General features: G+C 39.8%; 2 protein-coding genes across 2 annotated transcripts; both read left to right on the plus strand.

Moving 5' to 3' along the window:
* Positions 1-23,737: 23,737 nt before the first annotated feature.
* LOC149798780 (toll-like receptor 1) lies at positions 23,738-47,367 on the plus strand. The gene is made up of 4 exons (XM_089957654.1): positions 23,738-24,020; positions 24,506-25,397; positions 38,218-38,225; positions 45,165-47,367. The coding sequence occupies exons 2-4, from the start codon at positions 24,515-24,517 to the stop codon at positions 46,410-46,412; spliced, it is 2,139 nt and encodes a 712-aa protein (XP_089813780.1). The 5' UTR covers positions 23,738-24,020; positions 24,506-24,514; the 3' UTR covers positions 46,413-47,367.
* A 16,282-nt stretch (positions 47,368-63,649) lies between these two features.
* On the plus strand, positions 63,650-68,191 carry LOC149798781 (toll-like receptor 1). The gene is made up of 2 exons (XM_089957655.1): positions 63,650-63,955; positions 64,434-68,191. Exon 2 carries the CDS (start codon positions 64,443-64,445, stop codon positions 66,579-66,581), a length of 2,139 nt encoding a protein of 712 aa, XP_089813781.1. The 5' UTR covers positions 63,650-63,955; positions 64,434-64,442; the 3' UTR covers positions 66,582-68,191.
* The last annotated feature ends 3,898 nt before the right edge of the window (positions 68,192-72,089 follow it).

A 72,089-nucleotide genomic window follows, 5' to 3' on the forward strand; every position in this document is an offset into this window, starting at 1 on the left:
GATGTTTTCCTTCACGTCTGTGTTTGAGGTATAGAAAGAATAGATTTCGTTATTGGCGCCATTCAACATTGAATAACAAAAATGTCTTCTAACCACATGGACAAGATGATGCAATTGCAAGAGGTAGTGGATGATCTGGGAATGGTGGAGGAGATGCTTGTCAGGCTGGAGTATGGGCCTTATAGTCCCCACCGAGTGAAAATGGAGATCACTAATTTGATGAAGGCGATGGTTGTTGTTGTTGTTGTTGTAGGGTTTAACGCCATTTTTCAGCACACAATAGGCTATACGTGGCGGCCAGTATTAATGGTGGAGGAAGAACCCGGGATGAAGGCGATGGAAAGGCTAAGATACAAGATAAAACCGAAAAAGAGGAGATCGAGGACAAAGAGGAAAAATAACAGATTAGAAGATGGAATGAAAAATAATGAAAGAGGAGGAGAATAAAAGAGAACAAAAAGAGGAGCAGAAAGAAAAATAGGGAGTGGAGGAGGAAACACATGAGAAGGAAAAGAAGAATGTCGTGAAGAAGATCATGAACTGGTGAAAACGAAGACAGTAGAAGAAGAAAAAGAGGAAGAAGAAATCCCAAAGGCCTTTTAAAGGGCCACTCACCTGTCTCGAAAAGATGCATATTTTTTCTTGTCTAAAATAATCATTTAGTCGATTTTTGTGTGTGATAGTTTAATGTCCATAAATCTATGCATGTCTATGTCTCTAACCCTGTCTCTATATGTCTATGTCTCTATTTGTCCCTAAAGTAAGGCATATTCAGGTCAGCCCCTTGCCACACCGTTTCGCCCGATTGAGATCAGCATCCTGCAACATTGTTGCCAGTGTCCAGTACCGTGACGTCACCCCTCTCCAATTTTCCTTGTCCCTAGACAGTCCCAATCCATTGTCGCTATACATTTCCTATGTTCAATTTCCCTTGTCCCTACACAGTTCCACCCGTGTTAAAATGTTTTTTTTTTCTTTCTTTATAGTACCGGGACAATTGTCCCTATCAATCTTGTCCTCCAATCGTCCCAGGGTGTATTTTGTCCCCCAGTCATCCCAGGGGGTATTTTAATGGTAATTCCCATTGTCCCCCAAAATCTTGTTTCCCAATCGTCCCAGGGGGTATTTTAATGGTAATTCCCAGTGTTCCCCAATCTTTCCCATTCACTACTGCTGATCGTCGAAAAACTCCATGAGGCGAATTTAAATAATTCTATGGGAGAGGTTTTCAAACGGATCGTTTAACTAAAATAATTAGATTTAAGTTCGAGTTCCGTGTTTGAATATTCTCTTACATTATCCATTTACGTCATCATACTACTCACATTAATAGTGACATGCAGTAACATAACAATGATCCACGAATAATATTTTCCTTCCTCTCCTAAGAAAAAACTGACCACATTGGATCTGTGAGACAAATCATTTGACTGCAGCTGTGAACAACTTTGGCTTAGAAAATTGATGAATATGATACTATGCAAAGGCCAAATATTGTCTCCTAATGCAATCTTGTACACCTTCTCGTTTGCTAGGAACGTTGCTGATAAGTTATAATCAACAAATGAAAACTGCAAAACGTGGCGTCACATGTTTATGGCTGATATCATAAAATCATTAAGCACTGTTGTGAATGTCTTTTTATGTGCAGCATTTGCAGCAGTAGTTTATAAGCATAGATCGAATATATATGGTATAATGTACAATGATGGAGAAAAGTTAGTTACCTGTGTAATATATTCTTCACAATGACCCTCACAATCTACAATGACCCTCACAATCTACAATCATGGATACAATTTAAACCTACAATATACATACAATATGGATACACATGACACTTTATCCTATATTAAATTGTATATAAATTGATTTTCGTCGTTGGAATCCGATCGATTTCGCACGAAGATGAGCAATAGTTCCTGGATCGACATACAGGCCTGTCTCCTACAAATGAAAGCCTACACCTGCGACTCCGTAGCATCATACTTTGGATGGTACAGGAGATGGTGCTTACAGGCACAGCGATGGGTATCATAACCCGCATACTCTTGTGCATCTTTATTCAAAGCATTGTTCGCCTCTATTTTTTCGAAGAACCCACACATCACGTCAAAACATTATCTCACTTGTCTGTTTTCGTTACTCGAGAGAACGTAGCTTTAAATCGTTCATCATTGATTTAAAGAAATGAAAGGTAAATGGTTTTGTAAGTGTAGTAAGTGATACATTGCATCAAAGAAAAGTTAAATGATTTTGTCAATGTAACCAGTGTAAAATGTTAGTATTATATTGGTAAATAATTTTGTAAGTGCAGTAAGTGTAAAATCGTAGTACAGGAAAGGTAAATGATTTTGTAAGTGTAACCAGTTTAAAATTGCAGTAGAAGAAAGGCAAATAATTTTGTACGTGTAGACGGTGCAAAATTGAAGTACAAGAAAGATAAATGATTTTGTAACTATAGTCAGTGTAAAATTATAGTAGAAAATGCTGAGATCAATAAACAAGTCTTAAGCCGATAGGCAAATATATAGTCCATAATTAATCATGGAAACCATGTTTATGATCCATATGATATTGCAAGAATTTTCAATGAATTCTGTCAAAACATTGCCTCCATGATTACAGAACGTAAGTTAGATTCTAATTATTCCGAAATAAAAAGGGTTTGTTCCATAAAAATTCCAAATGCTACTGAATTTGAAATCGCGGAAAAATGTTCCGAATCAGTTTTGAATTACCTCAAAAATATTGAAGTTTCTAAATCTACAGAACTTGACATGATAAGTCGAAAACATCTTAAAGCAGTATTACCTTTCTGTGTAATCACAGTTTGAGAACAAGTCAATGTTCCCAATCTAGGAAAACTTCAAAAGCAACATCACTACATAACTCTGGATCAAAATAGGATGTAAATAACTAAAGACCAGTTTCAATTCTTCCATCCCTTTCCAAAATACTAGAAAAACATGTACACAACTAATTTACGAACTATCGCAATGATACTTCATGAAAATCAATCTGTCTTTCAAATATCATTCTTGAAACTGTAGTATCTCTCCGATGACAAATAGCTGAAAGCATTAGATGAGGAAACGTACTGTATTGATTGATTATTGAAAGGGTTTCGACCTAATAGATCTTGAAATTTTTGAAATGTTAAAAATCTATCAATGTAGTGAAGGTAATCTTAATTGGCTCACATCCTACTTGAGGAATTGGTCTCAACAGGTAACATTAAATGGATGCATATCTGAAACTAAACTGTTAAGTTGTGGAGTGCTACAAGTTTTTTTCTTGGTGACCTCGTTAGTTGTTCTGTTCATAAATGATCTACCTCAAAAAAATAGGCGATGCAGTCTCATCAACTGACCTGTATGATGATGACACTACTTTGTTTGATGCTCAAAGCAGCCAAGCCAAAGCTGAAAAAAAAATCCTTCAGCCTGCTCTCAAAACACTTCAAATGTGGTGCAAGGAACACAGTATGTTCCTCAATTCGAACAAAACAAAAATCTTGATAACTACACGGCAGAAAAGATTAAGATTGCAAACTGATATGCTGCATGTTTTCTATGATAACACTGATCTGAAAATGACGTGTTTAGATATAATTCTTGGAATATTTGTAGATAATAACTTGCCATGGTCTCAACAAATAAATTATATTTCAAAGAAAATAAACTCTTACCTTTTTTCTCCTAAAGAAAATCAAGGCCTTCCTTCCATTCCACTACAGAGTTACTTTTTTACAAACGTTACATTCAACCGCATCTTGGCTACTGTAATATAATTTGGTTGTTGTTGTTGCTGTTGTTGCAGGATTTAACGCCATTTTTCAGCACACGATAGGCTATACATGGCGGCCAGTATTAATGGTGGAGGAAGAACCCGGGAAATCCCCGGAAAGAACCACCGACCCTCTAGAAGCTACTGGCAAGCTTTCTCCCATACCCACATTGGTCGAATCCGAGACTCGAACCCACGCAGACAGAGGTGAGATGGCAGTAATCCGAAACGGAGAGAACTTTAGACCACTCGGCCACTCGCGGCCCAATGTATTGTTAATATACTCAAAATATGTTATTTACATAATTGTTATTGATTAAAAAAAATTAATTTGGTAATTTGAAGGAACACATCTGCTTCAAATATGAGATAAATGTCCAGACTCCAGCAAAGGGCATGAGTAGTTAAGTGGGCCACCATAGGGACAATGGGACTTAGCATTAAAAACACCCCTGGGCAACTCTAGGGACAATGGAAATTTAACATGGAGAAAAACGCTGGGCCACTTTAGGGACAATGGGAATTTAACATAGAGTTTGGGTCTGTCTAGGGACAAGGGAAATTAACATGGGAATAGAGTTTGGGTTTGTCTAGGGACAAGGGGAATTGAATATGGGATTTTTTAAAAAATTTTTTTAAAAAGTTTTTTTAAATTTAAATTTAAATTTAAATTTAGAAAAGGGGTAGGCAATGGAAAGGCTATCTCTTTTCGAGAAATATGGCTGGCCCTGAAAAGGGCCTTTGGGTTTATGTTAATGTATTCATTAACATAAATGGTACCGCATTGGTCTTCTTCTTGTTCTTAGGCTACGTCTCACTGTTGGTCCGTAAATCAGCACTCTTTTCAGGCATCCTTGTCTTTCTAAGTAGATCCTACGTATCCACAGTCTGGTGTTTGTCCTGTGGACAACGGCCCACTTGGATCGGACATACATGGGTATGTCCGTCCGGAACATCATGGAAGACACAAGCGTAGAAGATTGCACATCGGTCCACATCTTGAAGCGACGAGAACAGGTGAATCAATGCACTGAACTGCTCTTATTTATAGGTAGAGGCAGGATTGAAACGGATTGAGTTCATTCACCAATCCAAACAGGCGTTACAAAATTCAGTCAGCCCGCATCCAATCCGAAGAGAGTAGTCTGTGACGTCAGTTGGTCTATATAGATTCGCTAGCGCTTGTGTGCAGTCAATCTATGCGACAGTGATTCAACATGACGGAAACTCAGAAAACGATCCATTGGGGTGCACCAGCAGGGGAGACTGCCCAAGGGAACCCGGACTTACTTTCAGAAGAGGTACATTGGGATTTTGTGGATTTTCTTACCTCGCAAGAATTTGTTCCGGAACCTTCGTTACCTTCTTCATTACCGCAAGTGGAGAATTTTAGACAGAGACAGAAAGAAGAATTGGAGAAATTTATGCAACGACAAAAGGAAGCGGAACAAGCTTTTCTCCTACAGCAACAGCAACAGCAACAAGAAGAGGTAAGAAAAAAACAACAGCAACAACAGCAAGAAGAAGTAGCAGCAAAGAAACAAGAGGGTGAAAATCAAACGGCTACGGTACTGTTGGACATTTTAGCGGAGTTAAGAAGTTTGAAACAAATGTATCAGACTTCTTTATCACGACCGAAGAGAATACGACCTTCCCGAGCTAAACACTCCAACCCTGTGACTAAGCCTGTCGTACCACCCTTAGTGATTTCAACCCAATCATCAGAAGTAGGCCTTGGCCGTGGCAAAGGCTTAAGGCAGTTAAAGTTGATTGGTTAAACTCACTCCTACACCATAAAGAAAAAAGGCCCTTTTCAGGGCCACCCACATTTCTCGAAAAGAAATACAATTTCAATTTGCCAATAACTCAAAAATAAACCCACCCATTTTACCCTTATAGTACGTGTCTGTGTATGAGTGCGTGAGTGTAGCTTTTTATTTTAAAATCAAAAGTCAAAGACACTTACCTTATATCATTCATGTATTCTTTTATCCATTTTTTTACAATCCAATTCACAATTCACCACAGAACACTTTAAAAAGTTCGTACACTTCTTCTTTTTCATTATTTAGTCTCTCTGTTTTTTGAATTTCTTCACCGTTTTTTCCTCATTTTCTTCCCTTCTTCTTTTCTTCTCCTGTTTCTTTGCCTCTTTTAAATAGAATTGTCTTCTTTCTTCCTCTTCTTCCTCTGAAGAATCCCTCTCTTCTTCCGAAGAATCCCTCTCTTCTTTTGAAGAATCCTTCTTTTCTTCTGACTCCTCTTGTTTCTTTTTTGGGCAATCTGGAGACCAATGTCCTTTTTCTTTACAATAATAACAGGTATCTTGACTTTTGTCTTTTTTAGCCCCTGTTTTTGTTCTTTTTTGACGGTCTGGACACTCTGAAGACCAATGCCCTTTCTTCTGACAGATATAGCAAGTATCTTGACTTTTATCTCGAAAGGAAGGAGAGTAGTCCGTCGGCTGGTCTGAAGAGAATTTTCTAATGACCCCTCGCAAAGCTCTGACGAAACGTTCCATCTGGGTAGTCTCTTCCATCGTTGTGCTCAGCTTGAGAGTGAAATGAATAGTGAAAGGACAAGACACACACCCTTTTTATATACGCTGGTTTGCCAAGGCAATAAATTAGTCTATGGTGTTTAAACTTGAGTCATTTGACGTTTTGCACTCAAGATGAAACGATCCCATTCATTCGAGAAGAAAGAAGAAGAAGAAAGTAAGAGGCAGAAACGTGATCTATCGCCTCGTACCAGGGCTGAAATCTTGACACAGATTCATGCCAGTGATTTTGAAGAGGACATGAGTGAACCAGAATTTGAAACCTCTAAACCAAGTTCGTCACCCTTAGTCAACCCTGAAAAATACTATTCCATTCGAGAGACGGAAAAGCGCTCCTCTAGAAAATTTAGAACCACGGCTTACACCTACACGGTGAAGTTTAAAGATTTCAAGGCCGACGTACCCTTGGAGAAAGCAGAAGGGTTCATCACCGAGATGTGGGATTCTTTGCTCACCGCACTCAAGCGACAATGTCAACCCAAAGAAGACGATCGCTTGACACTATCCATAGATCACGACGGTTTGAAATCCCCTGTTTGGATCGAGTTTAGCGGACCTGCAGAACTAACCCCTTCCAAAATCATGGACAAGATTCAACACGTACAACAATCTAATGACCGGTTTGACATTACCGATGGTAAAGCCACACTGAAAATGGCCCACGTCTCTCTTCCTCAAGGGACAGGACGCAAAAAGATGTTATTGGTGAACGAGCTTCGCAGCATTAAGCGTAGTCTTGTCCAAATTCACAATCCTCATGACCAGATGTGTTTAGCCCGTGCCATCGTGGTGGGACGAACCTATGCCAACAAGAACGACACGACAGAATGGAAAAGAACCTGGGAGAACATTCGAAAATCGAACCGAACCAAACAACGAAACGAAGCAGAACTCCTGTTGCAACAAGCTGGCCTGTCCAAAGACACACCCTGTGGCATTCCTGAGATGCAAAAATTGCAAGATGCCCTAGCTCCACGATACACCTTGAAAGTGCACCCTCAAGAAATGCGCGGGTCTCTGTTGTTTCGAGGCCAATATTTTAAGGACGGAAAATACATTCATGTTTATCATCACGATGACCATTTCGATACCATTACCAGTATCACCGGATTCCTGGGATACAGATATTACTGTGAGAAATGTGACTATGGTTATAATAATCGAGAGCAACACAAGCATTGTGGATGGAAATGCCCAGGATGTTTGGCCTCTCCACCCTGTCTGAGCGAAGAACCAGTGCCTTGTTCGACTTGTCTGCGCACGTTTGTCAGCCCTACCTGTTACCAACAACATTTGAAAACACAAGGTTCACAGAAGAAATGTGCTTGTCAACTCCTGAGATTGTGCCCTACGTGTAGACAAGGCATACGTACCAACAATGCCAAGGCACACGTATGTCGAGGAAAGAAAAAATGTCACATTTGTCACCACATCGTGGACTTGGAACACGAATGTTACGTGCAAAAATACCAACCCCCACCAGAGAAAGAGGACGGTCACAAGAAGAAAGGTAATTTCATCTTTCTCGATTTCGAATGCATGCAAGAGACTGGCATTCACATCCCTAATTTCTGCGTTGCTCATCGAGCGTGCGAGAAGTGCATTCAAGAACCTATCTTCAGTCATTGCCCTCACTGCAGCAAGATTCCTGGAGGACGTGAAAAAATCTTTCGGGGACCAAACACGTTAGCCGATTTTGCCCAATGGGTCTTAGACCCCATCGACAAGACGTGGAGCCAAGAGGACATCGAACGTTACGGAGATTGTCATCGTCATGCCACGGTGATGGCTCACAATTTCTCCGGATACGATGGACAGTTTCTTTTGAGGTACTATACGGAACATGGCACCGAACGTCCTAAAGTGATTTTGAACGGAGCCAAAATCATTTTCATGCAAGTGGGACAAGTACAGTTTAAAGATTCGATGAGTTACTTGGCCATGCCTTTGAGCCGAATGCCTAAAACGTTTGGAATGACAGAAATGGCTAAAGGGTACTTTCCACACTTTTTCAATACGGAAGCCAATCAACATGCTGTTCTACCCCATTTGCCCAAGGCTCACTATTACGACCCCGACAACATGCGTACCGAACAACGAGAAGCTTTCTACGCTTGGTACCAAGCTCACGCCTCGGACCCTTTCGACTTTCAGGAAGAAATGTTAAAGTATTGTCGTTCCGACGTGGACATTTTACGACGTTGCTGTGGAAAATTTCGAGAACTGTTCATGGAACACGGAGGGGTCGATCCTTTGAAAGAAGCTTGCACCATTGCCAAAGCGTGTTCCTTAGTGTACCGCCAACGATTCATGCCTGAAAACACCGTGGCTGTCATCAGTCCTCAAACGACCCACTATGTCAAGCGCCAATACTCGGTCAAAGCCCTACGTTGGTTACATTACTTGTGCGACAAGGAAGACAAATGGATTCAGCATGCCCGCAAGGAGGAGGCGAAAAGACCATCGGAACGTATTCGGTAGATGGCTGGGACTTAGAAAACCCCAAGATCGTGTACGAGTTTAACGGTTGCTTATTTCACGGATGTCCCGTCTGTTACCCTGACCGTGGCACTAAAAATCAGTTTTTGCAACGAACCATGGAAGACTTGTACCAGGACACTTGTCAGCGACGCCTAAAGTTAGAACAGCAAGGATACCAAGTGGTGGAAATGTGGGAACACGAGTACGATCACCGTATGAAAACCGATCCCGAGTTTAAACGCCTCGTGGAAAGTTACCAGTTCATGGACCCGCTGAACCCGAGGGATAGTTTGTACGGAGGAAGGACCAATGCCACCTGTTTGCTGTACCAAGCCGACGAAGAGAAAGGAGAAGAAATCAAATACTTGGACGTGTGTTCGCTGTATCCCTACGTGTGCAAATATTGTCGCTTTCCTGTCGGGCACCCGCAATTGTTCACGGAACACATCGACCTGAAAAACATTCGACAATACGAAGGCTTGATCAAGTGTAAAGTTTTGCCTCCCACGAACCTATACCATCCCGTCTTACCTCACCATTGTCAAGGCAAACTGATGTTTCCCTTGTGCCGTACTTGTGCCGAAACGTGCAACCAGGACCAACCTTGCCATCACAGCCAGGAAGAACGTGCCTTGACGGGAACCTGGGTCAGCGTGGAATTGTTCAAAGCTCTGGACATGGGATACCAACTGTTAGAAGTGTACGAAATTTGCCACTTTCCCAAGACACAACAGTACCACAAGGGTGACCCTACTCAGAAAGGCATTTTCGCCGACTACGTGGATGCCTTTTTGAAACTGAAACAAGAAGCTAGCGGCTATCCTTCCTGGTGTCACACTCCCGAAGACCAAATACAATTCAAAGAGAAATACTACGCACAAGAAGGCATCTCTTTAGACCACATCGAAAAAAACGAAGGCAGGCGATCGTTTGCCAAAGTGATGTTAAATTGCTTGTGGGGTAAAATGGCACAACGACCGTGTTTACCCAAGACGGAATATTTGACAGAACCTTCCCGCTACTTCCAGATGATTCACGACAAAACCAAATACATGAAACACGTGGACGTCGTTCGCGAGGATTTGATCTTGGTCAATTACGAAGAAGATCTGGACTTTGTACAAGACGACCCTTTTGGAAACGTCATCATTGCGGCTTACGTGACAGCTCATGCTCGCTTAAAATTGTACGAAGCTTTAGAACTGTTAGAAGAACGCGTCCTGTACTTTGACACGGACAGTTGCATTTACATCCATCACCCGATTCAACAGCACCCTGACATCGAAGGAGACCGTTTAGGAGCCTGGACAGACGAGCATCCCGACGACAAGATTCTAAGTTTCGTCAGTGGTGGTCCCAAAAATTACGGCTACGAATACCGGGACAAACAAGGAGAAGTGCACACGACGTGCAAAGTGAAAGGACTGACTCTGAATCATCGTACCAGTCGAGTGGTCAACTTTGGGGTATTGAAAGAAGCCTTGCAATCGGGAGAGGATGGAAACTTTAAAGTGACCACCTATCAACCGAACAAGATTGTACGTTTACCCACTCACCACATCGTCAGTCGACCCTTGGAAAAAGTCTATCAAATTGTATACCAGAAGCGAGTGCGACTTCCCAATCACGTCACCTTACCGTACGGTCACGTCGGTATTGGTCTGTATATGAAAAGGAACCCTAGGCAAGATCGATAGTTCATTGTTCATTGAAGTAACTTACCATGTCGTTGACGAAGAAGAAACCAGATTGGTTAGGAGTCAAATGTTGGACATCACCGAGACCAGGGTTTTGAGGCTTGGACACAAGAGGTGGCCCAGTATGTTACTTTTCAACCTGTATTAGTGACGGTGCCAGAAGAACCCGTCACCCAGGACAGGACTGTCGTGGACAGGCCTGAAAGACCCTTTCGGGAGGACACTTGTGTGACCTTACCCCTACTATAGAACTGGTTAGAACTTTACCCAAAACATGTTGTACAGACACTTGTGTTTATTCCACGTTCATGGTTATCATGTGCCTTTTATTCTTGTACTTAAGCCTTTGGCTTTTATGCATTTTTGTCTTTCGTATTCATGTTTGAAACATTCAATAAACGTGTTCTGAAAAAGTATATAAACTCTTGTCTTGTTTGTTTTTCGTGTCACAAGTGACATTTCTCACACCATGGCTACCTCTACTGTCTCTGCTCCCTCTTCCTCTACTGTCAAAGTCATCGACGAACACTTAGATCGTGCCAGTTGGGAGGCTTTGTATCTTCGCCATCCCTTTAACATGCTCATTGCTGGACCTAGCGGTTCTGGCAAAACCGAATTCGTCAAACGTTTGATCGAACATAAACATCATTTGATCGATCGGCCCCCTCAACGAATCGTGTGGTGTTACAAAGAGTGGCAATCGGCGTACAGCCTCTTGCGAGAAAGTCAAGGCGATTCGATCGTGTTTGTGGAAGGCATTCCTAAAGAAGACGATGGCATCGTCTCTGACTCCCGTCTAACCCATTTGGTCATTTTCGACGACATGTTAGGAGAAGACGAAGAAGAAATTAAACTGTGGTTCACGCGCAAAGGGCATCACCGTAATGCCAGTGTCGTTTACATCACCCAAAATTTGTTTCAACAAAGTAAAGCCCATCGCACCATCAGTCTCAATGCGCATTACGTGGTCTTGTTTAAAAGCCCTCGAGATAAATCGCAAGTGCAAGTCTTAGCCAAACAGTTAGGAACGCCTTGGCTGACTCAGGCGTACGACGATGCCACTCAAACGCCACACGCCTATTTACTCGTCGATTTGAAACCTACGACTCATGAGGATTTGCGATTTCGTACCCACTTGTTTCACCACTGGTGCCAAGACGGAGGGCCTGTCCTGTACACGTCTCCGTCCTCGACTTCATTTCACTCCCCATAAAAAAATCTATAAAAACCTCAGACCCTTTTTCGTCTGTCTCACTCTCAGTGCGAACATGACGTCCCTTCAGTCGCATCTTCCCGTCAAATTGATTCGTGCCTTGTATGGCATCAGTCGAGAAAAAGATCCACAAACACGAGCTCGTGTCTTAGAAGCTAGTCTCAAAGAAGTCTTACGATGGTTCACGGTGACGGCACGTCAATTACTCCAAGGAATCATTCAGATTCCTCATCAAACCAAACGCTTTTTCGATCGAAACAAAGTCGCTTTGGTCCAACTGGCCGATCCCCGCATCGACACTCAAACCAAAAAACAAATCATTTTGAAACCTGGAGGGAGCGGTACTCTAGGAGGGGTCATCATTCGCTCACTCTTAAGATGGGATCCTAATGCCCCCAAAGTTATCCCCAAGACAAAAGTCCAACGAAGCCCCAAGAAGAAAAAGACCAGGTCCCCAAGGAGAACTTCTCCAGTGGCAGGACCCTCCTCTGACCAGACACCACCACCACCCCGGAAACAGAAAGGAAGCCCCCAGAAAAAGAAAAGTCCACAGAAAACTAGTCGCAAGAGAGGCACTTCGGCCAGGACGCAACCTTACACTCGCAAACCACGACTTGCCACGGCGGTGACTGCGTCTCCGGCAGCTTCACGTTTGTCCACTTCTCCGTTAATGACACCCAGAACTGAAGAGTACTTGGAGACGCTGATCACACCAAGAACTTCTCCGTTGATGACCCCCAAAAGAACTTCCCAGTGGCAGGACCTTCCAATTTAGTGGCAGTGGCTGCTGCTCACAAAGTACCTTCTCCCAAAATCAAAGTCCATGAAAGATCGGGCATGTTACAAAGTTTACTGGATTTGTCCAAGCAAGAACTGGCTCGATTTAGTCCGTTACGTACCCCTGCACGATGTGTCATGCCTGTCCTCAAACTGATACGACGTCAAGACAATCAGTGGCGACGAGTTCCAGTATAAAAAAGGCCTGTGACCAAGTCGGGTATCAGTGTTTTTTTGGTGCTCCTAAAGACTCAAAGATGGCACCCTCCAGAAAACCCCAAGGAAAGAAAAGGAAAGGACTGCCACCACGTTTAGCCAAACATGGGGACATGTTATCTGTCCTGTCCAAAGCTTCTCCACCCCTACGAAGAAAACTCATTCAAACGGCCTCCAAAGAGGTCATCGATACCGTGTGCGAATGTTGTTTGAACGTTTTGAAAGGCACGATCCCTTTGTCCAAACACCAGAAACAATGCTTAAGCAAACATCGTCACGTTCTTCGCCAAATGGTTCGAAAGAAAATTCCCATTCGTCAAAAAAAGAAGATGTTAGTGCAACGTGGAGGTATTTTACCTCTCTTGTTAGGCCCCATACTGAAAGGAGTCTTGGGAACCATGTTGGGAGGACTGGTGGGAGCAAGATAAAAAGGCCTTCGGAAGTCCCAAGATCTCAGAATCGACCCCTGACAACCCCATGGAAGGACGAAAAGTAGCTTTAGTGCCTTACAAACGATGGATGGAATACCATCGGTGGCAAGAACAACACACCCCGCATTTACCTCCCAATCCCCATTTGAGCGAGATGTCCCAGTTACAACACGAATTGCAGTCCTTGATGGATCGCCAAGATTTGTCCGAAACAGAAAAATCGCAAAAGTACGGTCAACTCTTGCAACGACTGCAACTCTTTCACCAGAAAGCTTTAGACGAAACAGCTCTACCCACTCTGAAAGATTTTAAGACCTTGATGAAAAGTCCAGCACCATCACCAGTACCAGTACCAGTACCAGTACCACCAGTACCCGTGACCAAGACAGAAAAAGGAGAAGAAGAGGAAGGGTTTCAAACTCCACCAGAAAAAGTACGCAAGTTAACAACACCACCTACCTCCAGAATTGGATGGATTAAAAAGTTGATAGCCACCCCTTCTTCATCACAAGAGAAAAAGAAAGTGAAGACAGAAGTGAAACAAGAACCGATATCCCCCGCTCAGACATCCTTCTCCTCTTCGACACCTATTGCTGGACGCACACGCAAAGCATTGCAATCCAAGAAAGTACCCCAAGAGAAAAAGAGTAGCATCCTCCAAGAGTGGGTGTCTTATTAACACACCAACCAAAACAAAAAAATGGAAAAAGTCTTAGCCAGCATTTACTACGATCCCTCCCATCCTGCAGGTTACGCAGGAGTTCAAAAATTGTATCGTGCTACCAAAGCTCGACTGAAAAGTCTCCGTTTACCTCAAGTGCAACGATGGTTACAAGAACAAGCTACCTACACTTTACACAAACCCATTCGACGCAAGTTTGCCAGAAGTCGCACCCGAGTGGAAGGCATCGATCATCAATGGCAAGCCGATTTAGCCGATGTCTCTCATTTGGCCAGCTACAATCGTGGCTACAAATATTTGTTTTGTGTCATCGACGTCTTTTCCAAATTTGCCTGGGTCGTGCCCTTGACTTCCAAATCGAGCAGCGAGTTAGTGCGAGCCCTGCAACGGGTGTTGAAACAAAGCGGTCGTCACCCTCTTCGATGGCAAACGGACAAAGGCACCGAATTTCTGAACCAAGCTTTCCAAAAAGAATTAAAGAAACGTGACATTCATTTTTTTACCACCGAGAATCCCGAAACCAAAGCCAGCATCGTGGAACGTTTTCAACACACTTTGAAAGAACGCATGTGGAAATATTTTACGCATCACCACACTCTGAAGTACATCGACATCTTACCGCACCTGGTGCAAGCGTACAACCAATCTTACCATCGAAGCATCGGACGTGCCCCGCAAGACGTGACTCCCGACAACGAAGTGTTGGTGTTTGAGCGTCTGTTTGGTACGTCCCCGACGAGGGCTGTCCCCGAGAAAAGTGGAATGTTGGTCGTAGGAGATTGGGTGCGCATTGGCAAAACCAAACGCACTTTCGACAAAGGTTACTTACCTAACTGGACGACCGAATTGTTTCGCGTCACTGGACGAGTGCATGGCCGTCATCCTACCGTCGATAAATTGGAAGACATGAACGGAGAAGTGCTCAAAGGAACGTTTTATTTGCCCGAGTTACAACGTGTCACCAAAAAAGAAGACGACCTGTACGACATAGAAAGCATTCTCGAACGCAGAACCCGTAAAGTGGGCAAACGACGTGTCAAAGAAGTCAAAGTACGTTGGAAAGGATATCCACCCAGTTTCGATTCTTGGATCGACGCTTCGCAAGTCATCGACTATAAAAAGAAGAAGTGACCATCATGCCCTTTCACACAGCAGACGCAGCTACGTCGACCACTCCTCCTTCACCTAGTTCTTCTGTGCAAGATTTACAAAAACAATCCTTGTGGGTGTGGTGTGGAGAACGTGTGCCTAAAACGCAAATCGTCTTTTTCTGCCAAATCTTCGTGGTGTATTGTGTCATCGGGGCAGCCATCGCCAATTTGAGTTTGCAACAAGGAGACAAACAATTGTGGACCATTTTATTGAGCAGTTGCATCGGTTACCTGCTTCCTAATCCCTCCCTGAAATTCACCTCGAACGGGAACCCCGGGAACCTTGTGTCCAGTGCCAGTGCCAGTCACAACTTCAATCACAACCAGAACCCCATTTTAGACGGAGACACGCCTCTGACGTCCAGTAACCCCTCGGACAGCCACAGAACTCTGGAATTATGAGTCACCAAAACCAATTTTACTTAACTTTACCCAGTGACAGTTCCATGGAGGTGTTTCAAAAGAACACGTTGTGCTGTTACACGGCCAAATTACCTCAAGCCATCCAGTTAGATCACGAAGCCCATTGGGAAGTGGCTTTAGTAGAAATGTTTCACCCGACCCAAGTCCTCAATGTCCTTCCCAATCAAAATTTTTTTGATGTGGAAGTTCATGACGAGCAAATGCAACAGTGGATGGATAGCAATGTCAAATATGACAAGAAAACCCGTACACAAAAGTACACCACCTATCACTTGTTCATTCCCCCAGGCTATCATTTTAGTGGTCAACATTTGGTCAGCACCATAGCCTCCAGGTTTAATGTCGTGTTTCTGAAAGCTTTGGAGCATGTCAACAAAAGTGTCACCATGGAGTACCACAAAGCAGCTCGTCGCTTCTTGATGAAATTTGAACGGAGTAAAATCCTGTCCATTTTATTTTGTCCTGAATTGTTTGACATGTTGGGCGGAGACATGGACATGAGAAAGACCATGCTCAAGAAAAACGAATTACCCATCGTTTACGACAACGAGTCTTTTAGCAAGTTATTTCGTGCCCCGGTAGAACTGAACCAAGGACTGAATTTGATGTTCGTGTATTCCGATGTGGTGGAGTACAACGTGGTGGGACACACCTCCGTACCGTTACTGCGTGTCATTCCTTTCAAAGTGGATTCTGCCACGAACACTGACGAGGAAGGTGGAAACACTTACCACGTCCACCGCGAATTTGTCCATCCTCACTATTTGCCGGTCAGCAAGGCGTATTTGGACACGGTCAACATTGCTATAAAAAGAGATTTGGGACAAAATATTCCATTCACCAAAGGAAAAGTCACGGTGAAACTCCATTTTCGAAAACGGTTCTCTCACGACTCTTAAGTCATGTATCCAGTGTACCGAGGGGTTGCTCGACAGCGAGGACACGGCTTAGGAGACATGTTAAAATCGGCCTTTCGTTCGGTGGCCCCGGTGTTGAAACCGATGGTGACACGCGGATTGCACGCCTTGAAAGATGCGGCACTGACGCAAGGCAAAGAATTTCTCCAAAATGTCATCATCGACAAACAAAACCCTAAAGAAGCCTTCATGAGGGCAGGCAAAAATGTCTTGCTGCAAACGGGCAAAGACATTTTAGGCCAACGAGAAACACCTATAAATGCCCTGCACGCTACCGAGTCAGGCATTCAGCAAGGACAAGGCAGAAAGAGACGACGAAGAAAATACCCTTTCACCAGACTTCAAGCGAGAAAGGCCAAGAAAAGAAGAACCGTTCGAGACTTAGACGTTTTCGATTATTGAGAAAAAAGACAAAAAAATGATGCACCGAGAATCATGCGCTTGTTCCAAGACGGAACTGGATCTGTTTGCCATGCCCCCTACCATGATGACCATGAAAGAATCCCAGTGGGTGGAATTTCACCCCGTCTCCTCACTGACCGATTCCGCTCCCATCGAGTTTGAAATCAAAGGACAGCCCGAAGATTACATCGATCTGAATAGCAGTTACTTGTACCTGAAAGTCAAAATTCTAGATAAGACTGGAGGTGCTATAGACGATGAAGCAGTAGCTCCCGTCAACAATTTCATGCATTCCTTGTTCAGTGGAGTGGACTTGTACTTGAATAACAAACTGGTCAGTAGCAGCATGGATACTTACCCTTATCGTGCCTACCTGGAAAATCTCTTGACGTACGGAATAGATGCCAAGAACACTCATCTCAATGCCTGTGTGGTATGGGAAGCTGACGAACCTACCAAGTTTGAAATATTGGAAACTGATGAAAAGAAAGACAACAATAATGGATTTGTAGAACGAAGAAAGAGAATCACGGGAGCCGACACAAGTTTAGAACTGATGGATCGTTTGCATTTGGACATGTGGTTGCAAGAAAAGTATTTGCTGAACGGGGTGGATGTCCGCCTGAGACTGAATCATAGCAGTGCCGCTTTCCATTTGATGGCTGTTAGTGACGGTTACAAAACCAAAATTCTAGAAGCCAGACTCTACGTACGCCGTGTGGAAGTGTTACCTAAAGTGGGAAACGACATCAGTCAGACGTTGAGCAGAACGACCGCCAAGTATCCCATACGACGCGTGGAAGTGAAAACCTTCACCATTCCCAAGGGACAGCGATCCATGATCGAAGATCATCTGTTCCAAGGACAGTTACCCAAACGTTTGATCGTTGGTATCGTCGAGAATACAGCCTTCAACGGAGCTGCCGAAAAAAATCCTTTCTACTTTCAACACTTTGGCGTGTCCAAAATCGAAGTCAGTCGCGATGGCAAGACCTTGTGTACCCGACCTTTCGAACCTGACTTTACCAAGAAGAATTACTTAAGATCGTACTTGTCCCTGTACGAAGCCACCGGACAGTTAGGAACCAATACCAGTCACGGCATTACGTACGAGGATTATGCAGGAGGCTACGCTTTGTGGGCTTTCGATTTCACTCCAGACCAAGGCAGCGACGAGGGACATTTCCACCCTATAAAATCCGGCCAGATTCGTGTGGAAATTCAGTTTAAAGACCGAGACCCTGATGAAACGGTGAACGTCATCCTGTATGCAGAATTCGATAATACCATAGAAATCAACAGTTTGAGAGAAGTCATCCTAGATTACTAGAAACCATGGAAGACTGTTATCCCTCTTTACCTAGTGGAGAAACTTTAAAGATGGAATGTGATGAGACTGTGGAAAAAAATGTTGTGTTTTGAAAAAAATTGTTTGATGTTATGATGTTGGATTATTGTTAAAAATGTTACAGTTGTTGTTTAGTGTTAAGTGATTTTTGAATAAAAAATGTTGTGTTTTGAAAAAAATTGTTTGATGTTATATTGTTGGATTATTGTTAAAAATGTTAGAGTTGTTGTTTAGTGTTAAGTGATTTTTGAAAAAAAAATGTTGTGTTTTGAAAAAAATGCCTTTGTCTTTTGTTTAGCTATAAGAATGTTGGATTGATGCTCTTTCATTTCTTACTATCCCTCTCATGACACTCACTAAACGTTGCGACTAAAAAACCGTGTGGGGGATGTTTTCCTTCACGTCCGCGCTTTGACTTTAAGAACCGGGTTGTTTCCAGTCTAACCATCCATTGTCGACTCATCCCCCTAAGAAGATGTGCTCCAAACTAGCTAAACTCAACGAAACCTACGTGAATTTGCATAGGGTCAGACACAGTCTGATACCGAAGCCAGAAGAAATAGAGAATGTGAGAATGTTAAAAATCACTGAAGACCTGATAGAAGAGCTCTTCAGAGAAGAAATGAACAGGGAGAAAGAAGAATGGACAGAGAAGTACAGACTTCAGAGACAGCAGCAACAGCAGCAACAACAGCAGCAGCAGCAGCAACCTGAACCTGACAGAGGCTTTGTTGATTGCCGTATCGACACCAAAGAGTTCTTCTTTTCTTTCCGAAGAAGCAGACCTATCGTCAGAAAGTCTATCCTCAGAGGACATCGCATTCTTAGAAACTAAAAAAAGAATGCCATAGCAAACAAAAAAAACCCCAGCCCTTTTCAGGGCTACCCCAATACTCTATAAAAGAAATAACGATCGATTTGCCAATGTGTGTAGGTAGAGTAGTGTGAAAATAAACACTAACTCTTTTTTAAAAAATGTGAGGGTATGTGTTAGTGTTATAGTAAGTGCTTAAGTAAGTTGGTATGAATAGTAGATTAAAATCATGTTTTTTTGGTGTTTGAGGTGTATATTTGGAGTTAGATTGGATTGATTTGCGTATGTGGATAGTCTATTGAAGTGATTTATAAAAAAAATTTAAAATAGTGATGGGTAGCATGAAAAAGTGAGTGAGTGTTTCTTTTAGGTCCGCGCGTTGTTGTTTTTGGTCATGATGTAGGTAACATCAATTTTATGTTTTTTTAGGGGGATGTTTTCCTTCACGTCCGCGCTTTCACTATAAATTGAAACTCGCTGGGCAGTCTACCTACCCTTGTTGATTGATCAACACCAAAAATGAACACGAGACTGTCTAAACTGTTGGAACTTCATGTGCATCTGGAATATGCCAGGCGCCTGTTGAATGAACTGGCCGCGGAAGCCATTGTGGAGGAGGGAAGGATAAGAGAGGAGGAGGAAAGAAGAAAAAAAGAATAGGAGGAGAGAAGATATAAAGAAGAAGAAGAAGAGGAAAGAAGATACAAAGAGGAGGAGAGAAGAAACAAAGAAGAGGAGGAGGAGAAGGAAAAGAAGAGAAGAAGAATAAATTTCAGAATCCCAGAGAGCGAAAATTGGGATTCTGAAGCGACATATCGTGCCTCTGCTCTCTCCCCCAGAAAAGTAAAAAGTAACTGGGGGATAAGATGTGTATGTGGCGCCAGGCCTGGAAGGTGCCACCATTAACCAGGTGTCCATGAAGTTAAAAAAAAACAGCCCCTTTCAGGGCTACCCAATACTCTAGAAAAGAAATAACCATCAATTTGCCAATGTGTAGGTAGAGTAGTGTGAATATAAACACTAACTCTTTTTTAAGATAGTGTGAGGGTATGTGTTTGTGTGTTTGTGTTTGTGTGTTTGTGTTTGTACCCGCTCACGTACGATTGTGTGGATAGTAGATTATGGATTTGTTTATCGTTTCTTAGCGTATGTGTTTGTGTGTTTGTGTTTGTGTGTTTGTGTTTGTACCCGCTCACGTAAGATTGTGTGGATAGTAGATTATGGATTTGTTTATTGTTTCTTAGCGTATGTGTTTGTGTATTTGTGTTTGTGTGTTTGTGTTTGTGTGTTTGTGTTTGTACCCGCTCACGTACAATTATGTGGATAGTAGATTATGGATTTGTTTATTGTTTCTTAGCGTATGTGTTTGTGTGTTTGTGTTTGTGTGTTTGTGTTTGTACCCGCTCACGTACGATTGTGTGGATAGTAGATTATGGATTTGTTTATTGTTTCTTAGCGTATGTGTTTGTGTGTTTGTGTTTGTACCCGCTCACGTACGATTGTGTCGATAGTAGATTATGGATTTGTTTATTGTTTCTTAGCGTAGGTGTTTGTGTGTTTGTGTTTGTGTGTTTGTGTTTGTACCCGCTCACGTAAGATTGTGTGGATAGTAGATTATGGATTTGTTTATTGTTTCTTAGCGTATGTGTTTGTGTGTTTGTGTTTGTACCCGCTCACGTACGATTGTGTCGATAGTAGATTATGGATTTGTTTATTGTTTCTTAGCGTAGGTGTTTGTGTGTTTGTGTTTGTGTGTTTGTGTTTGTACCCGCTCACGTAAGATTGTGTGGATAGTAGATTATGGATTTGTTTATTGTTTCTTAGCGTATGTGTTTGTGTGTTTGTGTTTGTACCCGCTCACGTACGATTGTGTGGATAGTAGATTATGGATTTGTTTATTGTTTCTTAGTGTATGTGTTTGTGTGATTGTGTTTGTGTGTTTGTGTTTGTACCCGCTCACGTACGATTGTGTGGATAGTAGATTATGGATTTGTTTATTGTTTCTTAGCGTATGTGTTTGTGTGTTTGTGTTTGTGTGTTTGTGTTTGTACCCGCTCACGTACGATTGTGTGGATAGTAGATTATGGATTTGTTTATTGTTTCTTAGCGTATGTGTTTGTGTATTTGTGTTTGTGTTTGTGTGTTTGTGTTTGTGTGTTTGTGTTTGTACCCGCTCACGTACGATTGTGTGGATAGTAGATTATGGATTTGTTTATTGTTTCTTAGCGTATGTGTTTGTGTGTTTGTGTTTGTGTGTTTGTGTTTGTACCCGCTCACGTACGATTGTGTGGATAGTAGATTATGGATTTGTTTATTGTTTCTTAGCGTATGTGTTTGTGTATTTGTGTTTGTGTGTTTGTGTTTGTGTGTTTGTGTTTGTGTGTTTGTGTTTGTACCCGCTCACGTACGATTGTGTGGATAGTAGATTATGGATTTGTTTATTGTTTCTTAGCGTATGTGTTTGTGTGTTTGTGTTTGTGTGTTTGTGTTTGTGTGTTTGTGTTTGTACCCGCTCACGTACGATTGTGTGGATAGTAGATTATGGATTTGTTTATTGTTTCTTAGCGTATGTGTTTGTGTATTTGTGTTTGTGTGTTTGTGTTTGTGTGTTTGTGTTTGTACCCGCTCATTGAGTCATCCACCCTTGTGTCTTCCATGATGTTTAGGACGGACATGCTCATGTATGTCAGGTCCAAGTGGACTGTTGTTGATAGGACAGATACTAGTCAATGGATGAGGAGAGTTTACATAGAAAGACAAGGATGTCTCAAGAGGGTACTTGTGTATGGACCGGTAGTTAGAAGGAGTTTAAGAAGAAGAAGAAGAAGATGTGACAGATGCCATCTATGTTAATATTAATATTAACATAAACCCAAAGGCCCTTTTCAGGGCCAGCCATATTTCTCGAAAAGAGAGAGCCTTTCCATTGCCTACCCCTTTTCTAAATTTAAATTTAAATTTAAAAAAACTTTTTAAAAAAAAAAAAAATCCCATATTCAATTCCCCTTGTCCCTAGACAAACCCAAACTCTATTCCCATGTTAATTTCCCTTGTCCCTAGACAGACCCAAACTCTATGTTAAATTCCCATTGTCCCTAAAGTGGCCCAGCGTTTTTCTCCATGTTAAATTTCCATTGTCCCTAGAGTTGCCCAGGGGTGTTTTTAATGCTAAGTCCCATTGTCCCTATGGTGGCCCACTTAACTACTGGCATGTAAAATAATTTTTATCATCAAACAGAAAATAGTGCAGTGCTTACATTCAAAGTATCAACAATACATGAACTAACATTTTTGAGAAAAGCAGAATTAATGTACAGGGTGTTTACAAAAACCATATTCCAGGAAAGAGAATCTACTGGTGCCCCAAATCTAAGGTCATTTAATTAAAGGACAAAATTTCAAAGTACCCAAGCCAAAAAGAAGATATTCAAAAAAAAACGCTTTCAATTTTCAGGTTTGTTTTTTGGAGTAACATGCACACGATATTAAATCAGCTCCAAGCATCTCTTCCTTCCACAATAGGTGTATTAGATGGATGAAATCAAAAAAATCGCGTACTTATTAATGTGCTTCATTTTCATTTCTGGAGCAATGTAGCATTTATGTGAATAATTGTTTGTATACTGTGTATTTGCATGTGTATGTGAGTGTGTGTGTGTGTGTGTGTGTGTGTGTGTGTGTGTGTGTGTGCATCTGTGTGGGTGTGAGTGTGTGTACATATGTGTGTGTATGTGTGTACATATATGTGTGTATGCATGTGTGTATGTACATATGTGTGTGTGTGCATGTGTGTGTGAGTATTTGTGTGACTTATTATTATTAGCTTGCAGCTTATATGTACATAATAGAGGATCTCAAGGTAGATTAGTTTCTCATTTGTAACTAACTGAGTCGTCCTCTGAAAATAAAGTCTTTACTATTACCATTATTATTATTATTCATTATTATTATTATTAATTTTAGTCTTTAGTGGACCAATGCTTGGGGCATGTTAGTTGATAATAATACACAATAGACAGCATATATGTACAGGTGTCAAAGTGAGTGTGTGTGTGTGTGTGTGTGTCTGTGTGTGTGATTTGGATTTTTAACTTAGTTTTAACAATTTTTCAGTCATATAGCTCCGATGTCTGCAATGTGGCAGTTGATAGTGATGTCTAGCATTGGGGCATCATGCCGCAGACATGTAGCATGATATCCCACCCAGTCACATTATCCTGACACCAGGCCAACCAGTCCTAACACTAACCTCTTAATGTTAGTACCATTTTTATAAGTATTTTGGTATGACTAGGCCGGGTTTCGAACCCGTGACCTCCCGCATCCGAGGCGTACGCTTTAACCACTTAGGCCACCGGAGCGGTCCGTAGGTTAGAAGAAAAAAAGAACGTAGTAGAAACATAATCCTATGTGTTTTCAAACAAACCAGTCTGACACATCGTAACGTGCAGAAACGATGGTTATCGAATCGCTCCCTTCTAAAAGTCATTTGTGTTTTGATTTGTTTCGTTTAATTTATTTTACCAAACTCTAGATTTGCCTTTGATTGTAATTATCTACTTCTCTGTTGGAGAAAATCAAGAAATTGATTCAAGTTGTTGAAAACTGACACATCTACCGTGCGTTGTTTAAAGACCTTTGTAGTTTGCTAAATGGTCACAATGTCAGAACAGTAATCCGATTAAAGACGTGTCATTACATTCCTTCAGGATGATCTCGCTTTTGCAATACCGACAAGCATTTTAAAAGTGTTTTTTATCTGTCACAAAAGCTTAGAAGTATTCAAGTGTAGTTTGTATGGATATTAACAGGATGTGTGTGCTGGGTCAGAGAGAGAGAGAGAGAGAGAGAGAGAGAGAGAGAGAGACTGGAATGTTAAGATGTTGATATCTCTGAGGGTTGTGCTTATTTAATGCGCATGGCAGCATCAAATTGTATCGAGATAGTCATTTATGACTTAGTTTCGTTTTATTTGTACCAGTGATTATTTAAAGTGGAATTAGAAGCGAAACAATCGGTATGACTCATAGTCTCACGAAAATGAGAGAACGTTCTACACCATCTCCAGCTATGTCTTCATGACATCTTAAAGACACTGGATACACATTTTGAAAAAAGGGTAAGTATACTTACTTGTGGGATAAGAAGTAACGTGTAATGGGCTCTACAACCATGATTGGTTTCATTGTACTGCATAAATTAGAATTCAGCGAACGCGAGTCTCAGTTTGTTTTTCAACCCATGAAGTCCACCAGTACACAGTATGCCTATGTAGGTATAACTTTTGCAGGAATGTAAATAGTCCTTTCAATATTTATTTTTCCCTACGGTTACTTGTAAATTGTCTACTTCCAGCACTAGAAATGTACACTGGACTTGAAATGTTTTAAAATGAAAAAAAAAAGCACGATCAGCTCACAAACAAACATGTCTAACCCAACAAAAAAAAATTAAAGTCCTCGAATCCATTTCTTAATATAGCGCTCATACCTGCAGACGTATTGTCAACTCAGAAAACATAACAGTGAAGCAAAGTCTTTAGGAACACCTTCCCGATTGTTTTTTTTTTATGTTCAACTGATCCATATTTGACTTTATTTTCAGATTTCAAGTATGACTGTTCCATGTTATAATTTTGAGGCCGGACTTACGCAGTCGGTATGTATTTTGATTTTTGTCAGTGCCATTCTGACTTTTTCCGAGGCCGATGTCCCATGTCCCGATCCAATATGCAAATGCAAGAACAGGACAGCCACGTGTAACGGAAATATATCGTACATTCCTCCATTGCCATCACTGATTCGATTTCTTATTTTTGATAACAACTATTTACCTTCGATAAGTAGAAACACATTTTCAAATATAACAAATCTGAAACTAGGCAAGATTCAGCTTTTAATGTGTGAGATACAAACCATAACGTCTGATGCATTCTACGACTTTAATTTGACATTGACGGAATTAAATTTATCTGGAAATACACGGATAAGCAAAGAACACCTGTCTTCATCATTTCGACTAGTACGAATACACCGGCTCTATCTGAACCAAATTAACATGGGATACCATATTTATTTGAATTTCTTCGAGGGTATGGAGAAATCCCCACTGAGAGAAATCCAACTTCGAGCGAACAATTTTCAGAATATAACTGACACGGCACTTAAAATACTCACACATCTGAAACAGTTGGATTTGTCAAATAACTGGATTGTGTTTGTTGAATTGTTTGGTTTAGCTCAGTTAAAAACTCTGAAGTTAAGTTTTAACAGGTTGTCTGAGGTACCTGATTTTTGTGCGAATGGAACCAGCAAGTTTCCACAGATTAGAAAGTTATATTTAGATAACAACGCAATCGAGGCTTTGTTCAAGGCATCATTGTCTTGCTTGACCTACTTACGGTGGCTGCACTTAGAGAAGAACAGACTTGTATCCTTGAATGACAATGTATTTTCTCAGTTAGGACGTCTTGATAACCTGCTTTTAAACGAGATGAGTAGTGAAGGGGGATATTATAGGGTCTATGGGATTTATCATTAAAAACACCCTTGGGAACATATAGGGTCTATGTAAATTTAACATGGAGAAAAATCGTGGGAACATATAGGGTCTATGGGAATTAACATGGCCAAAAATCGTGGGACAATATAGGGTCTATGGGAATTAACATGGCCAAAAACCCTGGGACAATATAGGGTCTATGTATATTTAACATGGCCAAAAAAAACCTTGGGACTTTATAGGGTCTATGTAAAATTGAAACATAAAAAAATAAAAAATAAAATAAAAAAAGGGGTAGGCAATGGAAAGGCTATCTCTTTTCGAGAAATATGGCTGGCCCTGAAAAGGGCCTTTGGGTTTATGTTAATGTATTCATTAACATAAAGGGCACCGCATTGGTCTTCTTCTTGTCCTTAGGCTGCGTCTTACTGTTGGTCCGTACATCAGCACTCTTTTTAGGCATCCTTGTCTTTCGACGTAGATCCTACGTATCCACAGGCTGGTGTTTGTCCTGTGGACAACGGTCCACTTGGATCGGACATACATGAGCAAGTCTGTCCGAAACATCATGGAAGACACAAGGGTGGATGACTCAACTGTAGTCCACATCTTGAAGCGACGAGAACAGGTGAATCAATGCATTGAACGGCGCTTATTTATAGGTACAGGAAGGATTGAAACGGATTGAGTTCATTCACCAATCCGAACACGCGTTACAGAATTCAGTCAGCCCGCATCCAATCCGATGAGAGCAGTCTGTGACGTCACGTAGTCTATATAGATTCGCTAGCGCTTGTGTGCAGTCAATCTATGCGACAGTGATTCAACATGACGGAAACTCAGAAAACGATCCATTGGGGTGCACCAGCAGGGGAGACTGCCCAAGGGAACCCGGACTTACTTTCAGAAGAGGTGAATTGGGATTTTGTGGATTTTCTCTCCTCGCAAGAATTTGTTCCGGAACCTTCGTTACCTTCTTCATTACTGCAAGTGGAGAATTTTAGACAGAGACAGAAAGAAGAATTGGAGAAATTTATACAACGACAAAAGGAAGCGGAACAGGCTTTTCTCCTACAGCAACAGCAACAAGAAGAAGAGGTAAGAAAAAAAACAACAGCAAGAAGAAGTAGCAGCAAAGAAACAAGAGGGTGAAAATCAAACGGTCACGGTACTGTTGGACATTTTAGCGGAGTTAAGAAGTCTGAAACAAATGTATCAGACTTCTTTATCACGACCGAAGAGAATACGACCTTCCCGAGCTAAACACGTCAACCCTGTGACTAAACCTACCGTACCACCCTTAGTGATTTCAACCCAATCATTATCATCATCAACATTACGCAGTCCAGAAGTAGGCCTTGGCCGTGGCAAAGGCATAAGGCAGTTAAAGTTGATTGCTTAAACTCACCCCTTCACCATGAAGAAAAAGGCCCTTTTCAGGGCCACCCACATTTCTCGAAAAGAAATACAATTTCAATTTGCCAATAACTCAAAAAAAAAAAACCCACCCATTTTACCCTTATAGTACGTGTCTGTGTATGAGTGCGTGAGTGTACGTTCTTATTTTAAAATCAAAACTCAAAGACACTTACCTTATATCATTCATTTATTCTTTTCTCCATTTTTACAATTCAATTCACAACACAACACTTTAATAAAAAGTTCATTGACTTCTTCTTTCTCCTTGTTTACTCTCTCTGTTTTTTAAATTTCTTCACCGTCTTTTCCTCATTTTCTTCCCTTCTTCTTTTCTTCTTCTCCTGTTTCTTTGCCTCTTGTAAATAGAATTGTCTTTTTTCTTCCTCTTCTTCCTCTGAAGAATCCCTCTCTTCTTCCGAAGAATCCCTCTCTTCTTCTGAAGAATCCTTCTTTTCTTCTGACTCCTCTTGTTTCTTTTTTGGGCAATCTGGAGACCAATGTCCTTTTTCTTTACAATAATAACAGGTATCTTGACTTTTGTCTTTTTTAGTCCCTGTTTTTGTTCTTTTTTGACGGTCTGGACACTCTGAAGACCAATGCCCTTTCTTCTGACAGATATAGCAAGTATCTTGACTTTTATCTCGAAAGGAAGGAGAGTAGTCCGTAGGCTGGTCTGAAGAGAATTTTCTAATGACCCCTCGCAAAGCTCTGACGAAACGTTCCATCTGGTTAGTCTCTTCCATCGTTGTACTCGGCTTGAGAGTGAAATGAATAGTGAAAGGATAAGACACACACCCTTTTATATACGCTGGTCTGCTATGACTATAAAGTAGCTCATGGTGTTTGAACTTGAGTCATTTGACTTTTTGCTTTCAAGATGAAACGATCCCATTCATTTGAGAAGAAAGAAGAAGAAGAAAGTAAGAGGCGGAAACGTGATCTATCGCCTCGAACCAGGGGTGAAATCTTGGCACAAATTCATGCCAGTGATTTTGAAGAGGACATGAGTGAACCAGAATTTGAAACCTCTAAACCAAGTTCACCACCTTTAGTCAACCCTGAAAAATACTATTCCATTCGAGAGACGGAAAAGCGCTCCTCTAGAAAATTTAGAACCACGGCTTACAAATACACGGTGAAGTTTAAAGATTTCAAGTCTGAAGTACCGTTAGAGAAAGCAGAAGGGTTCATCACCGGAGTGTGGGATTCTCTGCTCACTGCACTCAAGCGACAATGTCAACCCAAAGAAGACGACCGCTTGAGACTTTCCATACAACACGACGGTTTGAAATCCCCTGTTTGGATCGAGTTTAGCACCCCTGCAGAATTGACCGCTTCCAAAGTCATGGACAAGATTCAACACGTGCAACAATCTAATGACCAGTTTGACATCACCGATGGAAAAGCCACATTGGACATGACCCACGTCTCTCCTCCTCAAGGGACCGGACGCAAAAAGATGTTATTGGTGAACGACCTTCGCAGCATTAAGCGTAGCCTTGTCCAAATTCACAATCCTCATGACCAGATGTGTTTAGCCCGTGCCATCGTGGTGGGACGAACCTATGCCAACAAGAACGACACGGTAGAATGGAAAAGAGACTGGGAGAACATTCGACAATCGGACCGAGCCAAACAACGAAGTGAAGCAGAACTCCTGTTACGACAAGCTGGCATGTCCAAAGACACACCCTGTGGCATTCCTGAGATGCAAAAATTGCAAGATGCCCTAGCTCCACGATACACCTTGAAAGTGCACCCTCAAGAAGTGCGCGGGCCTTTGTTGTTTCGAGGGCAAGACTTTAAGGACGGAAAATACATTCATGTCGATTATCACGATGACCATTTCGATACCATTACCACTATCACCGGATTCCTGGGATACGGTTATTACTGTGAGAAATGTGACCATGGTTATAATAATCGAGAGCAACACAAGCATTGTGGATCGAAATGCTCAGGATGTTTGGCCTCTTCACCCTGTCTGAGCGAAGAACCAGTGCCTTGTTCAACTTGTCTGCGCACGTTTGTTAGCCCTACCTGTTACCAACAACATCTGAAAACGCAAGGTTCACAGAAGAAATGCGCTTGTCAGCTCCTGAGATTGTGCCCTACGTGTGAACAAGTCATACGTACCAATAATACCAAGGCACACGTATGTTCAGGAAAGAAAAAATGTCACATTTGTCACCACATCGTGGACTTGGAACACCAATGCTACGTGCAAAAATACCAGCCCCCACCAGAGAAAGAGGATGGTCACAAGAAGAAAGGTAATTTCATCTTTTTCGATTTCGAATGCATGCAAGAGACCGGCATTCACATTCCTAATTTCTGCGTGGCTCATCGAGCGTGCGAGAAGTGCATTCAAGAACCTATCTTCAGTCATTGTCCTCACTGTAGCAAGATTCCTGGAGGGCGTGAAAAAATCTTTCGGGGACCGAACACGTTAGCCGATTTTGCCCAATGGGTCTTAGACCCCATCGACAAGACGTGGAGCCAAGAGGACATCGAACTTTACGGAGATTGTCATCGTCATGCCACGGTGATGGCTCACAATTTCTCCGGATACGATGGACAGTTTCTTTTGAGGTACTATACGGAACAAGGCACCGAACGTCCTAAAGTGACTTTGAACGGAGCCAAAATCATTTTCATGCAAGTGGGACAAGTGCAGTTTAAAGATTCGATGAGCTATTTGGCCATGCCTTTGAGTCGAATGCCTAAAACGTTTGGAATGACAGAAATGGCTAAAGGGTACTTTCCACACTTTTTCAATACGGAAGCCAATCAACACGCCGTTCTACCCCATTTGCCCAAGGCTCACTATTACGACCCCGACAACATGCGTACCGAACAACGAGAAGCTTTTTACGCTTGGTACCAGGCTCACGCCTCGGACCCTTTCGACTTTCAGGAAGAAATGTTAAAGTATTGTCGTTCCGACGTGGACATTTTACGGCGTTGCTGTGGAAAATTTCGAGAACTGTTCATGGAACACGGAGGGGTCGATCCTTTGAAAGAAGCTTGCACCATTGCCAAAGCGTGTTCCTTAGTGTATCGCCAACGATTCATGCCTGAAAACACCGTGGCTGTCATCAGTCCTCAAACGACCCACTATGTCAAACGTCAATACTCGGTCAAAGCCCTACGTTGGTTACATTACTTGTGCGACAAGGAAGACAAATGGATTCAGCATGCCCGCAACGGAGGAGGCGAAAAGACCATCGGAACGTATTCGGTCGATGGCTGGGACTTAGAAAACCCCAAGATCGTGTACGAGTTTAACGGTTGTTTATTTCACGGATGTCCCGTCTGTTACCCTGACCGTGGCACTAAAAATCAGTTTTTGCAACGAACCATGGAAGACTTGTACCAGGACAGTTGTCAGCGGCGCCTAAAGTTAGAACAGCAAGGATACCAAGTGGTGGAAATGTGGGAACACGAGTACGATCACCGTATGAAAACCGATCCCGAGTTTAAACGCCTCGTGGAAAGTTACCAGTTCATGGACCCGCTGAACCCGAGGGATAGTTTGTACGGAGGAAGGACCAATGCCACCTGTTTGCTGTACCAAGCCGACGAAGAGAAAGGAGAAGAAATCAAATACTTGTACGTGTGTTCGCTCTATCCCTACGTGTGCAAATATTGTCGCTTTCCTGTAGGGCACCCGCAATTGCTGACGGAACACATCGACCTGGTCAACATTCGACAATACGAAGGCTTGATCAAGTGCAAAGTTTTGCCTCCCACGAACCTATACCATCCCGTCTTACCTCACCATTGTCAAGGCAAACTGATGTTTCCCTTGTGCCGTACTTGTGCCGAAACGTGCAACCAAGACCAACCTTGCCATCACAGCCAGGAAGAACGTGCCTTGATGGGAACCTGGGTCAGCGTGGAATTGTTCAAAGCTCTGGACATGGGATACCAACTGTTAGAAGTGTACGAAATTTGTCACTTTCCCAAGACACAACAATACCACAAGGGTGACCCCACGCAGAAAGGCATTTTCGCCGACTACGTGGATGCCTTTTTGAAACTGAAGCAAGAAGCCAGCGGCTATCCTTCCTGGTGTCACACTCCCGAAGACCAAATAAAATTCAAAGAGAAATACTACGAACAAGAAGGCATCACTTTAGACCACATCGAGAAAAACGAAGGCAGGCGATCGTTTGCCAAAGTGATGTTAAATTGCTTGTGGGGTAAAATGGCACAACGACCGTGTTTACCCAAGACGGAATATTTGACAGAACCTTCCCGTTACTTCCAGATGATTCACGACAAAACCAAATACATGAAACACGTGGACGTCGTTCGAGAGAATTTGATCTTGGTCAATTACGAAGAAGATCTGGACTTTGTACAAGACGACCCTTTTGGAAATGTCATCATTGCGGCTTACGTGACAGCCCATGCTCGCTTAAAATTGTACGAAGCTTTAGAACTGTTAGGGGAACGCGTCCTGTACTTTGACACGGACAGTTGCATTTACATCCATCACCCGATTCAACATCACCCTGACATCGAAGGAGACCGTTTAGGAGCCTGGACAGACGAGCATCCCGACGACAAGATTTTAAGTTTCGTCAGTGGTGGTCCCAAAAATTACGGCTACGAATACCGTGACAAACAAGGAGAAGTGCACACGACGTGCAAAGTGAAAGGACTGACTCTGAATTATCGTACCAGTCGAGTGGTCAACTTTGGGGTATTGAAAGAAGCCTTGCAATCGGGAGAGGATGGAAACTTTAAAGTGACCACCTACCAACCGAACAAAATTGTACGTTTACCCACTCACCACATCGTCAGTCGACCCTTGGAAAAAATCTATCAAATTGTATACCAGAAGCGAGTTCGACTTCCCAATCATTTCACCTTACCGTACGGTCACGTCGGTATTGGTCTGTATATAAAAAGGAACCCTAGGCAAGATTGATAGTTCATCGTGACTACCAAGACCGAGCGAACAAGATGAATACTTTGAAAGAGACATCGTTCCAGTTTGGGGATTGTAAAAAAGTTGTATCTTCCTCTAGTGTGACTAATATTGGATGGATAAGACCCAGACATTGCGGCGGAAAATGTCCGGAAGGAAACTGCGATTGTCCATGTGGTTACCATTGTAATTGCGTAACGGAGTTTCAGACGAGTGCGATTGTGAGCCTTGCGATGGATACGATGCTGTACCTTGTGACCTGAGCGATGCCGTAAAGCATCATGGGAACTTTAGTGCCCCTACCCCTATCATGGAAAGGGATGCTGTGCGTGTCAAACCTGTGGGATGCGAAAGCGATGCTGCTCGTCCTCTTGGACATTTTACTGGGTTTCGTTTTAAAGGGGAATGTTCACCTTCACGTCTACCCCCCTACGGATGTCATCCAGCCCTGAACAAACTCCTGCCCATGTCACTCAACCCTCATCGAAACGAACCTGTGAAAGACGAATATTCGTTTCCTGTGCGTTTGTCGGAATACTGCGACTTTGAAAATCGTCTTCAATCGTTCAAAGGAAAATGGCCAAAGTATCTGGGAGGACCGACCCCTGAAGAATTAGCCAGAGCCGGATTTTTCTACTTGGGCGAAGGAGATAAAGTCAAGTGCTTCAGTTGCGGTGTGTCACTTCACCACTGGGAACCGCAAGATTCGGCCTACGTAGAACATGCTCGATGGTCACCGAATTGTCATTACTTACCCTTAGTGGGACCGAGACATTGAAGTAACTTCTTACCATAATAATCTGTTCATGGATACTTTACAAGAGAACATTCGTGCTTTGCCTGTGGAGTTGAGAGAACGCATTTATCGAGAACTGGTCAAAATACAAGTGAAACGTAAAGAACAATTGCATCCGTTACGTCACCGGTGTTTGAACCACTGGTACCTGAAGGCTATACAAGGATTGATTCAATTGAAAGTGTTCCATCGGACAGACATTGATGAACGATCCTCTAGTTTTAAAAAGGATTGGTTTGGTATGGACGATTGTAGTTACATCATTGTAAACGTACTGCATCGAATTCCAGAGGAAGAGTTAACGAATTACCAACATCTTGAACACAATGTCAACTTAGTGAAAGAGGAAACTTCTGAACGAATTGTAATGTGTAGATTAGTGACTCAACGATTTAAATTCGACACTGAAGTGAAACCATGTTTGTGCAAAGAGTACATTTCTTGTGTCAGACCAAAGAGGATTTAGTATGACCTATTCATGGATACTTTGCTAGAGAACATTCGTGCTTTGCCTGTGGAGTTGAGAGAACGCATTTACCGAGAGCTGGTGAAAATACAAGTGAAACGTAAAGAACAACTGCATCCGTTACGTCACCAGATCTTTAACCACTGGTACCTGAATGGTATAAGAGAACTGATTCGTCAGAAATTGTTTCAGTGGTCAGACCTTGTTCAATACTTCCAGGCCCCCGATGATTCACGTGTTGATCATTTTGGTTACTTCGAGATTCACCTAGAGCAACCCATTGAGGAAGACAAGGTAAAGGATTACCAACATTTGTTACGTGGAATCTACTTAGAGGAAGAGGAAACTTCTAATCGAACTCTGACGTTTCGGTTACAGTATGCAAGATTTACATTCCCCACTGGAGAACGAAGATGTCTGGCTAGAAAGTACGTGTATTCTTTTCGAAACAAAGAAACTATAAAAACAGGCTGTTATGCCACGACTTATGTCGTATGTCATCCAACAGATTCCGTGGAAGGAACTCAATGACCATATTCAAACCGTGGATCATTACCATCAATTATTACAACAACTGTATCCATTCAATTTGGGACGACAAGTGGTGTGTGTCTTAGTGACTTGTTTTCTGGGATTTCGTTTACCAGCCGATTCTTTGTGGACTCTTTACGATCAGTACTTACCACCTCAATGGCCTTAACTGGTCACGAAAAACTCCTTTTGCTCAAAGCCTTGCGTTTTCATCTGGATACTTCTCGACCTCAACAGGAAAAAAAGATTCGTCAACTTTTAGCTACCCAAGACGTGTATGACGATGTGTGTGTAGCTTGTGACTTACATCCCCATTGGACAGATGTCCGTGCCTGGAAAGAATGGGGCTTTGAGGCTTGGACCCAAGAAGTGGCCCAGTATGCACGAGAGTTGTTCAAGGAAAAAAGTTACTTTTCAACCCGTGTTAGTGACGGTGCCAGAAGAACCCGTCACCCAGGACAGGACTGTCGTGGACAGGCCTGAAAGACCCTTTCGGAAGGACTCTTGTGTGACCTTACCCCCTACTATAGAACTGGTTAGAACATTACCCAAAACATGTGATTGTTGTACAGACACTTGTGTTTATTCCAGGTTCATCGTTATCATGTGCCTTTTATTGTTGTAGTTAAGCCTTTGGCTTTTATGTATTTTTGTCTTTCGTATTCATGTTTGAAACATTCAATAAACGTGTTCTGAAAAAGTATATAAACTCTTGTCTTGTTTGTTTTCGTGTCACAAGTGACATTTCTCACACCATGGCTACCTCTACTGTCTCTGCTCCCTCTTCCTCTACTGTCAAAGTCATCGACGAACACTTAGATCGTGCCAGTTGGGAGGCTTTGTATCTTCGCCATCCCTTTAACATGCTCATTGCTGGACCTAGCGGTTCTGGCAAAACCGAATTCGTCAAACGTTTGATCGAACATAAACATCATTTGATCGATCGGTCCCCTCAACGGATCGTGTGGTGTTACAAAGAGTGGCAATCGGCGTACAGTCTCTTGCGAGAAAGTCAAGGAGATTCCATCGTGTTTGTGGAAGGCATTCCTAAAGAAGACGATGGCATCGTCTCTGACTCCCGTCAAACCCATTTGGTCATTTTCGACGACATGTTAGGAGAAGACGAAGAAGAAATTAAATTGTGGTTCACGCGCAAAGGGCATCACCGTAATGCCAGTGTCGTTTACATCACCCAAAATTTGTTTCAACAAAGTAAAGCCCATCGCACCATCAGTCTCAATGCGCATTACGTGGTCTTGTTTAAAAGCCCTCGAGATAAATCGCAAGTGCAAGTCTTAGCCAAACAGTTAGGAACGCCTTGGCTGACTCAGGCGTACGACGATGCCACTCAAACGCCACACGCCTATTTACTCGTCGATTTGAAACCTGCGACTCCCGAGGATTTGCGATTTCGTACCCACTTGTTTCACCACTGGTGCCAAGACGGAGGGCCTGTCCTGTACACGTCTCCGTCCTCGACTTCATTTCACTCCCCATGAAAAAAATCTATAAAAACCTCAGACCCTTTTTCGTCTGTCTCACACAGTGTGAACATGACGTCCCTTCAGTCGCATCTTCCCGTCAAATTGATTCGTGCCTTGTATGGCATCAGTCGAGAAAAAGATCCACAAACACGAGCTCGTGTCTTAGAAGCTAGTCTCAAAGAAGTCTTACGATGGTTCACGGTGACGGCACGTCAATTACTCCAAGGAATCATTCAGATTCCTCATCAAACCAAACGCTTTTTTGATCGAAACAAAGTCGCTTTGGTCCAACTGGCCGATCCCCGCATCGACACTCAAACCAAAAAACAAATCATTTTGAAACCTGGAGGGAGCGGTACTCTAGGAGGGGTCATCATTCGCTCACTCTTAAGATGGGATCCTAATGCCCCCAAAGTTATCCCCAAGACAAAAGTCCAACGAAGCCCCAAGAAGAAAAAGAAAAAGACCAGGTCCCCAAGAAGAATAACTTCTCCAGTGGCAGGACCCTCCTCTTACCAGACACCACCCCGGAAAAAGAAAAGAAGCCCCCAGAAAAAGAAAAGTCCACAGAAGAAAACTAGTCGCAAGAGAGGCACTTCGGCCAGGACGCAACCTTACACTCGCAAACCACGACCTGCCACAACGGTGACTGCGTCTCCGGCAGCCTCACGTTTATCCACTTCTCCGTTGATGTCACCAGGAACTGAAGAGTACTTGGAGACGTTGATCACACCAAGAACTTCTCCGTTGATGACCCCCAAAAGAACTTCCCCAGTGGCAGGACCCTCCCATTTAGCGGCAGTGGCTGCTGCTCACAAAGTACCTTCTCCCAAAATCAAAGTCCATGAAAGATTGGGCATGTTACAAAGTTTACTGGATTTGTCCAAGCAAGAACTGGCTCGATTTAGTCCGTTACGTACCCCTACACGACGTGTCATGCCTGTCCTCAAACTGATACGCCGTAAAGACAATCAATGGCGACGCGTTCCAGTATGAAAAAGGCCTGTGACCGAGTAGGGTATCAGTGTTTTTAGGTGCTCCTAAAGACTCAAAGATGTCACCCTCCAGAAAACCCCAAGGAAAGAAAAGGAAAGGACTGCCACCACGTTTAGCCAAACACGAAGACCTGTTATCTGTCCTGTCCAAAGCTTCTCCACCCCTACGAAAAAAACTCATTCAAACGGCCTCCAAAGAGGTCATCGATACCGTGTGCGAATGTTGTTTGAACGTTTTGAAAGGCACGATCCCTTTGTCCAAACACCAGAAACAATGCTAAGGCAAACATCGTCACGTTCTTCGGAAAATGGTTCAAAAGAAAATTCCCATTCGTCAAAAAAAGAAGATGTTAGTCCAACGTGGAGGTATTTTACCTCTCTTGTTAGGCCCCATACTGAAAGGAGTCTTGGGAACCATGTTGGGAGGACTGGTGGGAGCAAGATAAAAAGGCCCTCGGAAGTCCCAAGATCTCAGAATCGACCGCTGACAACCCCATGGAAGGACGAAAACTAGCTTTAGTGCCTTACAAACGATGGATGGAATACCATCGGTGGCAAGAACAACGCACCCCGCATTTACCTCCCAATCCCCATTTGAGCGAGATGTCCCAGTTACAACACGAATTGCAATCCTTGATGGATCGCCAAGATTTGTCCGAAACAGAAAAATCGCAAAAGTACGGTCAACTCTTGCAACGACTGCAACTCTTTCACCAGAAAGCTTTAGACGAAACAGCTCTACCCACTCTGAAAGATTTTAAGACCTTGATGAAAAGTCCAGCACCATCAGCAGTACCAGTACCAGTACCAGTACCACCAGTACCCGTGACCAAGACAGAAAAAGGAGAAGAAGAGGAAGGGTTTCAAACTCCACCAGAAAAAGTACGCAAGTTAACAACACCACCTACCTCCAGAATTGGATGGATTAAAAAGATGATGGCCACCCCTTCTTCCTCACAAGAGAAAAAGAAAGTGAAGACAGAAGTGAAGACAGAAGTGAAACAAGAACCGATATCCCCCGCTCAGACATCCTCCTCCTCTTCGACACCTATTGCCGGTCGCACACGCAAAGCCTTGCAATCCAAGAAAATACCCCAAGAGAAAAAGAGTAGCATCCTCCAAGAGTGGGTGCCTTATTAACACACCAATCAACACAAAAAAATGGAAAAAGTCTTAGCCAGCATTTACTACGATCCCTCCCATCCTGCAGGTTACGCAGGAGTTCAAAAATTGTATCGTGCTGCCAAAACGCAACTGAAAAGTCTCCGTTTACCTCAAGTGCAACGATGGTTACAAGAACAAGCTACCTACACTTTACACAAACCCATTCGACGCAAGTTTGCCAGAAGTCGCACCCGAGTGGAAGGCATCGATCATCAATGGCAAGCCGATTTAGCCGATGTCTCTCATTTGGCCAGCTACAATCGTGGCTACAAATATTTGTTTTGTGTCATCGACGTCTTTTCCAAATTTGCCTGGGTCGTGCCCTTGACTTCCAAATCGCGCAGCGAGTTAGTGCGAGCCCTGCAACGGGTGTTAAAACAAAGCGGTCGTCACCCTCTTCGATGGCAAACGGACAAAGGCACCGAATTTCTGAACCAAGCTTTCCAAAAAGAATTAAAGAAACGTGACATTCATTTTTTTTACCACCGAGAATCCCGAAACCAAAGCCAGCATCGTGGAACGTTTTCAACGCACTTTGAAAGAACGCATGTGGAAATATTTTACGCATCACCACACTCTGAAGTACATCGACATCTTACCGCACCTGGTGCAAGCGTACAACCAATCTTACCATCGAAGCATCGGACGTGCCCCGCAAGACGTGACTCCCGACAACGAAGTGCTGGTGTTTGAGCGCCTGTTCGGTACGTCCCCGACGAGGGCTGTCCCCAAGAAAAGTGGAGAGTTGACCGTATGAGATTGGGTGCGCATTGGCAAAACCAAACGCACTTTCGACAAAGGTTACTTACCTAACTGGACGACCGAATTGTTTCGCGTCACTGGACGAGTGCATGGCCGTCATCCTACCGTCTATAAATTGGAAGACATGAACGGAGAAGTGCTCAAAGGAACGTTTTATTTGCCTGAGTTACAAGTGTCACCAAAAAAGAAGACGACGTGTACGACATCGAAAGCATTCTCGAACGCAGAACCCGTAAAGTGGGCAAACGACGTGTCAAAGAAGTCAAAGTACGTTGGAAAGGATATCCACCCAGTTTCGATTCTTGGATCGACGCTTCGCAAGTCATCGACTATAAAAAGAAGAAGTGACCATCATGCCCTTTCACACAGCAGACGCAGCTACGTCGACCAGTCCTTCTTCCCCTAGTTCTTCTGTGCAAGATTTACAAAAACAACCCTTGTGGGTGTGGTGTGGAGAACGTGTGCCTAAAACGCAAATCGTCTTTTTCTGCCAAATCTTCGTGGTGTATTGTGTCATCGGGGCAGCCATTGCCAATTTGAGTTTGCAACAAGGAGACAAACAATTGTGGACCATTTTATTGAGCAGTTGCATCGGTTACCTGCTTCCCAATCCCTCCCTGAAATTCACCTCGAACGGGAACCTTGTGTCCAGTGCCAGTGCCAGTCACCACTCCAACAACAACGACAACCAGAACCCCATTTTGGGCGGAGACACGCCTCTGACGTCCAGTAACCCCTCGGACAGCCACAGAACTCTGGAATTATGAGTCACCAAAACCAATTTTACTTAACTTTACCCAGTGACAGTTCCATGGAGGTGTTCCCCAACAACACGTTGTGCTGTTACACGGCCAAATTACCTCAAGCCATCCAGTTAGATCACGAAGCCCATTGGGAAGTGGCTTTAGTAGAAATGATTCACCCGACCCAAGTCCTCAATGTCCTTCCCAATCAAAATAAATTTTACGTGGAAGTTCATGACGATCAATTGCAACAGGAGTTGGATAAGAGAACCATACCTGACAAAACCTATAATGAGAAAACTAAAACGTGGACCTACCACTTGTTCATTCTCCCAGGCTATTATTTAAGTGGTCATCATTTGGTCAGCGCCATAACCTCCAAGTTTAATGGCGTGTTTGGGGAAGCTTTTAAGAATGTCAAGAACAAAAGTGTCACCATGGAGTACCACAAAGTAGCTCGTCGCTTCTTGATGAAATTTGAGCGAAGTAAAATCGTCTCCATTGTATTTTGTTCTGAATTGTTTGACATGTTGGGCGGAGACATGGAGATGAGGAAGAGATTAGAACAAAAACAAAAACCCGAATTACCAATCATTTACGACAACGAGACTTTTGGCCAGTATTTTCGTACCCCGGTAGAACTGAACCAAGGACTGAATTTGATGTTTGTGTACTCCGATGTGGTGGAATACAACGTGGTGGGACACACCTTCGTGCCGGTACTGCGTGTCATTCCTTTCAAAGTGGATTCTGCCGCGAACGCTGACGAGGAAGGTGGAAACACTTACCACGTCCACCGCGAATTTGTCCATCCTCACTATTTGCCCGTCAGCAAGTCGTATTTGGACACGGTCAACATTACTATAAAAGGAGATTTGGGACAAAATATTCCATTCACCAAAGGAAAAGTCACGGTGAAACTCCATTTTCGAAAACGGTTCTCTCACGACTCTTAAGTCATGTATCCAGTGTACCGAGGGGTTGCTCGACAGCGAGGACACGGCTTAGGAGACATGTTAAAATCGGCCTTTCGTTCGGTGGCCCCGGTGTTGAAACCGATGGTGACACGCGGATTGCACGCCTTGAAAGATGCGGCACTGACGCAAGGCAAAGAATTTCTCCAAAATGTCATCATCGACAAACAAAACCCTAAAGAAGCCTTCATGAGGGCAGGCAAAAATGTCTTGCTGCAAACGGGCAAAGACATTTTGGGCCGACGAGACACACCTATAAATGCCCTGCACGCTACCGAGTCAGGCATTCAGCAAGGACAAGGCAGAAAGAGACGACGAAGAAAACACCCTTTCACCAGACTTCAAGCTAGAAAGGCCAAGAAAAGAAGAACCGTTCGAGACTTAGACGTTTTCGATTATTGAGACACAGCAACAAAAAAAAAAATGATGCACCGAGAGTCATGCGCTTGTTCCAAGACGGAACTGGATCTGTTTGCCATGCCCCCCACCATGATGACGATGCAAGAATCCCAATGGGTGGAATTTCACCCCGTCTCCTCATTGGCCGATTCTGCTCCCATCGAGTTTGAAATCAAGGGACAGCCCGAAGATTACATCGATCTGAATAGCAGTTACTTGTACTTGAAAGTCAAAGTTCTAGATAAGGGAGGAGATATTATAAGCGGCGAAGAGAAAGTAGCTCCCGTCAACAATTTCATGCATTCCTTGTTCAGCTCAGTGGACTTGTGCTTGAATAACAAACTGGTCAGTAGCAGCATGGATACTTACCATTATCGTGCCTACCTGGAAAATCTCTTGACGTACGGAATAGATGCCAAGGATACTCATCTCAATGCCTGTGTGCTGTGGGAACCTGACGAAGCGGGCGAATTTAATGAAAAAGGTCTTGAAGCTGACCCCAAAACAAAAACAACCACCAATGAGGGATTTGTAGAACGAAGAAACAAAATCAAAGATGGAAAGAGTTTAGAACTGATGGATCGTTTGCATTTGGACATGTGGTTGCAAGAGAAATATTTGCTGAACGGGGTGAATGTTCGCTTGAGACTGAATCGCAGCAGTGCCGCTTTCCATTTGTTGGCTGATGGTGATGCTACTACTGGTGGCAATCCCAAAAGCAAAATCGAGGAGGCCAAACTCTACGTACGACGCGTGGAAGTGTTACCTAAAGTAGGTAACGACATCAGTCAAACGTTGAGCAGAACGACCGCCAAGTATCCCATCCGACGCGTGGAAGTGAAAACGTTCACCATTCCCGCTCAACATCATTCCATGATCGAAGATCATCTGTTTCAAGGACAGTTACCCAAACGTTTAATCCTTGGTATGGTCGAGAATTCAGCCTTCAACGGAGCCTTCGATGAAAATCCTTTCAACTTTCAACACTTCAAGGTGAAGAAAATCGAAGTCAGTCGCGATGGTAAGACCTTGTGTACCAGACCTTTCGAACCCGACTTTGAGAAGAACAATTACTTGAGATCGTACTTGTCCTTGTACGAAGCCACGGGCCAGTTAGGAACCAACACCAGTCACGGCATTACGTACGACGATTATGCAGGAGGCTATGCTTTGTGGGCTTTCGATTTCACTCCAGACCAAGGCAGCGACGAGGGACATTTCCACCCTATAAAATCTGGCCAGATTCGTGTGGAACTTCAGTTTGCAGATAAACTGGACAAGACAGTGAACGTCATCCTGTATGCAGAATTCGATAATACCATAGAAATCAACAGTTTGAGAGAAGTCATTCTAGATTATTAGAAACCATGGAAGACTGTTCTCCCTCTTTACCTAGTGGAGAAACTTTAAAGATGGAATGTGAGGAGACTGTGGAAAAAGAAGAAGTGATCATGATGAAGTCGAGATGGCCAACAAAAAGCCCATTTAGTCTCCTGTTTTGCCAAACACTTGGTCGACAAAATGACGGAATTGATCAAGAAAAATTGTTATGGATGTCAAAACGATCATCCCAGTCAAATTCAACACGATAAATGCCTGATGTTGAGGCAAGAAGAAAAATTGGACGAGTATCTCGACGAAGCTTGGAGTCTCATCTCGAACAAAGACGTGTTGCACCAGTGGTATAAAGACTTGCGTGAACATTCTTGTCCACCATTAACCACTCAAGAGATCCATCGTATCGAAGCTCTCCGAAATCAGAGTGAGGAAACAGAACGAATAACCGTTTATTCGTCAGACATTTTCAAGCAAAAAGTCAGGATCGAATTGACGACTTATTATTACCTGTGAAGAAGAAAACAAATCAATGGATACCTGGGAACTTTATTACCTTTTGAACCACAGTTCGTATACGGCTTCTTGGAATCCTGTCGTCTGTGCTAAAGATGAACTCCCTCATCGCAAACCTAAAGACCATCAAGCTTACGTGATCAACACGGACGACAGTCATCTCCCAGGAACCCACTGGGTAGCCGTCTACTTTCCTCAAGAAGGATGTGTGGAATATTTCGATTCGTACGGATTGCCCCCTTTGGAAGACGATATCATCGACTTTATGAGAAGAAATGCTCAAACCACCCGATTCAATAATGTGAAATTACAAGGCACAGATTCCTTGGTGTGTGGACAGTACTGTGTGTATTTTCTGCATCATCGCAGCCTGGGCTATTCCTTAGAACATTTAGTGACTCATTTCGATCCTCGTTCTTCTGCTAGAAACGATGTGAAAGTAGATCGATGGTTTTGTGACCATTATGCTTATCTTTTGTCTCAAGCTAGGAAACGTAGTGTCCATCAATGGCCTAATGATTTCCAACAGTGGAAATCACAATTTCATTCACAACGTTGTCAGCCTTGTTTAAAGTAGATTGTATTTGAAGAAAAAAATGTTTGTGATTTGAAAAAAATTGTTTGATGTTATAGTGTTGGATTATTGTTAAAAATGTTAGAGTTGTTGTTTAGTGTTAAGTGATTTTTGAATAAAAAATGTTGTGTTTTGAAAAAATGCTTTTGTCTTTTGTTTAGCTGTAAGAATGTTGGATTGATGCTCTTTCATTTCTTACTATCCCTCTCATGAACGTTGCGGCTCGAAAAAACCGTGTGGGGGATGTTTTCCTTCACGTCCGCGCTTTGACTTTAAGAACCGGTTTGTTCCCAGTCTAACCATCCATTGTCGACTCATCCTCCTAAGAAGATGTGTTCCAAACTAGCTAAGCTCAACGAAGCCTACGTGAATTTGCATAGGGTCAGACACAGTCTGATACCGAAGCCAGAAGAAATAGAGAATGTGAGAATGTTAAAAATCACTGAAGACCTGAGAGAAGAACTCTTCAGAGAAGAAATGAACAGGGAAAAAGAAGAATGGACAGAGAAGTACAGACTTCAGAGACAGCAGCAACAGCAGCAACAGCAGCAACAACAGCAGCAGCAGCAACCTGAAGCTGACAGAGGCTTTGTCGATTGCCGTATCGACACCAAAGAGTTCTTCTTCTCTTTCCGAAGAAGCAGACCTATCGCCAGAAAGTCTATCCTCAGAGGACATCGCATTCTTAGAAACTAAAAAAGAATGCCATAGCAAACAAAAAAACAGCCCTTTTCAGGGCTACCCAATACTTTAGAAAAGAAATAACTATTAATTTGCCAATGTGAGTAGGTAGAGTAGTGTGAAAATAAACACTAACTCTTTATGAATAGTGGAAGTGTATGTGTTTGTGTGTTTGTAAGTGCTCACGTAACTTGGTATGGATAGTAGATTAAAATGTTAGTTTTTCTGGCTGTTAGAGGTGTATATTTGGGGTTAGATTGGATTGCTTTGAGTATGTGGATAGTCAATGGAAGTGATTTATAAAAATTTTTAGAATAGTGATGGGTAGCATAAAAAAGTGAGTGAGTGTTTCTTTTAGGTCCGCGCGCTGTTGTTGATTTTGGTCACGATGTAGGTAAGATGAATTTTATGTTTTTAGGGGGATGTTTTCCTTCACGTCCGCGCTTTCAGTATAAATTGAAACTCGTTCGGCAGTCCAGCTACCCTTGTTGATTGATCAACACAGCCAGAAGAATGAATAGCAGAATAGTGAAACTGTTAGAACTCCAGATGCACCTGGAATATGCCAGGCGCATAGTAAATGAACTATCAGCGGAGGCTATCGTAGAAGAAGCAAGAACAAAGAACGAAGAGGAAAGAAGACAGAGGGAAGAGGAAGAAAAAAAACTAGAAGAGAGGATGTCATACAATATTCCCGAGACAGAGGATTGGGGTGCTGAAGCGAATCATCCCGCCTCTGCACTCTCAAGACAAAAAGTAAAAAGAGACTGGAGTCAAAGATGCGTGTGCGGCGCCAGGCCTAGAAGGTGCAACCATTAGATAGGTGCATCTGGAGTTAAAAAACAGCCCTTTTAAGGGCTACCCAATACTCTAGAAAAGAAATAACTATCAATTTGCCAATGTGTGTAGGTAGGGTAGTGTGAATATAAACACTAACTCTTTATTTATAGCGAGAGTGTATGAGTTTGTGTGTTTGTGTGTTTTTGTTTGTAAATGATGAAGTAAGTTTGTGTGAATAGTAGATTATGGGTTTATTTATTGATTCTTAGCGTATGTAGAGAGTATAGTTGTGGTTATATTATATGAAATGAGAAAGTAGGGGGATGTTTTCCTTCACGTCCGCGCTTTCACTATAAGAACCCACAGTGTTTGTTGTTCAAACCATTCTGCAAAGAATAAAAAGAAGATGGCGTCAAACCAAATGGACAAAATACAAACCTTGCAAGACGTTTTAGACAAGTTAGGAATAATGGAACAGATGCTAATAAGACTGGTTGAAGACCATTATTCCTATAGTCCCCATCGTGTAAAGATGGAAATTAATAACTTAAGAAAAGCAAAGGACAAGATTAGTTGCGTTATGAAAGAGATAAAGGAGGAGAAGGAGGATGAAGAGGAAAGAATAAGAATACGCAAATGGAACGAAAAAATTGAAAAAGAAGAAGAAAATGAAAAGAGGAAGAAAGAAGAGGAGGAAGAGAAGAAGAAAGAAGAAGAGGAGGAGAAGAAAAAAAGAAAGGGAAGAAGAGTGTAGGAGATAAAATAAGAACTTGGTGGAGAAAAAGAAGAAATTAGAAGAAGAAGAAAACACAAAGGCCCTTTTCAGGGCCCCCATATTTCTCAAAAAGAGATAGTCTTTGAATTGCCTACCCCTTTTTTTATTTTGTTTTTTATTTTTTTTTAAAAAATAGAGACTCTCCCTGTTTCAATTTTACATAGACCCTATACAGTCCCAAGGGTTTTTTGGCCATGTTAAATTTACATAGACCCTATATTGTCCCAGGGTTTTTGGCCATGTTAATTCCCATAGACCCTATATTGTCCCACGATTTTTGGCCATGTTAATTCCCATAGACCCTATATGTTCCCACGATTTTTCTCCATGTTAAATTTACATAGACCCTATATGTTCCCAAGGGTGTTTTTAATGATAAATCCCATAGACCCTATAATATCCCCCTTCACTACTGAGATGAAACTAAAGAATATTTCAAGCTTTGCTTTCAACAATTCCAACCTAAAAGTACTTTCTCTAAGTAAATGTGAGATTAAGTTTACAAGTGATAACTTTGACTATGCTAATCTTTTTCGGTGGTCTCCAAATCTTCAGCGTCTTCAACTGGATCGGAATAACATGCATAATATGAATGCTTCTTCTTTAGTGTCACTGCTGTCGCCTCTAAACAAGCTGAGGGATCTCAATCTCGAATCGTCGAAGCTGAAAACGTTTCCAGCAGAAGTGTTCAAACCTCTCGTTTCTCTACGACATTTAGATATAACTTTAAATTCCATATCTGAGTGGTCGATCACATTATTCAGTAATGTCAGCAAACTGTCCAAATTATTAATGGCAAGAAATAAGATACAAGTTATCAAAGAAGGATATTTGCCTTCATCACTTATGGAACATTTGACCACACTGGATCTGTCAGAAAACCCATTTGACTGCAGCTGTGAAAATCTGTGGTTTAGAAAATGGATGGATAACATACTACGCCAAAAGCCACATATTTTCTCCAACTATCCTGACCATTACCGGTGCGCAACTCCTTCTCGTCTGCAAGGGACATTGCTAAAGAGCTACATCCCAACGGATGAAGATTGCAGACCTTGGGGTCACGTGCTTATGGATATCATAATAACATCAGGTGCTGTTTGTTTTGTCTTTGCATATATAGCAGTTGTTTATATTCAACGGTGGAACATTAGATATCTCTTGCATAAAATTTCTATGCGAAGGAAGAAATACACTGTCCTGACAGACGCAGACTTCCAATATGACCTCTACGTTGCTTACTCCGACAAAGATGCATCATGGGTCCGAAATGAACTTTGGAGAGAACTTGGACAGGAAAGGGGGCTCAAACTCTATATCAGAGATAAATCTGAAGATCCAGGGGTTGCGAAGTGTGATTCGATCATCAATAATATGTACGAAAGTAGAAAAGTTATTTTGGTCATATGCTCCAACTTCATGTCGTGTCCATGGTGTCTCTATCAATTACAGGTGGCCCAGGGTCGCGCTGTCCACACTGGCCCTAATTGGATGATTCCAGTTATCCTTGGCGACCTGCCGATACGTCACGTTACCAAGTCCATACGCGTGTTGTTGACACAAGAAAATGTAATATCGTGGAGCGAAGAAGAGAATGGGAAACGATTGTTTTGGTCAACAATTCTTAGATCAATAGAAACATCCGTAAATCTAAATGATGTTATCGAGGGCAATTAAGTCGTTGGAAGAGAAGTCAAAATCATTCCTATCTATCGTCTGCCTTTGAATGCCCATTCTCACCTCTTTAGATAAAGAAGCTAGTAACAAAGTGTTAATATGTACATTTGAAAAATATCACACTCGAAGCATCAACATATATGTGATAAAACTTTCTTTCTACCCGACCAAGTTTACAGTTACACAAAAACGATGCATGGCAAGTATCCTGTACCATGTACGTTAGAAAGAAAACAAAACATATTCATGACAGGTGAAAATTAGCATGCATATTCATTCTGTTATAGTTGTAAGGGAGAATCTTCTATTAAAGATGTCAAAACATGTTTCCCACATTGACGTAATTGATTTGTATCTTATCCACATGAAACCATTACATTAGGGGATTCTGATGCTATACTTTGTTAAAAAGCTTACTTTATACTTATATGTCAAAATTAAGCTTTATCGGTGTATGCAAAAAGTACTGATTTTAAATAATTCTATAAGTGTATCTTTTTGTTGTTGTTGAGTTTAATTAAAGTGGCGTGCGCACAATTGTGCATGTGCCACTTTCTTCTGACTGCACCGCAGTCTGCTAGTTGTTCCTGGGGAAGGGGATGGTGCCATCTCCCCCAGGCTTTTATGGATTCAAGGAACACTGATAGTTTGGCCTCAATCTGTGGGTCCATAAAGGTCCCTACAGTTGAATGGTTGGCTGTCATTAGTGGGAAGGAGAGCTCGGGAACGGTCCTGCTTGCTTTACATCGCTAGTTTCTTGTTGCATTTGCCTGGTGTTTCTTGCGATTTTTATTTTTTTTTCGATTTGTTTTTCTTCTTTAAAATGTTCTAAAAGGAGGGGGATGTTCTATGCTGTTTACAGAGGTTCTTAGTAGAAATCATGTATGAAGAGAGATTTTCAAGGTTATTATGGTATTACTAGTCGAGGTGTTTAGGGTGTGCTTCCTACGTTATGTTATTTATACGTTTTTAGATATTACCTCTTTAAGTTATTTATTAATTAATGTTTTTAGAGATTGAATGTCATTTATACTTTATTTAGCAAGAGACCGGAGTCCTAGCCGATTACACGGTTCGTTAAGGACATCTAGGATCGGAATCCTAGCTGATTACTCGGTTCGTTAAGGACATCTAGGACATCCGATTTTGCGGTTTCGTTAGTTTTTTATAGGTGCTTCGCAAGTGAATTATTTATTAATACTTTTATAAAATTGAATGATATGTTATGGGTTTTTATGTGGTGGCTTCTAAATTTATTTAGCTAATTACTGGGTCTTTTGGTTTTGTGGGGATAGTAATTATATTTTGTTCCTAAGTCCTGCTGAGTATATGAATTGATTTATATTTTTATATGCTGATTGTTTATTTTTATTAAAGTCCATAAGTAACTCTGGGTTTGTGTGTGGTGATCCAATCTCTTTTTGGTTTTTGATAAATATTTTCCGAGCGGGTTGATATTCTGGGCATATATTGAATACGTGGCGTAGATCTTCGGTGGTGTGGCAGTTAAAGCAGTTAATGGTTGCTGGTTTGGGTCCTATAAACCTTCTAAAACTGCTTGCTAGTTTAGTTTTTCCAGTTATTATCCTGTTTATGGTTTTCTGTTCTAAATAGGTACCCTTAGGTAGCTGTATGTTGCTATCTAGGTTTTTTTTTTTGGTTTCATGGTGCTTTTTACCTTTTGTGGAGGAGTTCCAAAAATCTTGCCATGTTTGGTCTATATATGTTTGCGCGAAGCTTATTGCTTCTGCAGAGCTATAGTTAAGCTTGATAGAATTTTGATCTCCTAGTTTGGGTTTTGCAACTTTGTCTGCTGTTTCGTTGCCAGAGATTCCAATGTGCGACGGTATCCACATGAGCTCGACTAATTGATGTGCTGTGGTGATATCGTCGATTAATTGGCATGCTCTGTCGAGGAATTGTTCCCTAGAGTGTGTATCGCGATTTTGGATCGATTTGATAACGCTTAGGGAATCGTTTATAATGACTGCTTTAGGTATTTGGTTGTCTTTGATCCATTGTAGTGATTCAAGTATAGCCCAGAATTCAGTGGTGTAAATGGAGCAATAGTCAGGTAATATGGATCCCGTTTGTATATTGAATTCAGGGATGACTACTGCTGCTGCTGTTCTTGGTGGGTTGTTTGTTTTTGATCCATCGGTATATATTTTAACATAGTCCGGGTATTTTTGGTTGATTTCGTTTACCAGTACAGGTTTTAGTAAGTTTTCTTGTCCTTCTTTATTGCCTAATTTGGTAGCTTCAGTGTTAATCATTGGTGGTTTTTGTAACCATGGTGATTTGTTCTGGTCTGTATTGTTTGTTTCCTGTTTTTGAGTAGAGGTATCTTTTCTCTTAGTTCAAGGATTACTTTGCCACTTGGTGTGATGGGTATGATTTTGGGTTTGAAGACAACTTTGGACTTATTTATAGCTATTTTGGTGGGATGGTTGTCTGGGTGGGTATCTAATCGAATGGGGTATCGGAGGAGCAGTTCTTGCCTACGTAATTTTAAGGGTAGTTCTCCTGTTAGTGTTTGTAGTTCTTCCCATGATGTTGAGGGGAGTGTTCCTGTACATAATAGTAAGGCTTTTCTCTGGATATTGTCAAGTTTTTGTAGTACAGGTTGCTTAGCCGAGTTATATGCTTGGCAACCGTAATCCAGTTTTGATCTAATTAGGCTTTTATATATCGTGAGGAGGGTTTCCTGGTTGGATCCCCAGTCAGTCCCTGTGATGTTCCTGAGTAAATTGAGATCTTTGTTACAATTCTGGGTGAGTTGTTCAATGTGCTGTTTCCATGTGAGGTGGTTGTCAAAGAACATTCCTAGGAATTTTACGACTGTTACGTATTTGATTAATCGATTTTGTATATAGAAGTTTGGATAGACTAGGTTGTTATTTCGTTTTGGGGTGAATATGATTGCCACAGTTTTTTCATGAGATATTTTGAAACCCCATTTGTCGGCCCATCTCCCTATGTTGTCTCGGCTCTGCTGGATTTCTTTAACTACTGTGTTATTGGCAGGATTTCCATTCCTCCATATGCCACTATCATCTGCAAATTGTGACAAGTTTATTTTTGTGGAGGCTGCATTGAGGTCAAGGTCGTTTACCATTAGGTTAAATAGTAAGGGACTTATTACACTGCCTTGCGGTGTTCCATTTTCAAGTGAAAATTCTTCCGAATGGGTGTTGCCTATTCTTGTGGTAATTTTCCGGCCTGTGAGGAAATCGCCAATCCAGTTGAACAAGCGTCCAGTTATTCCAAATTGGTTTAGTTTGGCCATTAGTCCATTGGTCCATACTAGGTTGAACGCTTTTTCTAGGTCTAAAAATACCGCTATGAGGTTGCGATCGGTTTTCCTATGTGCGTTAAAAGCGAGTTTGATGTCTGTTTCCAATCTGAGAAGTTGGTCAGTGGTGGACCGTTTGTTCCGAAAGCCACATTGATTTATGGAGAGTAGGTTATTGGTTTCTAGGTGGTGTTTTAACCTATTTGCGATTATTGTCTCCATTATTTTGCAAATATTGTTTGTAAGGGAGATGGGTCGGTACGAATTTATGTTGTTGGGATCTTTACCTAGCTTGGGGATTGGTATTACTATGGCCTGTTTCCATTTGGTGGGTAGTTGGCCTTTATCCCATATCCTATTAAAGAGTTTGATTATGGCTATTGTTATATTGATAGGTAGTTTTTTGTAGATAATGTAACCTAACTGATCCTTACCAGGGGATGTTTCGTTTTTGGATCGTAGGGCTATCTTCCATTCATGTACTGTGATGTCGCTATTTAGGTGAGATTCTTTTGTTCCTTGGTCTTGAAACATTTGAGGTTGGGTTCCCTCCATTAGTTTTTTGTGTTCTTGAAAGTTTCTGGTGTGATTATTGTTGCTACTCATGTTCGAAAAATGCTTCGCTAGGAGGTCTGCCTTATCTTTATTTGTTATGGCATTTTTAATTTTTGGGGCTGAGGTAGTTGCTTTCCCTTTGATGGCTTTTATCTTGTCCCATATTTGTTCTGAGTTTGATTTTAGACTCAGTTTAGAGCAAAAGGTTTGCCATAGATTAATTTTAGCAGTTTTTATAGTTTGTTTTAGTGCTTTTTCTTTATCTTTATATTGCTGGAAGTAGATAGAATTTTTGGTGCGTTTATATTTATTTAAGGCCCTTTTTTTGTCTTTATGTGCTATAATGCACTGTTTAGTCCACCATGGTACAGGGTTTTTATTTTGGATATTAGTTGTCTTTGGTATGCATCTGTTAGCTGCTTCTATAATTGTGTCTATTATGTTATCATAATACATGTCAATACTTGGGCTTTCTAAGTTATGTGGATTTACTCTAGCTAGTAATAACTGGAATTGGTCCCAGTCTGCCTGTTGGTACCTCCATTTAGGTGGGGTTTCGTTTGGAATGTGATGAGTTTTTGTTTGAATATTGATTGTGATGGGAAAATGGCCAATTCCTAACGTATCTTCCTGATCCACCCACCAATTTGTGATTTGAGCCAATTTTGGGGTAGTGATGGTTAGGTCTATGGCTGAGAGATTGCCATCCTCAGGGTTTAATCTAGTGTTTGACCCGTCATTTAAGATGACCAGATTGTTCTCAGTTATCCATTTTTCAACCATTTTCCATCTTTGATCTTTCTTTTTACCTCCCCATAATTCACTGTGTGCGTTGAAGTCGCCACAGATCATTAGATTGTTGTTGTTGTTATTAGTGATTGCCTTGAGTGAGATTAGGTTGGTAGTGCAGAAGGTACCCCCGGGTCGTATGCATTTATTATTTGAATGTTTGTGGTTCATATATTTATCATTACTGACATTATTTCGATGCTATTATTGATGTTTAGGTTAGGGGGTACTTCTATTACTTCATAGTAGATTAGTGTATCTATTAAAAAAATTGCTAGTCCACCCCCTTTCTGCCCCATGGGTCTGTTTTTAAAGATTCCCTGCGTATAGCCTTGTAGTTTGGGCAGGCGTTTGTGTTTTTGTGTTATGAGGGTTTCCTGTAGGCAGATTACGTCTGGTTTTACGGCCGTATTATTCAGTTTGTTCTGCAGTTCTGATAGGTTTTTAAAGATTCCTCTGCAGTTCCATTGCCAGATGGTGATTTTATTATTTTTTGTACTATTCATTTTTGACGTTGTCTTTATCTGTTAGTCTTGTGGTCCAATCAGCTAGTATGGTGAAAATGGTTTTGAGGGTTCTGATTACGCTACTGAGATCTTGCATTATGGTTCGTGTTGTTAGGTTCATTACTTCCTGTATTAATTCTGTGTTGGGGTGTGTGTTAGGTTTGGGGATGTTTTGGGTGACAGTTTTGTTTGTATCTGGAGTGTTATCAGGGTGGTCATGGTTTGTTACAATGTGGGTTGTAGTTTTTGGTTCTTTTGTTTCCTGATTCGAGGGTATGTTTTGCGGTGCAATGTTTTCCCTTCTGATTCTGCGTGGAGAGTTTTGGTGCTCATTGATTGTTTCAGAGGTAGATTTTGGTGTGTTGGGGTTATTTTACAAATAATGTTTTTAGCAGAATGGTAGGTGAGGTGTTTTTCGTTCATTAAGTCCACTATTTGTTTCTCTTTTATTGCAAATCTGCATTCTGCCGATCTAGGATAATGGTTGTCTTTACAGTTAGCACATTTTTGTTTAATTGTGTGGCATTCTCCTTTGTGTTGACCTCCGCAGTACTTACATCTTGGTTTGAATCTACATCTGAGGGCATAGTGTCCCCAGTGCAGGCATTTGGTGCAAAATCTTGGCCTATTTATGTAGTTTTCCAGCTTATGGCACACTCCTGACTGTCCTAGTTTTATTACTGAGGGTATTGGCTCGGTAGCCTCTATAACTGCTTTGTTTGTTCCTTGTCCCTTGTGATTTTTAAGACGATATACTTTGGTGGTCTGTGTTCCATTTGCTGTGAGTTTATGAAGCAGGAGTTCATTGATTATGGTATCACGGTACCAATTGTTTTTCCATATACCTCAATGCTAATGTTTTGTGAAATAAATATACTTTCTGTCCTACTTGGGCATGCATGTCACACACTGTCATATAGAACAATGCTAGATTGTCAATTTGACAATGACATAACCAGGTACTCCATTGCATTTAAGAGAGATAACTCTACTGGAACTAGACAGGGGTAAGAGTTATCTAATCACAACAAGCACATTTTCAGCCATGTGTACCATATTTTAAAAAAAATCATAAAAAATACAAAATATGATCTAGATAGAAATTAACACAAACTCACATGTTGCCAAGAGGCTCAACATTTTTTTAAGCCAAACAGAAAGTACAACTCTTACATAATGCACCAATCACAGCTAGTGTTGTTCTTTAATTCTGAATACAATGTTCCATACACCTTAAGCTCCGCCCACCTAGACTTGCGCAATTGGTACCGTTATACCTATAGCAAACCTTAATTTTTCCAATAATCTGTGAAGTAGTTCGGGACTGTATAAGTAACAAATATACTTAGTCTCACTTGTGAAAAACAGTTTGATGAGGTACTAGCCTATGTCTTATATGAATGTGTATAGAAATGTCATTGAGCTGTTTGAACTATTGTTTTCATACTTTTGCTTCACCATCAAAATCATCTTTTGAAATAAAATGAATTCTTTCAACTATGAGTTGTATCTTATTCATATCGGCACTTATTGAACTTCACATAGGTGATATGGGATAAATCACATTATGTCATATTATGTAATAACTAGGTCAAAGGTCAATGTACCAAATAGTATGTACCTGTCCTACTTCAAAATGTACAATTCACCTAAAAGAAAGGAATTTATATTTGTTTGGTAGGTGCAGAACTTAACATCAGAGACCGGTGGACATTACCCAATCTTATTATAAAGTATAAGCTTTGACCACTTTACACTGTCTGCAGATACAAGAGGTCACTAACCACCAGTCCTCACACAAAGGTCCACCTACCCATCCTCTTTGTAACACAAATAGTAAGCTTTCCTCCTTTGTAATGTGAATAAAATTGTTTCAATAAGTCAATCGGTCACCAAATATAGTAAATCACAGCTTATAAGTGGTTATGTTGGATTGGGGGGTGAAATTAGGGGAACAAAATACAGAAAAATGCCAAATATAAACACTAAGTATAGCACATCAAATGGAGTTAAAAACAGGAGGAAAGTGTTTATCTAAAAGGGAGAGGTAGCTTATGATAAAGGAATTAAAGGAGGCAAAATCAGCAATGCGAGAAATGAGAAGTGAAAGTTTGATGACCTTACCTTGGACAAATATATGGGGCAGGGCCCAACAGGTCCAAGGACAGCCCAAAGGCAACTGTGCTATAACATCCCTTACAGGTACCCAAATTTCAAGTGAAGTTGTGTTCATTTCCATCTAATATAAAAGGGTGAATAATTTAGATAATATAGATACATATAAAGTATATTTCTTCTACATAAGAATTTAATAATAATTGGCATAAGACAGAGAGAAACTTATCTCAGATCCAAGCAGAACATACCTTATCAGTTTTTAAACTTGTAAACTTTACTGTGAGAAATTATTAAATTACTTCTACTTACATTTGCATCAAGATTGAGGGCTAATATAATACTTCACAAATCTTCTCTTTATTTTCATAACCAGTCACTGAAAATGTGAGATTTTATTTCCTTGAAATGTTATGACTGGTGTAAGGGAGATAACTGAATGATATACATAAGGTGTGGTAACCTCTAATACAGTATCCATGTAATATAGATGAGTTCATTAACAACCTGTATTAACTTCATTGCAATTAAATTATCTCAAAATACATTACTGATAAAGTGAGAACCTAACATGTAGACTCCTATATTTAGTGAAGACCTCAAGAGTCATGTAATTTTAATTTCTAAGATGACGCAGCTCTTTCATATCACATAGTTCATATTTTCTACAATGCTGGCATGTAGAGTGCAGCCTTCCATAACCATGCAGATATCATCTCATGCCAATTTGGATTCTTGCGATGGGATGCAAAGTTTCAAGAACAGTGTGGATTTGAATGGAATGAATACGCACTGTGTGACTAAAATGGTTATCATTCTGTAATGTTGGACCAAACATGGAAATTCCACAAGAGCAGCTTGACAGAAAGAAATAGGATTAATTGAACGTCAATAGTAGATTATAACTGGGCTTATACAAGTGCCAATGGGAAATGCTGACTTAAGGAAACTGTTCTTGTTTGTTAGTATTCACCACTACTTCAACAAAAGGGAATGCAAGAGAACTGAACTAACTACATGAACAATTTCAAAGCAGGAAAGTGTAAAAAAAAGGACAATTAGTGCAGGACAATTCAAATCAAAGTGGGAAGGAATACCATATCGTTAATATATTACCTAAAAATTACTCATGCCAGAACATCCCACATGGTACAAGTGATCTCTCTACAAGTGTACTTAGAGTGTTCTCTATCCTGGTTTATGGCATGCCTTACAAGAACAAGATAGCTGTTTTTGTACACATGATTTTTCATCTTTTGCAGGTAAAATAGCCAATATTTGGCCAAAATCATCTATATTATGTTTCCATAACTTATTTTGTTGCATGCATTCCAATCTAGGAGGTAACAGCACATACATAAAGGCATCAGGTAACACAAGTCTATATCTATGATAGCTATAGTTATCAAAAGTCCCCATCCAAAGCCAACTTGTGCTATTTTCTGAAGATTTCATACATTTTATTCTTAAAGAACTTTCAATATTTGACCAAAACTGTTCAGCACACATTTGTTTTCCTACACCAAACTAGTATAGTTTATAAATGCCGCCCACATGTATGCGTTTCTATAGATACACTGTGAGGCTATTCTTTCCTTTAGGTATCACGGTACCAATTGTTTTTCCATATACCTCAATGCTAATGTTTTGTGAAATAAATATACTTTCTGTCCTACTTGGGCATGCATGTCACACACTGTCATATAGAACAATGCTAGATTGTCAATTTGACAATGACATAACCAGGTACTCCATTGCATTTAAGAGAGATAGCTCTACTGGAACTAGACAGGGGTAAGAGTTATCTAATCACAACAAGCACATTTTCAGCCATGTGTACCATATTTTAAAAAAATCATAAAAAATACAAAATATGATCTAGATAGAAATTAACACAAACTCACATGTTGCCAAGAGGCTCAACATTTTTTTAAGCCAAACAGAAAGTACAACTCTTACATAATGCACCAATCACAGCTAGTGTTGTTCTTTAATTCTGAATACAAAGTTCCATACACCTTAAGCTCCGCCCACCTAGACTTACGCAATTGGTACCGTTATACCTTATGTCCTTGTTGTATCCGTTTAGTGCTATTACTTTTTTAAAGATAGTGGTTTTAGTGGGCTCAGCCAGATTAGTTGTGGTTTCACTGTGTTTGGAGTTCGAAGTGACTCGTGTTTTCCTCTGAGTGCTATGGTGTCTCTCTACTTTGATCTTTATTGGGCCTATAGTTTCAATTTGGATGAATTTTTCCACCTGTTGAATTGTGCTGCAATGGACAATCAGGTAGTTTCGCCTTGGTCTTATCAGTTTGAATTGTCCAGTGTGAATTTTGGCCAGTGCTGTCATAATAATATTGGTATTTAGACTAGTAATTCTGTTGCACCTGCTGCTTATGTATATGGTGTGTTCGATGGAATGATAATTGTAAATTTTCTTTTGGGGGTTATGTTGTTGTTTACTTGTGGGGTTTTTTTTGGTTGTTTTGGGGTTTTAGCTGGCCCTTGCCATTACCTAGGTATGTGTTTTGAGTGTTTTGGGTTGTTTGGGGTCTTTGGGTTGCCATATTAGTAATGCTGCTGGGTAGTTTTGTAGTGTCTAATTCATTGGATTTGTTCCCATAGGTTTGTGGTTCCCTTGCTGTTATTATCCCAGATGGTCCAGTAGTTTGGCTTGAGTGTAGAGTTTCTTTCCAAATGTTTTGATTTATTGTTGTTTGCTTGATTTCCTGTTGTTGGTTTGTTTGCATGTTTCTAGAATTGGTTATTTCATTTTTGGTGAATTTTGGGGTGCTGGTTATGGTTATGTGGTCTAATTGTGGGGAGTTTAAGGTATGTCGGTTACTGTCAAATTCATTTGTTAGGTTTGGAATAGTGGTGTCTATATCTTCATTTATGTTTGGTTTTTCCGCTTCCTTGAAGAGGATTGGCGATAGTATTGGCATTGTATTTATATTGTTCCCTGGTGTGTAGTTTTGCATTTCTAGTAGTTTCTGTTGGTGGGTGGGGGTGTGTTAGTTATATCTATCTAAAACATATATCCAAAATGGATTAAGATTCCTTATTATGGACTGAACAAAATCTGAAGATTTTTATAAATTTATGGAGCTTAACAAAATCTGATACAAAAAAGATTTTTTCAATTTATGTAACTGAAGCGTGTAATACATAGTTTTTACACGTTTCCAGGTCACATTCTCCTAAGCCATTTTAGGTTGTAAAACATGTGCAAATTTAAAAATATTAATCATCTTTATACCCTCACAATTTTTTGTTTTAGACTGTCTTAGTGATGGTTGAGGTTTAACTAATGTAAGGTTTAATTAATGTTGTATTAGGACTGATTCTTTATTGTATTATTTTACGTTCATTGAAGTAATAACTGAAGTTTGCAGAGCATGTTTTTGTACATAGATTAGTGAATATAAAATACAAGCAGCTCAGTCATTGAAATTGGGCATCTAATAACGACAAAAGTAGGAAAACTCTTTGAAACGTGCACTAAATAGATCATTATAACATTGTCTAATCGTCAGTGAATACATGAAACACAGCAACAGTATATGTTATTTGCATACAGCTAATCAGAATACATCAACCATATGCCTATCAGCATAGAACAAAATTACTTTATGGCTGCTTTCATTGAACTGTATTGTTCCAGTACGCAAATAGAAATCCACGTGGGACAAAAACGCATGCGATTAAATTGCAACATTAGTTCGATTTTAAAGCTATATATATCCCTGTTGTCAAAAATAAGGGAGTAACGCCCAGTGGGTCTAGCTAGCGTATATTTTCGCTAGTAAAAATAATTCCTTAGATTCTGCAGTGTAGTCTGTAATTTACTGAAATGATTAATACGTTTACTGAAAATGAAATTATTTCAGAGCGAAAGGGAAGAGGGTAGGAAGGTGACAGGTATCCTGTGTATTCACTACCTTCGGCTAAATGGATTAGAGCAGGTATTCTTGATGAAGGAATTATTATTGTTGTCGTGTCCCTAAAACATTTCTTCCCATCAAAAAAGCAAATCACCTTAAACTGTTTAACATGATATCCATTTCCCATGAAGTTTCTAAAATATTGTTAAGACAGAAAAAAATCATATTGAAACCAATTTTTCATGTTTTATACAAACAATGAAATTAAAAAAACTCTCAATTTCATGACTCTGTTAATCATATTTCTTTTCTTCATTCGCAATGAAACAATGACAGGTATATTTAAAACGGAACTAAGTCATTAGCTTGATATAATTTTATCTTATTAAACTTTAGGGAAGTCAATACTCCAGTCTCCTCTACATCATTGTCAGCTTGATGTTTTAAGTGTTATTTATTTTTTCTTCTCTTTTCCACATTACTAGTATAATGCACTGTAGACGTGATATGATGATTTCATTCTTTACGTCTGTGTAGCTTGCAGTTATTTTGCACATAATTATATGCGAAAAAGTAGTACCAGTGGGTGGGGTTAAAATATTCTATTTCCATTGTGGTTCATACAGATTTGAATTAAAAAAAATCAGAAATGGCAGGCCAATCAGAAAGGGATGGGACTGACAATAAGGAAAGAAAACTTGTTAATTATATTAAAACGATTCTTGAAATAGGACGAATGATTTTATCACAAACAATTAATACTTTTCGGAATACTCTAAATATTACGTACGTTTCTATAATATTTTGTGACTGTGTAAAGTAAATTATGTACATCTCAAATGTACTATCAGATAGACACAGAATTCAAAACCATCATATTGGCACCATTCGCAACTTACAATTCTTAACGGGAAAGTTTGTGTTGAGTCTGTCTTTTTTATGCAACGAAAGAGTTTTCACATTAAAAGTTGTTATGTTTGATATCCTTTAATAGAAAAAGAGAAACTTTGAACCTTATGCATTTTCTGATTTAATATCATTTAATGCAATTCAGCAATAGATCAATTGAAATTATTCATCGTTGATTTTCAGTTGAAAATAGTTCTAACTTGCATTTGTGACCAGTTTCATTAAAATATGTTTTATTGTTTCACTGATCATGTTTATCCATGATAAACCGATGCAAAGTTGTCACAACAAATTATGAATTTATTGGCATGCACTTAAATGGATAAAAACCATTGTGCAACATATGTACTTGAAGTATGATGATGTGAAATGCCAAGATTAGTAGAACAAGTGACTAATTACTATGTAACATCTTCACACTGATACGCACAAGAGATTGGAATATGTCAATACACAGTCTCTGGAAGGTATACAATCATAAATGTTTAATGAATCAAAACAAATTATAAATTATAGCCAAGCAATTTTCAAAACGCTGTGATAAAAAAGATTTTAAAAATTTCGTTCAGCGACTAGAATGCATAATGATATTACACGCCAATGTTAAGGTATACACGACTAACATAATAGAGCTATTATGTACACAGGCTTTGACCATATTAGACTAATTCTCGAATGATTTAAAAATAATCGTTTATTAACTGGACTCATATGAACTTGTTGCCACGCCATTCATATAGAATGTATGTATGGAGTGTATATAGAACATCATGCTACACATTATTAGTATCAACACTAGTGTTTAGGGGGTAGGGGACAGTTTTTATGTACAAATTAATGCCGCAATCAGCGACCTAGTAAACAAAATCTTAACTAATCAAATACACAAGTAAGGTCAAAAAGGTCCATATTTTTGGATACCTATATTATGACAAAGCATAAGAATATTATCCACTTGACCAAAGAAGTCAATGGCAGTTAATAGCAGAATAAGTTCATGTGCCCCAACCCCAAATTTCAACCGGCAATTTTCATGTCCGAAGGTCATTTTTGACACCATGTGATGCTGTCAGTGCAAACACAAGCCCTTTTCCTAGATGACATTTCTGCAAAGCAGTGTGTACTAAACAGACTGATGCAATTGAAAATAATTGTCATCCAAGCCTTTTTGAGATATTCTGCTTGCCCCAAACCCATGTGTTTACTGTTATGGGAGGCTAGCTCTTCATCATAGTCGACTATTAGTATTTCACTATCAACATACTGCATAGTAACTATGGAAGGTCTACATGTCTGACATCATTTTCAAGAACAACACAAGCCAAAAAAACACAAAAACACCCAGTTCACAAATATATCCATATCGTTAAAGAGTAAACAAAAATGCTGAAAAAGTCACACCATAGCCTTAAGTTAAGAAATTTGCCAGGGGCCAATTTACGAAACTGTACCCTACCACCTTAAGAGTTTGGCTGAAAATGGTTTATGTCAAAAGTTGTGTACATATGACTTATTTAGATATTATCTAGTAAAATGGTATAAAGGAACACTTTTTGTGTGCAAAACTAAAAATGGTATTACGCTTTTAGAAGAGTGACTACTTTGCGGCAAAAAGCACTGCATTATTTACATTGTGAGTTTTGACTGACTGCATTTCTTGAAAGATTTCAAACTGTTTGCAACCTACAATGCTTTTGGTCTTTGTTTACCATCATAGCATCGTAACAGAATCTAAATTCCTTTTCAATGTTTCATGAATGTCAAGAAGAGATCTGAAGTTATAAATTTTAGGAATGAATGACAGAAATGCTATGTTAGTTGTCAGTGACAAAAGTGAAAAGTTTCTATAAACTCTTCTAGCAAACGTAAAGAAATCACACCTTTAAGTAAATAATGTACTTTAGAAGTACTTTTAGACTGATATAAAACAAGCAGTTCCTAACCTTTCATTATCATTCTGGAGATGCTAATATCAGCAATCATGGTGTGTGGGTGTGTGTTGGGGGGGATATCAGAACAACAGCTAGCAAATCTGTAGAGATCCAAGTTAAATCAATTAACATTAGACCATGCTAGAATATTGATATACTGATGTGTGGGACCCTGTTAAACATACAAAGTGACATATCAAATAAATTCATTGATACATAGCCACTGAAATCGACCACATATATACAATTACTCAATGCATTTTAACAGAGAAATTTCTTCTCAGACACTAGTTCACTTACAACTGGTTTCTGGAGTTTACAAAATCATAGTAAATAATCAAATAAGGTATAGAACAATATTTGGATAATTCAGTTCTAGGTAAAAAGCATTTCACCTGTTTGGCTTTTAATAAGCACGTACCATAAAACAACTCCTGCGGAAGCTTAATCTGTCCGTCAAAGTCATTTTCTTGTGCACTTAGATCAAAATGAGTATCTGGATGAGATTCAAGCTATTGTTTCTTTCAGCATGACTAACCAATTAATCCTAATCTTTTGCCATGCAAACTGAGACCTGCAAAAAGAAAAGAAACAAGTGATATTAATGTACTTTTGACATTCAGTGAAAACATAAGAATTTCACAGTAGAAACTTTATGTGTATTGTCCAATGCATGAAACTACCACTTAATTTTAAGATTTTACCCCTTTGTTAACTGAACCTAGAAATTTCAAGATATATACATAACATTGAAACATTTCCTATTATCACCCAAGTGTGAGATATGAATCTCATATGTCAACTTCTTAGTAGGGTCATGAAAGTAGAAATTATGTCAGTGTGCTAAAACTTTCATTCTTCTCACAGACCTATAGCCAGCAATATGCCATATGCATCACTATTTTTCAGACCGTTCCACTGGTGACATTCAACATTCACAACAGTATGTTATGTATGATTTCTCTGAATTCTATCTGCACCTGTGGAGTTAAATTACTTTTAAGAATACATGTTGACATGTTATGCAATTGTTTCTGTGTGTCTGTATTGAAATGTGAATAATATTCATAAAAATAGGGGTGCAAACCTTGACAACTACAGAAAGAGCAAGACAATACATTATGGTCACCATTTTGTTCCCATATTTAGTAAGTTAAGTCCAAAATATGCTACTTTGTCATGATGTAAACAGTTCTCACACTGAGGTACAAATCACAGTTACCTCCCTCTCCAAAGGGCATTACATACATACATAATATGGATTTAGTATGCTGAGATGTTTTTTTTTTTTTTCAAGTCTGACTTATTTTTGAGAAAAAAAACTTGTAGGAGTCAGTTTCGGTTCGAGGTGGTCTTATTCTCAAGTTTAGATTAATTTCACACTTAAACTAATACGTTATTTTTTTAAAAAAATGTTTGATATTTTTTTATTTTCATTCCTTTTCTTAAGCATTATGACAATCTTCCTGACTACGGCACGAATGTGAAACAAATATTGTACAACTAAGTAATACATACACAATAGTATCAAACTAAACGATGGTTGCACTCAGTCTTCGGATAAAAATGGATGCACTCAGTCTTCCATTTTAATGGTTGCACTCAGTCTTCCATTTTAATGGTTGCACTCAGTGTTCCAGTCAAATGGTTGCATCAGTCTTCCATTTTAATGGTTGCACTCAGTGTTCCAGTCAAATGGTTGCACTCAGTCTTCCATTTTAATGGTTGCACTCAGTGTTTCAGTCAGATGGTTGCACTCAGTCTTCCATTTTAATGGTTGCACTCAGTATTCCAGTCAAATGGTGTAACAAGATAACCGGGTTAGATTTCGAATTTATAACAGAACACTATTGATGGTGATACAAATACAATGTTTAATGATGAATGACTTGAATAAGAAAAGAATTATGATTAACACGTGCGTGTATAAGATCCAAATATTGGACAAATTAACATAATCCACACGAACCTAATAATGCAACAAATAAAAATAGAAATAAATGACCTTACACAATAGAATGACAAAGGGGAATGATTCACAGTAATTTCACACGACGAAAAGAATTGTGTTTGATTCAATTAGTAAAAACGAATTCACTCAAATAGTGAAAATGAGGTATTTTACTCAGATAGTAAAATGATGAAAACAAAGGGACACATATCATACAAAATATCTTTACAATCCTAAAACACTGGGTATTAAGAACCCCAAAATAAGCCAACGGCTGAAAGATTACATGGAGTTACACACTAGGTCACCAGCACACTTGGCTACCAATCAAACTGGTCAATCAAGCAGTCAGTAACGTAGAGCGCTTTAGACCACTCGGCCACTCGGCCCCCCTCCTCCTAGGTAATACTTATGTACAACAGTGATTTGATGAAAGAAACAAATGCTTAACACGTCTGGTATCTTAATTAAAATATTAAATCTTAACTAAATTTATGCCACAACAACAACAAAAAAAAAGAAACAAAACAGAACCAACTAGCTTCTCAATTGACATGTATGTTTTCCTTAAATGTATGGATGATAGACACTGTGAAATCTTCATTGAAAATATGTTTTACCCTTCTCCACATGCGAAATGTGATCTCAGATTAAAACGGATAACAATGTTAAACAATGTTGCATTAGCTAAACAACAAGACAAGCGAAAAAAAATTACTTCAAGAAGAATTGTAGACTAAGGAGCCAGGGAAACCAATAAATAGGTCTCCATGGAGCAAAGATCTGATAAAGGAGATAAAAAAGATTAAATAATATACACGGCGGGACTTTAGTAGGACTCCATGGAACTAACTAAATTTTAAACAATTATATGTTACTCAGATTTCAAGTCCAATAATATATTTTGTCCTCTGCATTCTGAACAGTACGATAAATTAATCTTTAGTCGGTAATTAAGAGAATTAGAGGAATTACATGATCCATCTTCTGGTAAATTAAATTTCATCTAAATTTAATTAAGAGGATATAACGTGTAGTATAACAGTGGTAACTTTTTTCTTTTTAAGTCACTGACAATTGGTATTTGCATAAATAGTTATGTTGCGCTACTAAAGAAAGCGATACACCATGTGACCTTTCATTGTATATTTTTCCGGTTCTTTCCCAATTTGTATTGCAAACCGATACAAGGTACAAAAGTCTCGACGGTCATGAAGTCAATAATTTCACTGATTGATTAATTTCCTTTCTGAAACACATTAAATTCCTTATCACAAAAGCTTAGAAGTATTCAAGCGTAGTTTGTATGGATATTAAAAGTATGTATGTGCTGGGTCAGAGAGAGAGAGAGAGAGACTGGAATGTTAAGATGTTGATATCTCTGAGGATTGTGCTTATTTAATGCGCATGGCAGCATCAAATTGTATCGAGATAGTCATTTATGACTTAGTTTCGTTTTATTTGTACCAGTGATTATTTAAAGTGGAATTAGAAGCCAAACATTCGGTATGACTCATAATCGCACGAAAATGAGAGAACGTTCTACACCATCTACAGCTATGTCTTCATGATATCTTAAAGCCACTGGATACACATTTTCAAAAAAGGGTAAGTATACTTACTTGTGGGATAAGAAGTAACGTGTAATGGGCTCTACAACCATTATTGGTTTCATTGTACTGCATAAATTAGAATTCAGCGAACGCGAGTCTCAGTTTGTTTTTCAACCCATGAAGTCCACCAGTACACAGTATGCCTATGTAGGTATAACTTTTGCAGGAATGTAAATAGTCCTTTCAATATTTATTTTTCCCTACGGTTACTTGTAAATTGTCTACTTCCAGCACTAGAAATGTACACTGGACTTGAAATGTTTTAAAAGGAAAAAAAATATCACGATCAGCTCACAAATAAACACCTCTAATCCAATACAAAATTAAAGTCCTCGAATTTATTTCTTAATATAGCGCTCATACCTGTAGACGTATTGTCAACTCAGAAAACATAACAGTGAAGCAAAGTCTTTAGGAACACCTTCCCGATTGCTTTTTATGTTCAACTGATCCATATTTGACTTTATTTTCAGATTTCAAGTATGACTGTTCCATGTTATAATTTTGAGGCCGGACTTATGTATTCGGTATGTATTTCGATTTTTGTCAGTGCCATTCTGACTTTTTCCGAGGCCGATGTCCCATGTCCCGATCCAATATGCAAATGCAAGAACAGGACAGCCACGTGTAACGGAAATATATCGTACATTCCTCCATTGCCATCACTGATTCGATTTCTTATTTTTGATAACAACTATTTACCTTCAATAAGTAGAAACACATTTTCAAATATAACAAATCTGAAACTAGGCAAGATTCAGCTTTCGATGTGTCAGATACAAACCATAACGTCTGATGCATTCTACAACTTTAATTTGACATTGACGGAATTAAATTTATCTGGAAATACACGGATAAGCAAAGAACACCTGTCTTCATCATTTCGACTAGTACGAATACACCGGCTCTATCTGAACCAAATTAACATGGGATACCATATTTATTTGAATTTCTTCGAGGGTATGGAGAAATCCCCACTGAGAGAAATCCAACTTCAAGACAACAATTTTCAGAAAATAAATGACAGGGTACTTAAAATACTCAAGCATTTGAAACAGTTGGATTTGTCAAATAACAGGATTGTGTTTGCTGAATTGTTTGGTTTAGCTCATTTGCAAACTCTGAAGTTAAGTTTTAACAGGTTGTCTGAGGTACCTGATTTTTGTGCGAATGGAACCAGCAAGTTTCCACAGATTAGAAGTTTATATTTAGATAACAACGCAATCGAGGCTTTGTTCAAGGCATCATTGTCTTGCTTGACCTACTTACGGTGGCTGCACTTAGAGAAGAACAGACTTGTATCCTTGAATGACAATGTATTTTCTCAATTAGGACGTCTTGATGACCTGTTTTTAAACGAGATGAAACTAAAGAATATTTCAAGCTTTGCTTTCAACAATTCCAACCTAAAAATACTTTCTCTAAGTAAATGTGAGATTAAGTTTACAAGTGATAACTTTGACTATGCTAATCTTTTTCGGTGGTCTCCAAATCTTCAGCGTCTTCAACTGGATTGGAATAACATGCATAAAATGAATGCTTCTTCTTTAGTGTCAATGCTGTCGCCTCTAAACAAGCTGAGGGATCTCAATCTCGAATCGTCCAAGCTGAAAACGCTTCCAGCAGAAGTGTTCAAACCTCTCGTTTCTCTACGACATTTAGATCTAACTTTAAATTCCATATCTGAGTGGCCGATCACATTATTCAGTAATGTCAGCAAACTATCCAAATTATTAATGGCAGGAAATAAGATACAAGTTATCAAAGAAGGATATTTGCCTTCATCACTTATGGAACATTTGACCACACTGGATCTGTCAGAAAACCCATTTGACTGCAGCTGTGAAAATCTGTGGTTTAGAAAATGGATGGATAACATACTACGCCAAAAGCCACATATTTTCTCCAACTATCCTGACCATTACCGGTGCGCAACTCCTTCTCGTCTGCAAGGAACACTGCTGATGGATTACAATCCAACGGATGAAGATTGCAGACCATGGGGTCGCGTGCTTATGGATATCATAATAACATCAGGTGCTGTTTGTTTGGTCTTTGCATGTGTAGCAGTTGTTTATATTCAACGGTGGAACATTCGGTATCTCTTGCATAACATTTCTATGCGAAGGAAGAAATACACTGTCCTGACAGACGCAGACTTCCAATATGACCTCTACGTTGCTTACTCCGACAAAGATGCATCATGGGTCCGAAATGAACTTTGGAGAGAACTTGGACAGGAAAGGGGGCTCAAACTCTATATCAGAGATAAATCTGAAGATCCAGGGGTTGCGAAGTGTGATTCGATCATCAATAATATGTACGAAAGTAGAAAAGTTCTTTTGGTCATATCCTCCAACTTCATGTCGTGTCCATGGTGTCTCTATCAATTACAGGTGGCCCAGGGTCGCGCTGTCCACACTGGCCCTAATTGGATGATTCCAGTTATCCTTGGCGACCTGCCGATACGTCACGTTACTAAGTCCATACGCGTGTTGTTGACACAAGAAAATGTAATATCGTGGAGCGAAGAAGAGAATGGGAAACGATTGTTTTGGTCAACAATTCTGAGATCAATAGAAACATCCGTAAATCTAAATGATGTTATCGAGGGCAATTAAGTCGTTGGAAGAGAAGTCAAAATCATTCCTATCTATCGTCTGCCTTTGAATGCCCATTCTCACCTCTTTAGATAAAGAAGCTAGTAACAAAGTGTTAATATATACATTTGAAAAATATCACACTCGAAGCATCAATATATATGTGATAAAACTTTCTTTCTACCCGACCAAGTTTACAGTTACACAAAAACGATGCATGGCAAGTATCCTGTACCATGTACGGTAGAAAGAAAACAAGACATATTTATGACAGGTGAAAATTAGCATGCATATTCATTCTTTTATAGTTGTCAAAACATGTTTCCCACATTGACGTAATTGATTTGTATCTTATCCACATGAAACCATTACATTAGGGGATTCTGATGCTATACTTTGTTAAAAAGCTTACTTTATACTTATATGTCAAAATTAAACTTTATCGGTGTATGCAAAAAGTACTGATTTTAAATAATTCTATAAGTGTATCTAAAACATATATCCAAAATGGATTAATATTCCTTATTATGGACTGAACAAAATCTGAAGATTTTTATAAATTTATGGAGCTGAACAAAATCTGATACAAAAATGATTTTATCAATTTATGTAACTGAAGCGTGTAATACATAGTTTTTACACGGAGTTTCCAGGTCACATGCTCCTAAGCCATTTTAGGTTGTAAAACATGTGCAAATTTAAAAATATTAATCATCTTTATACCCTCACAATTTTTTGTTTTAGACTGTCTTAGTGATGGTTGAGGTTTAACTAATGTAAGGTTTAATTAATGTCGTATTAGGACTGATTCTTTATTGTATTATTTTACGTTCATTGAAGTAATAACTGAAGTTTGCAGAGCATGTTTTTGTACATAGATTAGTGAATATAAAATACAAGCAGCTCAATCATTGAAATTGGGCATCTAATAACTACAAAAGTAGGAAAACTCTTTGAAACGTGCACTAAATAGATCATTATAACATTGTCTAATCGTCAGTGAATACATGAAACACAGCAACAGTATATGTTATTTGCATACAACTAATCAGAATACATCAACCATATGCCTATCAGCATAGAACAAAATTACTTTATGGCTGCTTTCATTGAACTGTATTGTTCCAGTACGCAAATAGAAATCCACGTGGGACAAAAACGCATGCGATTAAATTGCAACATTAGTTCGATTTTAAAGCTATATATACCCCTGTTGTCAAAAATAAGGGAGTAACGCCCAGTGAGCCTAGCTAGCGTATATTTTCGCTAGTAAAAATGATTCCTTAGATTCTGCAGTATAGTCTGTAATTTACTAAAATGAGTAATACGTTTACTGAAAATGAATTTATTTCAGAGCGAAAGGGAAGAGGGTAGGAAGGTGACAGGTATCCTGTGTATTTACTAACTTCGGCTAAATGGATTAGAGAAGATATTCTTGATGAAGGAATTATTATTGTTGTCGTGTCCCTAAAACATTTCTTCCCATCAGAAAAGCAAATCACCTTAAACTGTTTAACATGATATCCATTTCCCATGTAGTTTTTAAGATATTGCTAACACAGAAAAATCATATTGAAACCGATTTTTCATGTTTTATACAAACAATGAAATTAAAAAAACTCTCAATTTCATGACTCTGTTAATCATATTTGTTTTCTTCATTCGCAATGAAACAATGACAGGTATATTTAAAACGGAACTAAGTCATTAGTGATTAGCTTGATACAATTTTATGTTATTAAACTTTAGGGAAGTCAATGCTCCAATCTCCTCCCCCACCTTCTCTCTGTGTGGTTTATCTACATTATTGTCAGCTTGATATTTTAAGTGTTATTTATTTTTCTTTTCTTTTCCACATTACTAGTATAATTCAATGTAGACGTGATATGATGATTTCATTCTTTACGTCTGTGTAGCTTGCATATATTTTCCACATAATTAAATACAAAAAAGTACCATTGCGTGGTGTTAAAATATTCTATTTCCATTGTGGTTCATACAGGTTTGAATTTAAAAAAATCAGAAATGGCTGGCCAATCAGAAAGGGATGGGACTGACAATAAGGAAAGAAAACTTGTTAATTATATTAAAACGACTGTTGAAATAAAACGAATGATTTTATCACAAACAATTAATACTTTTCGGAATACTCTAAATATTACGTACGTTTCTATACTATTTTGTGAATGTGTAAAGTAAATTATGTACATCTCAAATGTACTATCAGATAGACATAGAATTCAAAACCATCCTGTTGGCACCATTCGCTACTTACAATTCTTAACAGGACAATTTTTGTTGATTCTGTCTTTTTTATGCAACGAAAGGGTTTTCACATTAAAAGTTGTTATGTTTGATATCCTTTAATTGAAAAAGAGTTACTTTGAACCATTTGCATTTCCTGATTTGCTGATATCATTTAAGAAAATTCAGCAATAGATCAATTGAAATTATTCATCGTTGATTTTCAGTTGAAAATGTTTCAAACTTGCATGTGAGATCAGTTTCATTAAAATATGTTTTATTGTTTCACTGAACATGTTTATCCATGATAAACCGATGCAAAGTTGTCACAACAAATTATGAATTTATTGGCATGCACTTAAATGGATAAAACCATTGTGCAACATATGTACTTGAAGTATGATGATGTGAAATGCCAAGATTAGTAGAACAAGTGACTAATTACTATGTAACATCTTCACACTGATACGCACAAGAGCTTTGCATATGTTTAGTAGAACACGTGACTAATTAATATGCAACATCTTCACACTGATACGCACAAGAGATTGGAATATGTCAATACACAGTCTCTGGAAGGTATACAATCATAAATGTTTAATGAATCAAAAGAAATTATAAATTATAGCCAAGCAATTTTCAAAACGCTGTGATAAAAAAGATTTTAAAAATTTCTTTCAGCGACTAGAATGCATAATGATATTACACGCCAATGTTAAGGTATACACGACTAACATAATAGAGCTATTATGTACACAAGCTTTGACCATATTAGACTAATTCTCGAATGATTTAAAAATAATCGTTTATTAACTGGACTCATATGAACTTGTTGCCACGCCATTCATATAGAATGTATGTATGGAGTGTATATAGAACATCATGCTACACATTATTAGTATCAACACTAGTGTTTAGGGGGTAGGGGACAGTTTTTATGTACAAATTAATCAGCGACCTAGTATAAACAAATCTTAACAAATGAAATACCCAAGTGAGGTCAAAAAGGTCCATATATTTGGATACCTGTATTATAACAAAGCATAAGAATATTATCCACTTGACCAAAGAAGTCAATGGCAGTTAATAGCAGAATAAGTTGATTCACCCCAACTGCAAATTTCAACCGGCAATTTTCATGTCCGAAGGTCATTTTTGACACCATGTGATGCTGTCAGTGCAAACACAACCTCTTTTCCTATATGACACTTTCGCAAAACAGTGTGTAATAAACAGGCTGATGAAATTGAACATAGTTGTCATCCAAGCCGCTTTTGAGATATTCTACTTGCCCCAAACCTATATGTTTACTGCTATAGGAGGCTAGCTCTTCTTCCTAGCCGACTACTGGTATTTCACTATCAACATACTGCAGAGTAACTATGGAAGGTGTACATGTCTGACATCAGTTTCAAGAACAACACAAGCCCAAAACACCTAGCTCACAAATATATCCATATCGTGAAATAGTAAACAAAAATGCTGAAAAAGTCACACCATAGCCTTAAGTTAAGAAATTTGCCAGGGGCCGATTTACGAAACTGTACCCTACCACCTTAAGAGTTTGGCTGAAAATGGTTTATGTCAAAAGTTGTGTACATATGACATATTTAGATATTATCTAGCAAAATGGTATAAAGAAACACTTTTTGTGTGCAAAACTAAAAATGGCATTACGCTTTTAGAAGAGTGACTACTTTGCGGAACAAACAATGCATTATTTACATTGTGAGTTATGACTGACTGCATTTCTTGAAAGATTTCAAATTGTTTGCAACCTACTATGCTTTCGGTCTTTGTTTGCCATCATAGCATCGTAACAGAATCTAAATTCCTTTACAATGTTTCATGAATGTCAAGAAGAGATCTGAAGTTATAAATTTTAGGAATGAATGACAGAAATTCTATGTTAGTTGTCAGTGACAAAAGTGAAAAGTTTCTATAAACTCTTCTAGCAAACGTAAAGAAATCACACCTTTAAGTAAATAATGTACTTTAGAAGTACTTTTAGGCTGATATAAAACAAGCAGTTCCTAACATTTCATTATCATTCTGGAGATGCTAATAGCAGCAATCTTGGTGTGTGGGTGTGTGTTGGGGAGGGGTGTAATCAGAACAACAGTGATCTAATCTGGAGAGATCCAAGTTAAATCAATTAACATTAAACCATGCTAGAATATTGATATACTGATGTGTGGGACCCTGTTGAACTTACAAAGTGACATATCAAATAAATTCATTGATACATAGCCACTGAAATTGTCCACATATATACAATTATTTAATACAGGTTAACAGAGAAATTTCTTCTTAAGCACCAATTCACTTACAACTGATTTCTGGAATTTACATAATCATAGTCAATAATCAGATAAGGTATAGAACAAATATTTACAGTAGAAAATTCATTTCAAGGTAAAAGGCATCTCACCTGCTTGGCTTTTAATAAGCAGGTACCATTAAAAAAAAACTCATGCGAAGGCTAAATCTCTCCGTCAAAATATAGCAAGCAATATGCGATATGCATCATTATTTGTAAGACCGTTCCACTGGTGACATTCAATATTCACAACAGTATGTTTATGTATGATTTCTCTGAACTGTATCTGCTCCTGTGGAGTTAAATTACTTTTAAGAATACATGTTGACATGTTATGCAATTGTTTCTGTGTGTCTGTATTGAAATGTGAATAATATTCATAACAATAGGGGTGAAAATCTTGACAACTACAGAAGGAGCAAGACAATACATTATGGTTACCATTTTGTTCCCATATTTAGTAAGTTAAGTCCAAAATATGCTATTTTGTCATGATGTAAACAGTTCTCACACTGAGGTACAAAACACAGTTACCTCCCTCTCAAAAGGGCATTACATGCATACAGAATATGGATGTAGTAAGATGAGATGTATTTTTTTCTAGTCTGACTTATTTTTGAGAAATAAACCTTGTAGGAGTCAGTTTCGGTTCGAGGTGGTCTTATTCGCAAGGTCAGATTAATTTCACACTTAAACTATTATGGTTTTTAAAAAAACAAATGCATGATATTGTTTTATTTTCATTCCTTTTGTTAAACATTATGACAATTGTATCTTCCTGACTACGGCACGAATGTGAAACAAATATTGTACAACTAAGTAATACATACACAACAGTATCAAACTAAACGATGGTTGCACTCAGTCTTTGGATCAAATGGATGTACTCAGTCTTCCCATCAAATAGTTGCACTCAGTCTTCCGGTCAAATGGTTGCACTCAGTGTTCCAGTCAAATGGTTGCAC

The sequence above is a fragment of the Sinohyriopsis cumingii genome, chromosome 5 (assembly GCF_028554795.1).
Source record: "Sinohyriopsis cumingii isolate HCF-2022 chromosome 5, ASM2855479v2, whole genome shotgun sequence".
Taxonomy (NCBI): domain Eukaryota; kingdom Metazoa; phylum Mollusca; class Bivalvia; order Unionida; family Unionidae; genus Sinohyriopsis; species Sinohyriopsis cumingii.

What these genes read in the sequence shown, in the direction of transcription:
- LOC149798780 (XM_089957654.1), top strand. Translation starts at nt 24,515, where the DNA reads ATGACTGTTCCATGTTATAATTTTGAGGCCGGACTTACGCAGTCGGTA.
- LOC149798781 (XM_089957655.1), top strand. Translation starts at nt 64,443, where the DNA reads ATGACTGTTCCATGTTATAATTTTGAGGCCGGACTTATGTATTCGGTA.